We start from the raw sequence: 63,331 nt of genomic DNA on the forward strand, positions 1-63,331 counted from the left end.
TGTTTGACACATGGCTAACATATTGTTATGCTTTATGTTTCATATGTCATGCTTTTCTTTTTCTCTTTTTTTAACACACATCATGGTGTTTTTCTGTTGCTTTTATTAATATTTATTTTCCTAGACACATGAGTCATTTTTAGGCAAAAGAATTTAAAGACCAACATTCACCAATCCCTGGAATACTCAAAGTCAACAAAAACAAATGATTTCTGTAGTAGTTGAGCTCTAAAGATTAGCCGTGGTGGTCTACGAGAAAAACATGGCCCCGGTCAAATCAAGTGTTTGTCTTGGACACTTTGACCCTGAGGCAAAGACAAGTGCAGCACCAAGCAGACTGTATGTGACATGACAGAGCTCCAAATAAAACCAAATGGACACACACACACACACTGCCTGGAAAAATAGTGTGCATGTGGTCAGAGTGTCAGTCATCAAGGTGTAAACGATGCCCACATGCACATACATGCACACTATGTTCTATGTAGACATGTAAAGCATACAGGAAGTCGTGTTCCTCTTGTGTGCATTCTATCCCCTTAGCATCTTTCTCCCTCAAGTCCTTCAGATCAGGGATGTTAAAGTAAAACACATGTACAGTAAACAGACACAAGTAAATCAAGGCAAACAGAATAATGGCTCTACATTTGTAGTCTCTGTAGCATCAAATTTTCCACTGAATTTTCCATTAGAAGCAACTGGAGCCAAAATGACATTGTTTCAAATTGTCCAATGTTTGTTAGTATTTATCTGTCAGTGTCTGCATGTCTGAGATTGTGTTTAGAAGTTTAATGTTGGTCTTTCACTTATTGCACAGTGTGTGTGTGTGTGTGTGTGTGTGTGTGTGTGTGTGTGTGTGTGTGTGTGTGTGTGTGTGTGTGTGTGTGTGTGTGTGTGTGTGTGTGTCGCCTTGTTTCCTCATACATCAAAGAACAAGGCGAGGAGTGTCAGAAGTCATTTGGCCACGATGGAGCCACACGGCACGCTGCCATTCACTTCGAATCAGCCACACACTGAGAGATCCAGCTCAGCCTGTAGGGGATGGCCACTGCTATACACACACACACACACGCACACACACACACACACACACACACACACACACACACACACACACACACACACACACACACACTATCTATCTATCTATCTATCTATCTATCTATCTATCTATCTCAATATATGTATACATATATATATCGAGAGACGGAGAGCGATTCATTACTCCATCTCATTGTGGCTCACAGACACACAAGGGCTCCAATGCATCTCATCACCCAGCCTCTGGTCACTCCTCTTAACCGGACTGAACACACATGCCTAAAAGAAATGCAAAGACACCTACAATCCACATAGACTCATACTGACACAAAGATGTCAACTAAAACACACATTTAATACACATGCACATGCACCAGACAAGTGCTGTCTCTCCAGTTTATTGTCTTTCCATCCTACACCATATCAGAGATTTCTTTACTTCCCCACTGACTTTGCTGTCTCCCTCCTTCCTCTCTAACCCCCCCTCTCCCTTTCAGAGATTTCAGAGAAAATAGCTAAGGGCCAGATTAGAGGTTGGCTGCCTCTTTGCATTACCAGCAAAGATAAATATTCCCAGGATGACTCCCATTGCCTGGAGGATGTTTATATGTGTACATGCTGCTCTACATCCCAAGACACACGCACACATTTGTGGACACATGTACGTATGTGAGCACATGTGCAATTCTAAACACATGCACTCTGTTGTTATTCAAGTTTGCTCAGTGCGACAGGGTAGATCAAGCATTTGTCTGCCTTTTACAGGCTTCACGACACTGTTACCTGTAGATGTGTTTGTGTATGTGTGTGCATAGTGGCCAGGTGATAAATGCCAACAGCTGGTCTGTGATGTCACTGTCACAGGCTTAAGGAAGAACGTGGAGATGACGCTGTGGGGGACCGCATTTCCAGGAATGTTTTTGTTTATATGATCCAGTTGGTTATTTAATTACAGTTTGGCAACACTCAGTTGGAATGATGATTACCATTGAATATCTTACTAATTCTTATTATAGTACAACATAGCATATTTATCTACTTTCTGCCCTTAGCCAATTTTTATTTTTATATCAGCATTTTTAAATTTGTATGCAAGAGAAATGTTCTCATTTTAATAGACAACAACATAATATGTGGGCCTGTAGCCACAAATGTCACTTGCGAGATGATATTATAGTGCCTTCCTTGCGATTTACCAGCCCTCCACTAAACTAATTTACAAGTAAACATCATCAAAGGGTTTATTTGGAATCACCTTCAACATCACTCTGGGTTCTTGGCTAGCTTTGTGTTAGCATGTTGTCTGTGCAGATGCTTGCATAAGATTTGTTAGCAGTATAATGTGGTTGTTTTTGTCCTGATGCAGTTTGCCCTTTACCTTCATGCTCTTGTCCTTTTGTGCTTAAAAATACATTTTTAAAAAGTACTTTCCATATCTATGCTCCTCAAAAACTGTAGACCACACCACAGTTTTCTTCCTCTGACACATGAGCTGAAAGTGAATTTTCTTCTTGAAATGTGCAGGAAGAAAATGTTTGGGTTTTTTTTTCTACCTGTCATTTTCCTGTTCACATGCATAAACATGGTCCATAATTACTGACAAAAGAAGTTGAAGACAATTGCTGTTTGTAAGTAGGTGCTTTACACGCACTTTCATGGTCATGTGAACTGGATATTTTGTTTGGTTTGGTTTTAAATTTTATTTTTGGTTTTGTGGTGTTTTTTCAATTAATACCTTTTTCACTCCAATATCCTGTTTAGGTTTTTGGTAAAAATGTGTATATTATACAAATATATACAACCACAGGTATTTCCTACTTGATTTTCCTCTTTCTGTCAAGATGAAAACTGAAAAGACTAATATCACTTTCCTTATTTCCTCCCATCTGGCAATTACAACCAAAAACTGCAAAGTGTGGCATTGCTTTATGCGTTGTAAACTACAGGAGATTAGAAATAATAACTTTGTAATGATAGGTCTAGATTGCAACCAGTTTACATGATTGAGAAATCATCATGGGTTGAACATTTAGGATTTCAAAAACAATATGGAGACAGTAATTTATGTGTTTTTAACCGTATCCTTTTAGAAGGAAATGGCATGTTTGCAGCCTGGTATAAAGAATGGTTTTGGTTGCTGTTAATGTGCAGTAGTTTTCTTCTTCTTCTTCCTTTTTTTATGAATCACTTGATTTAATTTTAGTAAGGCTTAACATTAGCTTTGACTGACAGATGAATGCTAACAATACTAGTTTGAGGCCTTGGTGTCTTTTAAACAATTTAAGTGCAATAATATGCCAAATAGTTCACTAGGAAGTATCTTCCTTGGTCTTATTTAAGAGCAGTTTCAACAACACTATTATGATAAGTGAACTGAACCATAAGTTATGGAGTATTCAATTTTCCAGAAATCTAATTAATTAATAGCAATAACCATAATAATGTGGCTGAGCAAAAATAACCAAAAATATTTTTCTGTTCTCTGTTTCTATGATGAAACAAATGAACAAACAAGGCAGATAAAAATGTCTGTCAAATAAGATAGCCAATGACATGCAGTGGTTAGTTAATGTGTTTCCTGTAAATCACTGTATTATAATGTAAAATAAGTTAGTTTTGAGATGCAGTTAAGTTCAGGGGACATTTTACTTTCATTTCCACAACAGTGGCACCATTAATGGACTGTACAACGAGCAGGTGTGACCACTTCTTTAGTATTGTCAGTTTTAAGGTCTGAAGTATTTAGCTGTGTGTTAATGCAACTGCCAAGGTGTAAAGAAATCCACAATGATCTTAGAGAAGCAATTAATGCTGCACAATTTGGGAAAGGTTATAAGACCATTTCCAAGCAATCAAAACTCAATCATTCTACAGTAAGAAAGATCATTTGCAAGTGGAATACATTTAAGACAGTTGTCAATCTTTCCAGGGGAAATTTGTCCCAGCAAATTCACCCCAGTTCTCAAAGAAAATGCAAAAAAAAAAAAAAAAAACAACCCAAAAACAAACAAACAAACAAAAAAATAAACTTTCAGTTCTTACTTCTGGTTAAGCTCTTTATGTTTTAAGGTAAAGTCCCTGCAGCAATCTTCTGGAACAATCTCCTTTTGGACAGAAGAGAAGTGGAAATGTTTGGCCATAATACAGAGAACCACAGTTGGAGAAAAGCAAACACAGCATATCATCACAAACACCTCATACCAACTGTCAAGCACAGTGGTGGAAGGGTGATGTTTGGGGCTTGTTTTGCAGCCACAGGACCTGGGCACCTTGCAGTCACTGAGTTGATCAGGAACCCCTTTGTATACCAAAGTATTCTTGTTTGAAATGTGACCTGTTCAACAGTAAAACTGAGCTATGCAATATTATCTCAAGCACAGTAACAACTCTACAACAGAAGGGCTGAAAAGGAAAAGGAATAAGATGTTGCAATGGCCCAAAGTCCAGACCTCCACCTGACTGAAATGCTGTGGCAGGAGTTTAAGAGAACTATGCATAAACAGGTGCCCACAAACATCAATGAACCAATGCAACATTGTGAAGAAGAGCAGGCAAAGATTCATCCACAACAATGTGAGAGGCTGAAAATTTATTATTTCAAGTTATTCAAGTTATTTCAAGTTATTGCTTCTAATTCTATTCTATTCTAATTGTAAAGTTGGTTCTACGAGTTACTCAGTTATGAGGTATACTTAGTCTTTCACATATCGTTTCTGCATTTTGGTTTAGTTTTTGATAAATAAATAATTAAATGGTGTAATATGACATGTTTTTTTTTTTTTCTTCATCTGAGGCAATATTTAACTAATTTTAGGATCTGGTGAGGACTAAATGATGTTTTTAATGCCCTCATATGTAAAACCTTGGAATTGAAGGGGGGCGTACTTCATACTTTATTCACTACTTTATTCCAACACAGGCTTGAATGGTGTCACCTTGAAAACATCATAATGTAAAAGTATAATTCATCCCTTTTATGTCTGCAGAGAATCACCCATAAGCAATTTTAACCTCAGACTGCATGCTTTCTCAAGTCTTGCCCAGAGTGAAACACCTTTATCATGGCATCTTTCCAGAACGCTAATTACATAGAAGAGTTGTTGAAGTCATTCCTGAGCAAACACGAGAAAGCAGGAACCACATTTTGACATATAAAAGCACCAGTGAGATTTGATTACAAGTCAGCAAGGACGTGTGGCTCACAGGAGTAGACTATGCTCCAGTGTCTTTTTAGTGAGAAAAGACTGTCAAGCAGAGGTAGACTTAGACCTCCTGAAATTCAGCTTTGTAGATTCATAATTTGTTTAATCATGAAGTTCTGTGACGCTGCCTGTAAAAATTAGAATCTTAACTGATTCAGATATCATAGATCTCTCATTCAAGGCTGTCTCCTTGCGTCCTTGAATCCAGTATTTGGCAATTTTCAGCATTATTACTATTTTTAGTTCACTATCTATATTCTTATCACGAGCAATCTTTTTGGCACAGTGCACAGAAAGTACGTCTACTTTTTTTTGCTTGTTTGTTTTTTGTTTTTGTTAAACCAACTAGACTGAATCTTTTCTAGTCACTTTTTACTTTTATCTCTCAAAGCTCTTTTGCTTGGCCTAACTACTCATCTGAGTATGGAAAACAAGTAAAAATCATTTCAAGTAGCTCACTGTGGTGATATCACTGAAATGACACCTCAGATTTAAACATTTGAAACATGAGAATAAGCAGATAAAGTGCATGGGCATAACTTGCTTTCAAGAGAACACTTAAGGGAAACTGGTATCAGATGTAGATAAGACAGTAAGGAAGATGCCCCCCTCAGAGGTTAAGTAAGGAGACAGTGGCACTGATTAACTGTGTTGTTTTTAACAGCAACAATGAAAAAATTTGAATTTTTGAAGAGCTAGTTTACCAATTTATATCTGAGCATTTACTCTTATGTGAAAAAATCTATACATGCTAATTATTTTATTCATTAGATGTTTGGTGGGTCATCTTGGTACTTGTCAAGTTAAAAGAACACTTTTTTTTACAAATGAATTATTCACCATATTTTTGCTGACTTTTTAAAAATCCTTTTTTAATGTATCTGTTAAAGTGCTTTCACACTTAGGTAAAGCTTTTGTCATTAGAGATAACTACTAGGAAGTTAAATGATATGATATTTCAAGCGTTTTGGATTCTTCAAGTTGTCTTATTTAATCATTTAGGAGCATGCACGTTGCTGCTGTCAGGCTTTTTGGTAGATGAGTGAGCTAGAGTGAGGCAGTTTGCGCAGAGCAGAAAATGATGAGACATGTCAGAACAAGACAGATATTTTCAAGCTGCACATTTTTCTCCTTGCTGGAGACTTCTGCCTGTCTGTTTGGACAAAGAACTAAACCCACACACAAACACATACATGTACACCCACACATGAACATGTTCAGGATTGCACTTACACACAGTTGTGTAATCATACATTCGGCCTAGTTTTATAACGGAGAACATTTACATTTATATCTGTATTAAATTACACCTGTACTCAGTGTTAATCTGCTTTTAGTGTGAATATAATTTAAGGCAGACAACCTAAAATGTACATACCCTGTCAAAGTATATTCCATTAAAAAAATGATATAGTAATCCATCCAGTGTGGTTGATTTGTCTTTGTGGTATAATACAGTGTATTCTAGAAAACTTGTATTGCTAGATATTTAGTGACTCACACTGCACTCATCCACAAACGCAGGTGCACTCATACATCCTGCAGTGTGATATCTCAAAATCAATTTCCCAACAGTCTGATAAGCACTTGTTTAAATTGTGAAATTTATCACGTCATGTCATTTTTTTCTGCTTTCTTCGAGTATCCTGTTAATGCAACTGTGGATGTGAAGGTTACTTAAAATGCACAGTTTGATACCAGAAAGCAAAGTACGGTGCAGTGCGGTGCCTGTGGTAAGTATATACTGATTTCAGCAATTGTTTTTTAAGTAATAACAAAGACTACATTAGTTTCAAAGGTATAAAATGAGTCTCTTGATAAGAGGCACCTCTGTTTCTCACCAAACAATCAGATAGTATACCGCAGCAGTTCTCTGAGTATAAACATGCTGAGATATGAGCTTTATCGCCCTCATATCACTGGCATCTGGGACCTCTCCATGCTCGCTCTCTCCCTTGTGCTCTTCATGTTCTCGTTTTGTTCCTTTGACATGCCCGTTTATCCAGCAGTGGTTGCATCAGCAGAACCGTTGTAAGTGGCAGTCACGCTAATTTATTTATTTTTTCTTGTTATATATTCTGAATAGACAGGTGCATGTGAGTCTACACACAAACACACACTTTATAATGCTTGTTTACTTTATATTTGTGTCATACACAAACAGCTGCATATAAACACAGAAATGCAAAACATTTAAGTAAGCAGAACAGATCATGTTTTTTCTTTTTTAATAAATCCATTTGGTGCAAAGGCATTTGTCCACTTTATGCTGTTCAAACATTTAAAACAAGCAAATGTGTTTGCCCAGTTTAGCACACAAGCCCTAATCCACACTATGACAGATATGATTTCCACATTTGGAGTAATATTCAAATACAACATTTAGTTTGATCTGCATACCTAATGCTGTACGTATTTCAGTAAAACCACAGCAGAAAATAGCTTTGTTGTTTCTCTTTCTTCCTCTTCCTGTTTCTCTCTTTCTGTTGTTTAAAGAGGAGCTCTACCAATCTGCCAATGGACACTGACACCTTTCATCACCACCTTCCCTCTTTAAGCAATAACAGCGTAGTGGCCGGATGCCACGGGTAGGTACTGTAAACATTCACTCCCTTTTGCTCCCTCCCTTCAACACAATGGCGTCCAACATAACAGAGGCATGCAAGTTTGTGGCTGCCATATGCCAAACAAGGGCTGAATAAATTGCTGGAAAGGAAGGAATGAGCAAAGAGGATAAAAAAGAAAAGAGCTGCTTTTTGATTAATTAATGATTAAAGTAGGACAATGAAGGTTGAAGTAAAACTTTTTTTTTTTCATCTTTATAATAAATAAATTTGTTTAACTTTAAAAAATGCAGCTTGCTAGTATTTCTATTTGTTCTTTTGTTTTGTTTTTTGTTCGGTAGCATGAGACTGTCAAACTGCTATTCATGCAAGTGTTACAAGTTGCTTAAGTATGGCCTTTCCCTGTCAGAGATGAGCACATCTCCCTCTCTGTACACTATCCTGCACGTTGCAAACAAGTCTGGACAGCTTTGTATCTCATCCCTCTGTGGATAAACACAGGCAGGAAATGAATGTGGTTTTACAATGATTCACTCCATACTGGAAGCATTTGTTGTCAAAGAAATCCATTCAAAGCAGCTTTGGCTTCACATGTTTACTATTTTCTCTTGCTTTGGAAGATACGTATCTTTTCATTTAGCTGTTTCTTACCTCGGAAAAGCACCTTACAAGAGATCCTTTTGATTTTTGTAATATGGGGAGTTGTGTCTCTTTTTTTTTTAAACAAAGGCCCTATTTTCAGTTGTTTATTTTTTAGCTAAAACTCAAGTGTCCAGTTATGTTTATATATTTTATTTTGTCTTTTGCGTACCCCTTGCTTAACGCTTCACATTCTCGTATTTATTCTCTATCCCATATTTTTCTCTTCTGCTCTGCTATCTTTATTAGTGGAAAGTCAAAGTGCCTGAGGACAGAGTTTAAACTGTGCAGTACAGCTGGTTAGGGACTGTCGGCCAGAGTAATGAGCTTTACCTTTAGCTGAACCATAAAGGCTAGTTCCTGCTTATGGGCATTCCTGCTCTGAAGTGAGGACAACACACAGCCACATGTGCATGTATGCTTAATATCCTATCTCCTGGTTGTAGCAGCTATCACTTTCAGGCTTTTAAATGTTTCCCCTCATCATGTCCAACTTAACAACCTGAATTGTTATTCTCATGTCGAGCAAGTTCATCAGTTACTGAACTTGTTCCGGATTACATCATTAGCATCTTCATACCTCATGACCTTAACAGGCGGCCGCTTTCATCTGACGACCTGGTATAAATTTCAAAACCTTACAATTATGCTGAAAATGAAACTACTTCAAATGTGGAACTGTCTCTCTCTAAATTTAAGGTGATGTACTTCTGTAGCTTCCAAAATGAAATGTGTGACTTGTCAGTGCTTTCATTGTGTCTTTTTTTCCTCTACTATTAATATTTAGTTGGGGAATTTAATTTTCTTAATTCAGGTTTGTGGTTTTCCTTTATTTGTTATTTTTATCTTTTATTTTTTTCTACAGTACAAATATATGTATTAATATCTTTAATATCTTTAAACCTAATATGTTTAAATATTTTGTATTTATATTTTTAAATATTTTGGTGGATGGATGGATGCATATTACTTGTGTTTCAGTCTCTTTCAGATCAAAGTTTTAGTTTTACAGCTTGGACTTTCACTTTTTTCATTGACTTTGTTTCTTTTTTTTACTGAAAAGCACCCTAGAAAAAGTTAGCACTAGATAGTGAATTGCTAGTGAATAGCAAAATATAGCATTAATGGTATTAATTTTAACGCATTAAAAAAACAGCTTCATGAAGTAAAGACAAGCAGTTATTATTACACACGGCAAACACCAGGTACTGAATCTTTCTATTGAATTGTTCAAGTAACCAGAATCTAGATGGTTTATTGTGTCTGCAAGCAAACTCCTGAAGGAACTAGGTACTTTTATAAAGTCTCACTTTGTGACTGAAAGCATGTGCATGTTTTCACTACATTAGCTAAATAAGGCGTAGTAGTGCAGTATACTGGATACTCTGTTAGTTTAACTTGACACAGACATAGAGTGGACAAAAAGCTAGCATGTGCAGCAAATTAATATGTTCACAAAGGTATATTATACTAAAATGATAATAATAGACTCAAACTTGTCAATCTTTAAATGTTTTTTAAAAAATAAAACGATAACAAAAACTGTATCAACTGATTAGCCATGATCATCCCCAACTGACTGAGAGCCTGTGAAGGATGACAAAATATAGAAATAAATACATTAATACACATAAGATATGCTCATTTACGCTCAAAGTATTATTTATTATTATAAATAAATTTAACTGTAACCTGCAAGCATCTGCAAAGTTTACCCTTTACTTTTTACGAAATGCAGCCCCACAAACAATTTTTTAAACCAATCAAGACTGTTGACTGTTGGAGCTCCCAATGAAAATGTCACTGAACATTGTAAACCAATAAAATTTCTCAGACAAGAATAGGGCCAGTCAACTCTAAGAGTACAGCACTTTTAAACTCCATTGTTTTTTGGCATTTTCTTTGTATAATCCATCAGCTACTAACAAAAATAAATAAACAAACAAAAAAAACTATTGTCTGTTGTTTAATGTAAGGTAAATACATTATTTTCTTCACATTTGGAAGTAGATTTGGGAGTGGAAGGTAGTGACGGGAAAAAGTGAAGTCTAGATAGCAGTGGTGGTAGAGCAGAGAGAGCAGATGGCTGAATGACACTTTGGGTGAAGCACCATGAGAGCGCTGTAGATGCCCTAAAACCCACAGTGAAAGATTACAAAGAATTTAAAAAACGGAGACTAGTGACTGATAGTGAACGCTGGCAAATGGATCATTAGACAAGAGTTGTAACATTGAGAGCATGAAAAAACATGACCAAAGAAATAGGTCAGCAAGAATAGGATTTAAGATTAAAATAGAGAAAGTAGAAAATTGCTTAGTGAATTTACACGTAGACATCATGAACAGTGAAGAGAACGTGGCCATTACTGCGGCCCTATCCTTTATTTCAGCCATGCGTTCACAGACTTCATTCTGGACTCGGGAATCAGCCATGTGCATGTCAGTGACAATGAAGAACTGAGCAGCGAGACGGAGACAAATCAATAATCCCTGCTAAGCCATAATCCCATTAACGGTAACAACAATAAGCAGCAAATGTTGCTTCATAGGATTTTTTTTCTGTTTTCTATTGATTCACAGCAGACTTAATGGACTGCACAAAAATGTTTGAGAAAGAAGCATCTGAGCAGCTAATGAGACTACTTATCTCCTGTTGCGATACCCCCTGTGGTCATGAATTTTGATTCTGGTAAACTGGTAAACAGTACTATGCATAAACTTTGGTACGTTTTGTGTTTACAGGTTTGTTTGTTGACCAAACAGCTTGTTCTGATTACTGCACTCAGACCTAGGTGAACAAGATTTGCCTGTATGTTGGTTAGCAAGGGGAGACGGCAGATGCTTTTCATTAAATAGATGAGTGGCGGCAACCATCCTGTGTTAATTTATCTGTTTTTGTGTGCGAGTAAATGAGGAAGAAGTAAGGGCTTTTTACTGGTGGTGGACTCTGTGTACGAATTAGCTTATATAAAATTGTGGGAGACCATCAAGGTCTCCTCTACAGCTAATTCTTCTCCACTCTCTGAGAGTACTGAGATGTGGCAGGTTGAAAAGAATTGCAAAGTACCTTCATTTTGCCGTTGACACTAGGAGAAGGCAGCAAAGAATCACGTATTCCCTGAGAAACCAAAACATCTGTTGTCTGTGAGAAGAGAGCACCAGGATGAGAACAGGGACTGAGGGGTCTCTACAATCTTGTCCACACCGGCAGTGGCTACAATGCTAACTAATTGGAAAGAGGCCCATTCATGAGCAAGCGAAGGAGGGGCATCTGCGTGGCAAGCCAAAGAGGAAGGAAGACAGACCACCTCATTCCCACAGGATGAGGGGGAAAAAAAAGGAAAAAAATAACAAGAAAACACCAACCAAAAAAAGAAAAAAGAAAGAGTTGGTCCCCCTCTTCCCTCCCTCTCACCCGCCTTTCCTCTGTAGCTCTTCCAGTCCCAGACTCCAGACTAGCTTCATCCTTGTAATTTAGATTAATTTCTTCCACATTTTCCTCAGGGATTAAGCAGCAACCCCCCCAACCCCCAGCACTCCTACCCCCAGCATACACACAGCATGCATGCACGCACACCCAGCTCACCCCCTACCACAGTTGCTTAATGCTCTCATTATTGAACTTCTTTCCACCAAATATAACTTCACCCTACCCCCAACCTTCGCACAAAAACAATCACTCACAAATGTAAAACCTCTCAACTGAGATCAGTGTTGATAGCTTGATATATGATTCTACTTATTATATAACTGGAACCATTATGTCTCATTTTCAGCTTTATTTGGTTCAATACTTAGAGTCAACTCAGAATTATTATTGCTGTTTTCAAATGCCGTCAACCACGCACTGTAATAAACTTCCTTTGCAGCAATTACTAGCCAAAGTGGTTTGTCACGGAAAGATGAACCTCTTTGGCATCTTTAAAAGGTTTCTCATAAATAAAAGGTAGAGGTTGCCTTGGGAATAATTATGGAATTAGGGATAACAAAACAGCTGCTATAATAACAGATACACAGTGAACATATAAAAGGCAGTGACTATTGTCAATACACAAATTAGCCATGGTCTTTGACAACTGTTCACTGCGTCTCAGCAGGCAAATACTGACAGACTTACTGTAACTCAGGTGTTATTTAATGCCAGTGAGTCACTCTGGGAGTAGACGCAAACATTCCTCAGCCATACCAGGAAAGTAAAGCAAAGACACATTTGCTTTACGACTATTACGTTTTAAATATATTTACATTGACCAACAGTTAATTACACTTTCCTCTTCAATTTAAAATGGCCAGTCCATCGCATCATGTACAGTAAATACTAACTGCTGGCCTAGATGACTTTAAGAGGCCAAATTTGCCTCTGTTTGTTTTCTTTGGTCTTTTCTTGATTTTCTGCATTTTCTAACACACATATATTATCCATTATATGCCCCATCCCCGCCCCCACGCCATCTGTTTTCTTTCTTCCCAAAATATATTTTTTCAGTTGTTTTCATTTACAAGTAAAATTGCAGGAGTGAGAACATTATCAGACTGGGAACAAAGAACTGCCTTCTGCCTGTGTGTTGTTGGGGAATTCTACTGAGCCCTGCAGTAACTAAAACTACATGCACATACACACATTATTCCACATCTTTGCAAAACATTTTAAATTGAAAAAAGCTGAATTTTGTTTGGGTAAGTTGTCACATGTGTCATAATGAATAATACAGTAACAAAATAGAATTCATCTTCAGTCTTGACTAAACATAAGAAGCCTTTTTCTTTCTAGAGAAACTATTATGTAAGGTCAGTTTCTATTAGTCATATTAATATGGGTATTTCTGTGATTTTTTTCTATAACCAGTATATAAAAAAATAGTTTGACTCCAACACAAAAGAATTTACTCCCCACCCCCTACCCCAACGAGGAGTCGACAGTGAACGGAACAATGTCACAGAACTTGAGGCTAGCCTTAAAGTACAACATCAACTCATTAAAGGTGTAATTCCTCTGCTGTTAAGATCAGATTAAGTACACTTACTTCAGTGGGATTTATTTTATTTTATCCTGGTATGTTCTTGTGCTTTTCCCAGCACTGATGCAGACCATGTTGCATCATCTCTAATACTTTTAGTCAACTCGCTCTTCATATAGCTCCTCATTCCTTACTCTTATTCCTCAGTGGCACCAAACTGGCACTATTAATCATGTAAAGACCGGATTGTTCCTATTTTTGTCCAAATGAGAGACACTTTTTTATATTAAAATGATCATCTGGGTTGTGCGTTTACAGGGCCAGGCGTGTTTTAATTCAGATTCCTGCACTACTACTCTCATCTGTGTGACTTGTCACTTATGACATGGAACGTTAAGGCTATGTTTTAACTCATAAAGTGGTTTCAGTGGTTGGGAGCTGCAAGCAAGCGATTAGTCTGACTGCAAATGAGCCTTAATGTACAACAGATTTCAAAGACAGGGAAGGGAAGTGGTTAACTAAAAGGGTAATTGTAAAGTTCTAAGTGTCCTCGAAACAAGTTGGGCAGAAATCTATAAAAAATTGTAACAGTAAGAGCATACAGTCAACTTGTTAGGCCAATAAGTAATAAAAACCAACAAAAAGATTGTCAAACAAGGTTTTAAAAAAGGGAACTATCACATCAAGTTGTCTCCTTTTTGGCCTTTTTTCCTCTCTTACAGTTTCATCCTGTGACTTGGTTTGACCTACATGGAAAGGTCATTCAGTCAGAGCTGGAATAGAATACAGCTACAGTTCAGTGAATCTGGAGTTGACAAGTAGCCTTGGGCATCCTAATGAGATCTGAAGATTATATTAACATGTCAGATATAATCTCTAATATCTATTTTTTTGAAAGAAAAAAGTACATGAGTTCCTCTTCTTTCATAAGAGAAAAAGAAGTGAAGGTAACAGGTAAGTGCAACAAGTCTATGCTCGCCTCCTTTTCCCAGCTACATTAGGCGTGTCATAAGAGAATTACTCACACGGTCTCACAGTTGAGAAGAAAACGTTTGACCAGTTGCGATGTTGCCTGTGTTTTGGAAAAACAAGTACAAGGAATTAAACAAAGCCGTTCACCTGTTGTCTAACTGAAAACATGATCATTTTATATGTAAAATCAGGTCAGTTTAACAACTCTGCTGATCATCTGACCAGCTCCAACTTTGCGAATGTGCTCAGTTAGAATTGATTCTACTGACAATAAAAGATGGGGGGAAAAAAACCCAAACGGGACGTGTGTACTTAACAGCTCACATCTGCCAAAACAAACTTTGTGATGTGACAAAGACACGGCATAAAGAAACAAGGTCAACCTCCAATCAAATCCTCAGTGCTTCCTCAACCATTTTCAGCCTGTCATCAAAGGCACAAAAAAAAATAAAAAAAATCTTCCTCTTTCTCTCTGCTAAATTTCACCCATACCTCCTCCACCCATTATCTACCCTTTCAGGGCCAAGCACACAAGCTAACACGAGTAACTGAAGGCAGTTAAAGTCAACCGCTGTGAGGGCAGCGAGCCACTGCGTTGACAGGTCTGGTTAAACAGGTTCTGAGGGGAGAGGCTGATACTTGTTTAACTGCAAGGTAGTTGCTGCTGCTGCTTCCTTTATAACCTGTGGCTTGGTTTTTGGGAAATGTTTGTTTCACCCACTGACCCCAAAAGCTAATATAAAACATAAAGAGAAACACTGATGTCATATATTCTTGTGCATTTCAGTGCCGTTGTTATACCTTTCAATTCAGCTATATGTTCTATGTTGATTCATATAAGTGTTACTCCTACGTGAAACACAAACAGACGAACCTCTGAAATTAGCAAGGACTGAACAGACAAGTGATGATGAAACAAGTGGACAGTTTTGCATAACTTCATTTTCTCTTAACTAAATTCTTAGCTGCAGTCACAAATTTGCATCTCAGTATTCCCCAAGAAACTTGCAAGTAGGCTTAATGGCACTTAATATCACACCTGCTCCAAACATATGTAAAGGAAATATTGGCAAGCTGCAGAGGATAGATGTTGAATGCTGAACTGTTAGTACAGATGACTCAATAGTTTTCCAAGTTTAACATAAACAACCCATTTGTCCTCTCAAAGCTGCACTCCTTTGTTCATCACATGATGTACTTTTGAGGTCTGTGCTTTTACTGAGCAACACAGCTTATTTGTGAAGCTAAGTGAGAGCACATAATGATGGCTACTGTTCTCATTAGTTTAGTAGGGGATTTTCTTTGCCGTTTATTAATAGGAAAGTTTTTCAACACATGACTTAACCATCATCTGTGTGATATTGCTGAAAAAGAGGCTACAGAACAAAAGTGCTATCCATTAAGAAAAAAAAAGTAAGTGTGTGTGGCCTAAGCAACATTACTGACTCACTAAATCAGGCTTGAGGCTGTCATTTATTTTTTTTCCTGAAACTTTAAAACAGCATTTTTTTTAAACATATTTTCAAAAATGTATATCATCCCCACTTTCTAAATTCTAGTTTATAAAAAAAACCTAACTGATTTACAAAAGTTTAACACATCATCATAAAAAGTTAAGCCATGCACCAAACTGATACCATTATTTACACAAGCCCATTAAATTACAACATAAATTAGAAAATATTTACATCCAGGACAAGACACTGGATAAAATTCTATGCTTGGAATTTAATTTCTAAAAACATTTTTTAAAAGAAATATTTACATTTACGCACGCATTCTCACAACCAACACACAACCTGGCAGAAGTGAGCTTGTTGGTAGGTTAGTGTCAATTTGGATGTTGTTTTTAATGAATAACTTGTTCACAAAAAAATTAATAAGTAAAAGCAAACAAACAAACAAAAAAAAATAAAAATTCTCACGACTATGTACTGTATGTGTTGTAAGACTGAGTAACAATGGATCCATGGCAACGCCTGTAATCCACAAACACTGAGGAGGCTTCTGTCATAGCAAATTCAAAGTGCCCCTGCTATGCATTCTGGGATTTTATCTATCATGTAGTCTGTTAAATCATTTTTGCACATGAGAAAAAGGGTTTGCAAAGTCCACATCAAAGGGAGTTATTCTCTCCTGCAAAAACCAGTGCTGCTAAACTGCTTGAAATGCATAAATTTGAAGTCCAGACTTTTCTTTTTGTTATTTACATCACTATGTAACATGGTGCCATAATGCACACCTAGCAGCTAGTTTGGCATGCCCTCAAAAAAAGAATAAGCAGTCAACTAAAACCTAATGCAGCCGCTAATACTGAGTGTTTCAGAGGGTGAAGAGATGTGCTGTAGCAGTATACAACCACAAAAATAAAATAATGAGCCTCTAAATTGGCATAATGGGGGCACTTTAAAGTTTTTGGTTTCTGAAAGAGCACAGGCTGAGATGAGAAAAACCAACTGTCTTTTCTCATCCAGGCCTCCACAAGCTTCAAATCAACTCCCATGAACAAAAACACAATAACACTGGATCCATTCTGAATTAATGGTACAACTAAAGCACAAAAATAAAGAAAACTAAGTAGATTTTCTCTCACACGTAACTGTCCTTTGCAAGTCAATTGAGACACAGGAAATAAGTGGATTTGCCCCCAGACTGAGCAGGATGGAGAAAACTGAGAGGAATTCACAGCCACAGAAAGTCATCTTGAAATGATGTCCTCTAGGGAAGATGAGGAAAAAAAGAAAAAAAAAAAAAAAAAAAAAGAGAAAGACAAGGGAGGTGGAAAAATAGTCGCAGAATGCATTTTGTTTCCCCTCATCTTCTTCAACAAAATGCAGGCCCTGTGGTTGTAGCAGTAGGCCACTAGCAACTGTATGTAACTGCATAGTGGTTAGCATGTATTAATCCCCTTTTTAGGCATGTACTCCTTGCTAGGAATTTAACAGTATTTTATCGCATTACTTTGGTGTATGAATGCACACCCTGGTAACTTCTCTGTAAAAGTCATGACTGTAGTTTCACTAGCTTATGACGAATAGCAACTGTGCTAAACCGCAATAATATGAACATAATGTATACTTTTTTCCTTTTCTCCCCGACTTGCATGCATCACACAGACCCTGCTGTTCGTGGCAAATGTAGAGAGAACTGAATGCACAAACCTTACCAGTTCATAATGGCAGGACTTGTTGCCACAAACAAATCTTTTGCACGTGTGAAAAATAACATATGCCATGCTGCTCTCCTCTTACTGGTTTGTGTGAATGAAGGCAAGACAAACATTAATATAGAAGTGAACTATCACTAAATGACAATCCTGTCACTTTAGCAGACAGAAGAAGCCACACATGCCATGTCTGAAAAGGGCTTTACTCTTTCGCAGAGCGGGCTCCCATTAGGACCAATCCAGAGCATTCAACACACATGCCAACAGTAACTGATTTGTAGCCTGCTGTGACAGGTTGTTAAAAATCCCCAACCTGTCAAACTATAAATTTACAGTGTGAGCACACACATTCACACACACAAATGCAGCTCTCAAAAAGACAATACCAAATATTGATTTTTTTAAAAAGTCCAAAAGGGAAGTCAGGGCAGCAAGATTAAGGGACTCTGGGAATCTCAAGTTCATAGGGATTCTCCTTTAAGCTCTCATTTCCTGTGCTTGTCCATTTTGTCAGTAGATTTACTTCCACTGTCTGAGGATCCCTGGGTGTCGCTGCCAGAGCTCAGGTACATCTTGTCCACTTGTTTGAGCGCTTCATTCAGGTAGTTCTGAAGCGAGGTCATGGCAGCACAGATGGCTGGAGAGCCAAAGCCATGAGTGATGAGACTGAAGTGAGTCAGGCAGCCTTGGATTCCAGGTTCCAGAATGGGAGCGGGCCTAGCGTTGCCCAAAGGTGAGCGGTCCTGAGTAAGCAGATCTGTAAACTCTTTGCAGATTTGCCTGTAGGTAGAGAAGCAGAATAACTAAGGATATATACATGAAATATATACACATTTGTGACCTAATTGGAAAACGGATAACACTTCAGATAATTTCGAAAATACAGCTTTCTATTGATCAAATACTATAAAACCAGCTTTTGAAAAAGGTTGTCTTGCTACATCCCACTTTGCTAGGTGTTTAAATGCATGCAAATTAAAACAATGATTGAAAATACACTTACTTGGCAGCAAGGAGCATGTTCTTGCGCGAGTTGACCTCATTCCGCTCCACATGTGGCCTACCCAGGTATTCAGCAATTGCCTTTGCAGGGAATTCGGTCTCACACACATAACCAAAGTCTCTTGCTAAATGAACAGCTTCACCTAAGACAAAAAAGAAAAAGATAATATTACATATAAGGAAAAACACACAGGTTTTCTGTAGATCCAAGAAAACACAGTTGCAACTTTATTGCTAACCACAAATTAATACTTGTGAATAAATATACTAATACATAGTAATATTAGTCTTTAGACAGATATTATAACAACATATCCTTTGACATACTGGATTGTTAAGCTGTCCAGCAGCAGAACAATTTATTAGTTTAAGAGCATTACATGAATAGTCCCATTTTGAAACAGATATACACAAGCATGAAGGCACAAGAAGCGAAGCAGCTGGACTGCAGAATAATCATCTGTTGTCATTCTAACTCTAGGTAAGAAGAGCTATGCAGATTGAAACATTTTTGTCTTCAGGGTGGCTCGACTTGCATGTTCATAAAGGGTTTATGTGAATAAATGCTACCAAAACTGGCCCCGAGATGCCAACAACACCGCTTATTGATAGACATGTACAAGTCTTCAAATGCTGGCAGCTATTCAGAAGCACAAGCTTTAAGGTCAGCTGGCCCTCCTGGCAAGCCGAACACAAGATAACAAGGCTTAATTCAGCTTTGAAGGTCTCTAAATAACACAGGCCTCCAGTCATCTTCCTGCACAGAATCATCACCCCATTTATAAAAATTAGGCATGTGGGGAGTGAGAGAGGGGGAAAAAAAAAAATCTTTCTATAGCCAGCGGCAGGTAAATGTGATTAAAGTGATACTGGGATGATAGTAGAATCAAATGTCACTGACTGAGGTATGACTGCCATTGTCATTCAAACTATACAGCAACAGAAAACAGTCACAATAAAAAAAAAAGAAAATCAGGGCTGTATGGCCTGGTAGTATTCTTTCCATCAAAAGGAACAATTAATTTTCCATAACACAACTGAGTTTTAGAGGTGACTTTGCACACTAGGTAATACAAGACAACATGCTCAATGGAGTAACAGAATTAGTGCTGAAGTTTTTTTTGGAGTATTTCAGATGGAAAATGGTCATCTCAGTCTTTTATACACTATATGAGTTCAGTCAGCCTAATTTTGGCTAAATTTTCCAAACCACTATGACTCACCAAATAATGTGTAGCTGACAGTCTGGCACATTAAACACAGGAAAAAAAAAAGAAAAAAAAAAAAAAAAGGTCGCAGTTACATTGCCTTTAGTTACCCTTTCCACAAGAAGTGAAACACACATACCAATGCCAATACACTGACATTCCCACATTCTCATACTACTAACGCGACATTCCAGCCACTGCAAACCGTAATTATAGTGCGAGAATTTACTGTGGGCAAATGACTGATGTGTCATACCTTCTACTAACGAGGTAAGTAGAGTGACATTAGCTGCCTTCCTTCTTCCTGCAGGCAGGTTAAGCCCAATTTTGTCCAGCTTTTCTCTCAGAGAACGGCCTCCATTTTTTGACTTGGCTCTGTATAAGGAGAAAAAGAAATTGAGGTCATTCACACATTACATTTTTTACAAATAGTCTTGACATTTTCATCAAATTATCAGTGGAGTTTTAAAAGATTGTGTCATTTATGACTATTTATTTGATCCCCCTTCAGACCATAAATTCAAAGAAATACCAACAGTTAAAAGATATGTACTGTACACCTGTGTAATACACATTCATGTGTATAGTCTCATCAAACACTTCTGAAAAGAAATTACAAGAAGATTCTCTTGACCTAAAATAAAATATTGAAACAATTCATGTTCCACTCAAAAGCACAGCAGAGAGAAATAACTCATAAATGCATTTTCAGAAGCTCTTGAACTCTCCACTTGCCATAGTCAATTCAGTTTTCTGCATGACTGGCAGACAAGCTCTCCCCCCTCAGTGGTCGGTGAGAAGGGGCGCATCTTTGGAGAGGCATGTGTGTATGAGTGCCCCCACCCCTTCTCCCTCTTGTCCCACTACTAACGATAGTCCTATTGCTGCGTGACCTACTTTAAAGAAAAAAAAAGACAGATTGTATATATGTGGGTCTGTGGGTGCATGTCAGCATTAATACAGGCACATGGGAAGTGGTAAACGTGCACTCCAAGTACAAAATGCTCCAGTCAGGAGTGTTAACCATGTACTGTAACCTCGAAGTCCCTCAACAGACTGCTGCACTACCATGTGTGCCATAAGGTCAACTGCTCTGGCACAGTTTAACATTCGCAATCACGTACACAGGCACACAAAAAACACCCACAGCGTATTTAGGTAGGTACTAACAATGTTGATGCAACCTATCCCCAATGGAAGCACTGAACCCAAAATTGCACACAGCACAAGAATGTCACAAACCTTGCAAAAAATAAAGAAAAGAGGAAAAATGATGAGCCGGAGCAACAGAGTCAAGCTGTGCTTTTAAAAAAAAAAAAAAAAAAAAGCCTTTCCCATGGGCTACTAAGCTTTAGTCTACAGATCACTTGCTCCACGCCTTCCACAGTTTAATGATGGTTTATTTTTGAGATAATAAAAGTCTTAACAGTTTGCAGAAACCAGAAATTTTGAACAACTGAAATCATTTTTGGTTAGTTAATCCTATTTTTTGTGAATCAATAGAAATGTATTCACGTGTTATGTTAAAGATTTTTACGAACCACAAGGAAAAAGAAAATGCTGTCTAGCTGTGACGTGGAATGAGACCAAGCCCTGACCTGCGTAGAACGCCTCCCAGGAGCGATGCGTTGAGGCATTCTGGGGGTGACAAACGTCTCTGGACTTCAGCCACAGTAACCTTGTACTTGGATGTGGAGCTCAGCAAGGAAAGACGGCCTGGTACGGAGCAAAACACCTCTGTGGGATTTGATACCATGCCCAGCAGGGACTCTTTCTGGAAGGGAAGACCCAGTGCGTTTCCTTTAGGCAGAGTGACAGGCCCTGGAGAGTGAGGAAAATAATGTTTGTAAGCTAAAGACCAAAGTACTGCAAAAGAACATAAAAACAGATTGTGGTTGGGCAGTCAGATTTGTTAATTACTGTCAATCTTTATTCCAGACTTACGGTCCATAAAAAATAAAAATAAATCAGACAAACCAATCTGTACGTTTCCTGTTTATGTGCATAAGCTCTGATCTTTCTGTGTCTTGTGCGGAAAAGCGAGCAGAAGTATGCGTGTGCTGCTCTCCTCCAATGAGGAAAGCCAGTCTCTGCTGTGCCAAAATATACAAGAAACAACTTCTAAAGCCTTTTGAAATGTGTGGTTTTGGAAACATCGGATGCCTGATGGTTAAACAGCTATGATGCCCTCACGTCAAACACCATCCACAAACAGGTACGCACATACAGACCGTCCCTCATCTAAGCCACAAATAGACCTCGGAACCGTGAATTGATTGGTCTCACCGTCTTTGATCGAGCTAGACATTGTGATTTTTTTTAAATGTCATCCCACAACAAAAGCACTGACAGACAAACAAAACAGTACAGCACACTACAAAACAAAACAGCTATCTTCATCCTCACCCGCGAGAATTCCCCCCTGATAATAAGTCCTCTGTAAGCGATCAAGGTTCCTGCCACCTCGAAGTCCTAATACTGAGACAGAAATGACAAAGTCACATGAGTGCTTTAAATCTCCTCTCCGGCAAATCACTGGGAATGACATGCCATTGTTTACAAGTGGAAACCCTAGATTGCCCATAGCGTGCCCTTGAGCCTGGGAACAGTATAATGAGCAATCACTGATTTCCGTAACAAATGCAGACCGTTTAGTTTATTGCACTCTGCAAATGTCGTGCTACTTGTTATGTACTGTGATATTGCAATATTACAAAGCAACCCTATAATTGCTAGTATGCTTTCAAAGAATAAAACTTTGGCACTGTACTGCAAAACATGACATTGTCAGCAAATCAGAAACATCAATTTTACTTTGATGTTTAACATACATATGAACAAGAAACTAAGGCGTGACATTTACATTTTAAAATGAAACTTAACTCTACTTCAGCAAATTATGTTTTCTACTTGTCCACTGTACACATACTGTTCATAATAACATGATGTTCCTTGGGTTCATCTTTCACTTCAAGTCTGTTTAATAGAGCCCTGATGACAAAACAGCAGGAATAAGTTTCTCCCTCAAAACAGTTCAAGTCTCAACAAATTACTAAACTGTCCTTCACATGCAAGCCTAATGCCACACCCCACCAAAAGCTGGTTCTGCAGAGCCAAACACAGCTTCAAGACCAACTCATAATTTCCTGCTAACATGAACTGAAAAGAGCTGCAATTGCGAGCTTAACACGCCTAAAGATGATCCAAAGCTTTGGATCTCACAGTCAACACAGTTTGTGAGATTGCTCAATTTCCATGTCATGTCAGCTGTAGCCTGATGAATATGAAAGGGATCAGTTCTTTCCCACTGGGCATCCATTCAAGCACCTTCAACAGAATAGGCTAAGGATCACATCGAGCTTAAATAAGTGCATCGCATGGCTATGAGGATTATCATTGTATGCAGTGTAAGTACAAACAGAAGACGCCTCCTTTCCTTACTCTCTCACTGAGTGCCCTGACATGCCACTGTAGAAGTATGTCATTTCCAAGTATATAGAGTTCAACAAATGAAGGTCCAGCATTTCTTAGTAATTACCACATATTTTGTTGTACAAAGCATTTCTCTTCAGTTTTTTTTTTTTTTTTTTTAATTGCTCTAACAGTTAAAAAAGTTAAAAAAAACAAACAAAAACGTCACAACTCACCTTTTTTGATGACCGTCTGATCTGCCATAATTATACTGTGGTCGTCTACTTGCTGATAACAAAGAAAAGAAGCAGCAGTAAGTAAACACATACATTGCTCTGTTTTTATAAGATGCTTGAGCTAGACTATTTTTTCCTGGGGTGGGTATTTTCTCAATATTAGTAATCATCTTCTGTCTTTTTCATGCAAAGCATATAACGTAATATATTCCATTTTATAATAAAAAAAATATTTTAATACTACTGTACCTTTAACTTGGAAGCATTTTGAATATATGTGACCTTTGGTTATATTAACATTTAGGAGATTTTAAATCTCCATATGACAGGCGAGTGCAATAAAACACACTATAATGCATCCATTTACGACTTTTCAGTATATTCACTACTTCGACTGCATTCACACAAACATTTATGCGCATAAGCCTCAGTCTTTGCGCGCCTCTGTCTCAAAAGTATAATGTCAAGTGATTATATAAATCAAATCCACTTACTTGAACATCATCCAGTCCATGTCCCATGTCATGCATTCCCATATTATCGCCAATAACCGACGACTCTAGACTGTGACCGTGTGGAGACAGCAGCTCCGGTCGGCGGAACCCTTCCCTCCTAACCCCTGACGAGCCTCCCTCCAAGCCTAGGATCTGACTCGCGAGTCCGCTCCTCCCGTGGGCGCCGAGCCCCTCCTGGCCTTGCCGCCCAGGCCACGGCTGCTGTTGGTTCGACGATGGCGACTGGTGTATGGAGTTGATGTTGAAAGGGTCCCCGAGGTGAGAGTAGGGGTCACTAGACTGCGGGTACGAGATAGGCTGGTAGGGAGGAGGAAAGTAAGGGGGCTGGAAGTCTGAACTGGCCGAGTGTGAGAGGGAAGTAGACGGGCTGTAGAGGTGTTGACTGACCGCCGGCAGGTGAGGCAGCCGTGGGTTCCCATTGCTGTTACTATCGTGCCTTTCCTAAGGAATGGAGGAGACAAGGCGGCTGAGAAAGATGCCAACAACATGGGAGGTTGTCACTCAAGGAGATAAAATGTCAGATTATTCGCTGGCACGATGTCTACTGAAAAATGGGAATTAGACGGGATAAAACAATAACGGAGACCGTTAATTTGGAATTTTTCTTAGTACTTAGTGGCCATTGCAAGCATATGCAACTATTCTCAGCAGCAATCAGCGTCTCAGATTATTGCATTATTATTATCATCATCATCATCATTATCATTATTATATTATTTTATTTTGTATATAGAGTAACAATAATAAGAACACGATCCCACTTTAATTTTATAAGGAATCATAGCCCGCTTTAACTCTGACAACGACATCCTGTTTTCACTGTTTCGCTAAACTTCACTCTAACTTTTCTCCCTTGGTGCAGCACATCATGCTGCTTCTAACGAGTCACCTTCCGAAATTTTACCGTTATTATTTCAGCCCAAAGGATTAAAAGTCAGCACCCACTTCTTGCCGTTAAATCGGTGCCACTGATCTCACTTAGTGGAGGCCATCTCTTACGAAACTCACCTCACAGTCATCCTCGTATTTTACGTTGTCGGCTAATTTCCACAACATTTTGGCTGAGGAAAAAGTCTCTTTCTTGCAAATTAAAAAAAAATAAATAAATAAAAAGTGTAAAAGAAAACAAAATGGGGGGGGGGAAAGAAGCCCGCGAGTTAATCCAGGTATGAAGAAATTAAGAGCTTCCTGGTGGTCATGAACCCGCTTATTCTTCAGCTGCAGCAGGAGGCAAAGTCGTAGGCGAAGGCTGAAGGGCGAACTGACCTACCGTCTGAGTATCCAACTACAGATATGAGTTTCCACAGCCACTATGAGAGAAAAATAATCGTTGTCAGGCAATATTCCCCCCCTTTCTTGCCAAGGCGCTCAGTACTTCTGTTGTGAAAGTGGGCGAAACCGGTTCATAAGAAACTTGACTCCCTCTTATGGACAAAACAGTGCTGTTCAGTCTTATTGGTGCAAACATGAGCATTTCACTATATCTGCACAACCACTTACAGTGGGCGTCACCCTGTCCGATGATGTCAGTGAATTGGAAAACTTAAAAAAAGAAAAAAAAAAAGAAAAAAATCCTGATTGGCGGGGTGATTGTCCAATCAAAATTCGGTCCGTCTGTAGCGTGTCTTTGTACGGTGTCAAATATTAAAAGGATTAAACATCCCCAGTGTAGTCTATATCCATTTTCCTCTCTTTTTTTTTTACCTATTCCTCGTGTCTTGCAGCAAATGCTGCTTCTCATTAACATCTTTACTTCTTTTATCTCCTCGGGCCCATGGGTAGTTGAACCTTTAATTTTACAGGGCACTGTGTTCTGTTTAATGATTATATTCTTGGGCTTTAAAGCGATTCATTGGGCAGAGCTCTGTTAGCCAGTCATCAACGAAATAATTTCTTGAGTTTTATATATTTACAAAATTGCACTCTACTGAAATGCAGGACAATGTGCTCATGTAAAATATTACGACTATGAGTCAGAACCTGTGAAAATGTTGCAGTTACTGCTGTACGTTAATGAGAGCTTCTTGACGAGACCTTGTAATGTCGTATACGCAGGCTTTACACAGTGTATTGCCTCTAGAGACCAATCACTTTGCTCGGTTTGAGCTGATAATTTTAATAGCCTTCTCAGGAGAAGGTCTTAATTTGAGGTAAAAAATAAATAAATTAAAAAAAAGTTAACATTCGTGTTCTTAAAACCACCACCACTAAAAATAAAACCCTATTATTATTAGTATGTGGGTCAATTATTATTGGCCTGCATACATACTACGCATAAATGCAGTGATAGGAAACTGAGAGCCAAGCTACTGTGCATTTCCCTTTTATTCCTGAGAATTAAAACCTTGTGGTTATGCTTTGACCGACTGGATAATTTTATAATCTTAAAGATCACCTTTTTCCCACGACAAGGCGTACTTACAGTTTGTATGCTTAATTCAGTAACAGGTATTCCAACAGGCCCGCGACATTTTGATGTTTCAAATCAGTGGTACGTTTCAAACCGCAATAAGCCCGAGGGCTTAGCCGCATTATTCTCTCAAAAAGCTCCAAAGCTCAAAGGATTTCGGCAAGCAGTCCTTTCTTAACTTCATTTAAATTTTTGTTGAGCTTCATAGTATCTCGGAAGGAGGGCTCTTTGAACTCTGGTTTTAATCAAAAGACAAATAGGACAGACTTTGAGGGGGGAAATGCATGATATAAAAAATAACACCTGTTGTTATCAGTTCACAATTTTTCAAATCGTATTATGCCACCCCGAGGCTGCTCTAGTATTTTATCACTTTGTTTTGCATTATCAATTGATACGTAAACCAGTACGTGTCAGATTTTAATTTGTGAACTTAACGTGCAGACATCCCGTGGCTTCTCTCCACCCAGCTGTGATAGTCCGCCCTTTTTTGTCGTCTTTGCCTTGTTGTGATGCCAAGCACAAATTAAAAAATTTTTTTTTAAAAAAATGCTCTATTTAAATGTTGTTCTGTGTTGAAACAGGCACAGGACGGACCTAAGAAAGTTAGTCACGCTTGGCCTACCGGTAAGGTTTGTCATTTTAATGACAGCCGGTTTCACCGACAACCGACTCAGCTGATGTCAGGTGTGAAGACAAAATGGATCCGTGCCCGGACACATTCAAAGTGTCACAGAAGCCAATGACTCAGCTCTGCCTAGTGATCTGCCTGTTTGCTATAATCCCAGACTTAAGTAATATAGTTCAAAGCTGGTTTATGAACTGATTTTAACACCCAAAATTTGCATTGTATTGGTAAGTCTACTAACAAGTGAACAACCCTAATGGAGATCACAGTAATATTGAAGTTGCTCCAATATGTGTTCATAACTGAAGAAAAAAAAAAGAAATATATAAACTTTACTGGGCGGAAAATCTACTCTTGTAATTCCGCCCCAATTCAATTTAAAATTATATAATGTAACTTAAATTGTTTGTAGAAATTATTGAAGAAGTGGAAAAAGTACCCTATCAGCAATTTTACTGAAAAATCATTTCAACCTTTATTTCAGTTTTAACCATCAGCAGCTCTACTGGTTTGTAATCCAGTAGCCTCAAGCGAAAATACTCAAAGTTTCTGATAGAGTTAAGCCTTGTTATTATTGGCATTAATCACAGGTTATTCAAAAGCGCATATAGCGCCGTGCGACTTTAAGCTGGGGATAAAAACGAATTTGCAACTGACCTTTTCCGCAGCAACCATTTTGACGTGAAGCAGTGTACAAACACAGCCGCTACTAATGACATTAATCAAGATTTTGTTATTAGTAACACCTGTAGTTACTTACCACGTCGTGTCCAAATGGCTGCTGTAAAGGTTTATGCTATATAAGGAGGGACTCAGTCTTAAGGTTAACGAGAGCGCACGTCTGCACAATGCAAACGTATTAAATTAGACAATAAATATATATTTACGAGTAGATCTATGATTGATATCATTTGACTTAATATAGCCTAAACTAGGTTTACGTTTTTATTCTACTCTGAGCAAGACTGTTTTTAAAGTGATCAGTGTAAGAAAGACCCTCCGTAAGTTTACTTTTCTGTTATTCGTTTAATATCTACATCAGTGGAAGATTAAGTTTAGTCTTTTTAATAAGTGCATTAGAATTATAAGTTTACATTTTACATTAGCCTTTTCATATGCTTGGATATTATTGATGCCGTAGTTCACTCAAACTCAAACATGGTGCAATTTAAATTCCTTGTATATTCAGGTTATTTTAACTGGAAACTACTAGTTAAATCAGCGAAGGTTAAAAGATAATCCACAGGCCTCCGTCCTGTTCAAGCAGGATGTCAACCAATTTGCATTCGTTTCTTACCCTTATTTCTCACTCCAGGGCCTCTGGCACGCAACAATCTCCCAATGCTACCTGCGCCTTCTGACAGGGACCTGATCTTCAAGGTGGTTTTTGACAAAACAGGGAGCTGATCTGCAAGGTGACTTTTACGGGAAACCCTGTGAAGCTTGCTATATTTGAAAGTTGCCATTTTATACCCTACAGCTGTAATTAGTCAGGCTTGTTAAGTTTAATGACAGAGGTGGAAGTGCATTAATTCATTGTTCAAATTTTTAAGAGTGTGGCTGTAAAAACGGACTCTAGGCTAACCTATATTAAGATAAAGTGAGGCTGATCGTCTACCGAGCTCTGTAAGGAGTGTGTCGGAACTCAGGCCCGAACAGCACCAGCCCAATTTAACTCCTTGTTATTGTGGGAAGTAATAAAACAAAAGTGATAAACACGATACAGGCTTGGTCAAATTAGATCATCTGTAAGAGGAAAATACAGGAGGCAGCCAACTCACCCTCCAGTCTATCCTCTCCAGTACAGACATCTGCAAGGCTCCAGTCGCAGTAATCCCGCTGAGCTGCAGCGAATGAGTGAAACCCTGAGTTTTACATTGCCGACTACACCTGACTGCTTTTCAGTACGCATGCGCACTCTAGTGAACTACACCTGAGTGGACAAATCAAAATTTATTGCCAAACCGTTTATGGAAATTTACATATACGGTTCTGAGTAAAACAACGTGTACATTAATTTATTAATATGAGGAAAGCTGGTACGAAAGACTCAAAAAAAAAAAAAAATAGAGGAAAATAAACATATACTAATGCACAGAATTAGACCTATAACCGAGACAGTACTACAGTTAAACTTATCATTGCATTCTAGTTTTGAGTGTAAAAAAAATAAATAAATAAATAAAGTTACAGAGGATAAAATTACAGAATACGTGGAAAAAAGAAGTATGGAAAATTCAAGATTAGGCAATTCCAGCCCAGCCCTAAAGCCACAGCGCCTCGGGGTGACCACAAGAATCTGCTTTCAAAAGCCACTGAAGCTTTTTAAGGTGTATAGTTCCTGTTATCTGATCTCCAGAAGATTTCAGCTTAAACTAATGAACAGATCAAAGTGTCTTTGCTGTGTGGTTAAGAATGCAGCTGATATATCTTGATCTGGGGAGGGGGGAAAGACGTCTACCTGTGGTCTGACACCTGTTTAATCGATTTTTTAAAAATGTTGGAATGACACATATTTTCCCCAGATTCATTTAATTCCAACAATAAGACCTTAATTTAAAATCGTGTGCTACTGTTAAAGAGTAAAGACTTATAATTAATTAATTATTACTAATATATCAATTTTGTTGTTACGTTCTTGAGTAAAACAAACATTAACGGTGGAGGGGGAAAAAAATCTACAATTTAGCAAATTTGATGTTATGTGTTGGTGAAATAATTCAAACCAATATAAACAAACAAATTGTTCCGTGTACTTGATATTTATTATCTTTCCAAAAAAAAACACCAACTTAGTTTTATTATAGTCCCCCATGACCACCAAAAAGGCCTACATAATAAATATAAATATATTTTTTTTCTCATTCGCAAGTCTTTATTATAACTATCAGCTAAATTAAAATGAGCTTGTTTCCTAATCAGTGATGAATGCTTTGTTTGATAAAATGCCGCACTGAGTGATCCAAACGTGAAAGAAAGAAAACAGCAGACTACCAGGAAAATCTCTGGATGGAAACAGTTCTGTTATTCTAAAGTTTTAGCCACCATAATTTGATCATTTGTGATGTAACGAGAAGCATGCTTTGTACACCCTTTGTGTGCTGTTTTCTTTACGCCGAATATAAAATCTCAGCGCGGTACTTGTGCCTGTGCTGTCACCTAGGGGCCGCATCTTTTCATTACCACAGGACTGCAGTAGTAGCCTGTTTTGTAGTGGCTGTGGAGTAAGTAGCTACTCTGGGTGGACCTATTCAGAGATCAGCTCAACATATTACGTCTACGGTACTTAATTTTCAGTTATAAGTTATTTAGGTATTTACATTACATGCCATGATTACTTCAGCAGTGAGAAAAATAGCTTATTGGTATGGCATATTACTTTTTTATTGCCATTTTCACATATGTGTGTGTAAGAATGATTGTTGCAGAGGTAGCACTGTATAGCAGATGGCACTAAAAGCAACCAATAAAATGTTGAAGGTAAAAAGTTTTTACATTTTCTGGATCACACAAGTCAATCATCTAATTGCAACCCAATCATGCGTTTCCCTATATGGAAAATTAGAGAGGAAAAACCCAGCAAACATTAACTCAGGATGCAGTAAAAGTCTGACAGAGTATCACAAAGCAAGAAAGACCATATTTAACATTCACAGGTTCTGGATATCAGCTGTTGATACCAGAGGTTTCTCAGAGTATTTTATTACCATTAATTTGTCCAGTTTTTATAAACCTTCACTTTGTACAGTCAGGGGAAAAAAATATTTGAACCCCTGCTAATTTTGTGAGTCTGCCAAATAACAAAGAAATGATCAGTCTATAATTTCAATGGTAGGTTTATTTGAACAGTGAGATACAGAACATTAACAAAAAATCCACAAAATGCATTTCAGTAAAGGTATAAATTTCTTCACATTTTCATGAAGGAAACAACTATTTGATCCCCGATCAATCAGCAAGATTTCTTAATACAGGTAACGAGCTGACATTAGGAGCCTTCTCAACTCGTTACGCTGTCCATAGCAGCAATCAGTCTATCCAGATTCCAAAGTCTGCACCATGGCCAAGACCAAAGAGCTTTCCAAGGATGTCAGGAACAAGATTGTGGACCTACACAAGGCTGGAATGGGCTACAAGACCATCGCCAAGCAGCAAGGTGAGAAGGTGGCAACAGTTGGTGCGATTATTTGCAAATAAAATAACTGCAAGACTCCATCGTTCTGGAGCTCCACACAAGATCTCACCTCGTGGAGTTTCAGTGATAATGAGAATGTTGAGGAATCAGCCCAGAACTACTCAGAAGGAACTTGTCAATGATTTCAAGGTAGGTGGGACGATAGTCACCAAGAAAGCAGTTGGTAAAACACTAAGACGTGAAGGACTGAAATTCTGCAGTGCCTGCAACGTCCCCCTGCTCAAGAAAGCACATATGCAGGCCCGTTTAAAGTTTGCCACTGAACATCTCAATGATTCAGATGAGGACTGGGGGAAAGTGTTGTGGTCAGGTGACATCAAAATTCAGTTATTTGGCATCAACTCAACTCGCCATGTTGGGAGGAGAAGAAATTCAATTCAATTTTTTCAATTCAATTTTATTGATATAGCGCCAAATCACAACAGTCGCCTCAAGGCGCTTTATATTGTACAGTAGATCGTACAATAATAGATACAGAGAAAAACCCAACAATCATATGACCCCTATGAGCAAGCACTTTGGCAACAGTGTGAAGGGAAAAACTCCCTTTTAACAGGAAGAAACTCCGGCAGAACCAGGCTCAGGGAGTGGCGGCCATCTGCTGCGACCGGTTGGGGTGAGAGAAGGAAAACAGGAAAAAGACATGCTGTGGAAGAGAGAAAGGTTAATAACAGACATAATTCAATGCAGAGAGGTCTCTTAACACATAGTGAGTGAGAAAGGTGACTGGAAAGGAAAAACTCAATGCATCATGGGAATCCCCGGCAGCCTACGTCTATTGCAGCATAACTAAGGGAGGATTCAGGGTCACCTGGTCCAGCCCTAACTATATGCTTTAGCAAAAAGGAAAATTTTAAGCCTAATCTTAAAAGTAGAGATAGTGTCTGTCTCCCGAATCCAAACTGGAAGCTGGTTCCACAGAAGAGGGGCCTGAAAACTGAAGGCTCTCCCTCCCATTCTACTTTTAAATACTCTAGGGACAACAAGTAAGCCTGCAGTGCAAGAGCGAAGTGCTCTAATAGGGTGATATGGTACTACAAGGCCATTAAGATGGGGCCTGATTATTTAAGACCTTGTATGTGAGGAGCAGGATTTTGAATTAAATTCTGGATTTAACAGGAAGCCAATGAAGGGAAGCCAATACAGGAGAAATCTGCTCTCTTTCTAGTCCCTGTCAGTACTCTTGCTGCAGCATTTTGGATTAACTGAAGGCTTTTCAGGGAGTTTTTAGGACATCCTGATAATAATGAATTATAGTATTCCAGCCTGGAAGTAATAAATGCGTGAACTAGTTTTTCAGCGTCACTCTGAGACAGGATATTTCTCATTTTAGAGATGTTGCGCAAATAGAAGAAAGCAGTCTTACATATTTGTTTAATATGTGCGTTGAAGGACATGTCTTGGTCAAAAATGACTCCAAGGTTCCTGTCTATGACTCCAAAAACACCATCCGCACCATCAAACATGGAGGTGGAAACAATTTACTTTGTGGGTGTTTTTCCTCCCAAGTGGACAGGACAACTGCACTGCATCAAAGGGAGGATGGTTAGGTAAGAACCTCCTTCCCTCACCCAGGGAATTGAAAATGTGTCGTGGATGTGTATTCCAGCATGACAATGATCCCAAACACACAGCCAAGTCAACAAAGGACTGGCTCAAGAAGAAGCATTGTCAAGTGTTCTGTCTGTGAGGTGCCCACACTTGAAAAGACCAGACTTTGAATTTCACTCAATTTTTGACCAGTTTCAGGTTCATTCAGTCAATCAGGTAGTTAGCTAGTTAGATAGCTGTTTTGCTAGGTAGGTAGGTGAAAAACCTTTAAACAAAAAAATAAAGAACATTTCATTAATCACTCAGATAAATTAAATGCAATAGAATACAAATAAAATAAAAATATATACACTTCAGTAAAGCCATTTAATATAGACAAAAGTTCAATATAATTTTTTAAACTTAAATGCAGTAACTATTTCCCAAAGCATAAGCACATTTCCACAATTGAGCTTCCACAGTTCCCAAACACGTAAGCAGCAAATATGAGTCCAAGAGCTTACCGATAGCCCGTCTAGCTCAAAATCCTCCTCACAGTGGAAAGTGGATTGTGCTTTGTTTGCTGTCCTCTCAGTATGTCGCACCCGGGTCAAATGACTGCTGCATGCATTTTAAGGTCTACTAGGCATGCCAGCCCTTGATTGCTCTAATTCAGCTCAACTGGCGGAGCGGCGCGCACCAGGCCGCGCTTAGTTGTAGATTGCACACAAGGTCTAATCAGCAGGCACGCGCAAGCAGCAGCACAGAGCAGGTAGTGGGCAGGAGGAGGAAGAGAAGAGTAACAGCCACACCTACTAGGTCAGCGCGACAAGCATATTAAGGTCTTGGAGTGTCCTAGTCAGTCTCCAGACCTTAATCCCACAGAAAATCTTTAGAGGGAGCTGAAGGTTCGAGTTGCCGAACATCAGCCACGAAACATTATTGACTTGGAGAGAATCTGCAGAGGAGTGGGACAAAATCCCTGAGATGTGTGCAAAACTTTGTGGCCAACTGCAAGACACCAACAAAGGTTTTACCACCAAGTACTAAAGCACGTTTTGCAAAGGGATCAAATAATAATTTCCTTCATTAAATTGCGAATGGATGAAATTAAAAACTTTTTTGAAATCCATTCTTTTTTTGTTATTGTTCCGTCTCTTAGTGTTCAAATAAACATACCGTTGAAAATATAGATGATAATGATGATTTCTTTGTTAGTGGGCAAACTTACTAAATCAGCAGGGGTTCAAATATTTTTCCCTAAATGGTAAATGGCCTGCATTTGTATAGCGCTTTACTCAGTCCCTAAGGACCCCAAAGCGTTATTGTTCCGCTTTGAGGTCCTTAGGATGACCCCAAACTACATTCAGTCATTCACCCATTCACACACTGGCAATGACTAACTACATTGTAGCCACAGCTGCCCTGGGGCGCACTGACAGAGGCGAGGCTGCACTGGCGCCACCGGGCCCTCTGACCACCAGTAGGCAAACATGGGGTTAGTATCTTGCCCAAGGATATTTGGCATACAGCCAGGAGGCAGCCTGGGATCGAACCACCGACCTTCTGATTAGTGGCTGACCTGCTCTGCCACCTGAGCTACAGCCACCCCACTAAGTAATGCCACTAATACTCAAAAGTTATTTTTTTTGTGGATTTATGCTGAGTCTGTTTTTTAGTTGCTTCCTGGTTGTCTCATTACTGTGAAATACAAGCCCTAATTACAAAAATGTGACACTGTCCACATAATCACTGCAGGGAGACTTGTTGCGTAAGAGTTTTTTATAGCTTGTGTTAGGTGTGATGTTTCCCTTCAAGTGCACAACAGGGATTTGGTTTTGCTTTTGTGATCTTGGATAATTAATGCTCTGTTATGCACTTGGTAACGTGTTACAGAAGAGAGAACACAAAGATGTAATATAATCTGCACCATAAAAAGAACACTAAAATAATGTGAATAGAAATTTATTGTGGCATTGCTTGATACAAAAAAAAAAAAAGCAAAAAGGAAGAACAAAGCATTTTTTTTATTTCTTTGTAAATGTTGTAAATGTACTGACTGTCTATACAAGCACATTAAACCTCAATATGAATTCAATTGGAGACAGTAATACAATGTAACTTTTTATTTTAAAGGTCTTCCATAAAAGTCCAGACAAAAATGCACAAAAACAAAAAAAGCGTTAGTTACTGAGTATATTTCCCCTATCGCATTAAAGCTGTTGGTCTCTGGCTGTGGTGGTTATTTTGCAAATCAGAGGAGTCAAATACACCAAATGCTTTAGTTTTTCCCCCGTTTCAAAGAACAATTGAGAAATAACTAATTAAAAGAACAAAAGTGAGTGAAAGTCATCTGCTACACCTGTTAAAAAAATAAGCCAAAATAAATAGCTACCAAGCACATACAACTAGATTTTGTGAGGAAAGGAAAATCTGGAGATACTAATTACTGAGGATCTGCCTTTTCAAATGCAGGGCAGTTTGTCTTTTTTCATTTTTCTTATCATAACTAAGGACTAAAATAAATGCAGCAATGCTGTGAGCACATTAAAAAGCTATTTTCTGCCCATTAGGGGGAAGCAGAGTGCCACTGATAATACAGTCATCCTAGTATTAATTCCTCAAGCACCTGTGACTGAGAACAAAGAGGATGTGAGGGAATCCATGGGGGAGGAATTAAGTTACAAAGCACACACTCTGAACCACTTAGGGAGCCGTAACTAAATGTTAACAACATGTAAACACTGAGCTACTGGGAACTGGAGAGAGAAATTGGGAATTAGCCCACATATCGCTGTCAATATCTGAGGTCATGTAGGGTTGGGTGTGTGTGCTTGGTATGCACAGCAAGATTTATTTTAATATGTTAATATTTCTGGAAAGATCTAGAAACTGTGATCTATGCACTTTAGTAGTTATTAGAAGTGATAAGGGGTGTGGGTGACCCAGTTGGATGTCTGCTCTTTAGTGCGCTTGGCAGAACTGTGGGTTGTGAACAAAGACTTAAAAGCCTCTGACTTTTCGTTCATATCCTGGATGGACCTCTTTGTAGCAGAGGCTGATGAAGACTTGGTCGCTTTAGACAAGCTGGAAGATCCAGAGGGTCCAGCCACAGCTGAGTAGTAGGATGAAAGAGACAAAAAAAGGGCATCTTTAAAAATAAGGACTTGTTCCTCCCACAGGTTGATAATATCCATTAGATGTTACTTTAACTACAATAGTCTAAGGAGCTTGGAAAGAGTCTGGACTTCTTTAAGTTTACTCGAAGATGTTTCACCTCTCATCCAAAAAGCTTCTTCAGTTCTAAGGGCAATTGGTGGAGAGTCCCAGATTTTAAGACCTGTGGAGTGTCCCCAAGAGGGTCATGGACCCCCTATTGATCCTCTACCTAATCACACGAGCCAAGGTGTGAAAAGACAAATGCAATAATACTGTGATCCCTTATGTAGCAGGTTTATCAGAGAAACTCAGGAGAGTTTTCTCCAAGCACGACATCCCAGCGTACTTCAGACCCAGCCACACACTAAGACAAAAACAGGTTCATCCCAAAGACAAAACTCCTACACACAAACTTAACAATGTAGTGTATGCTGTACAGGGAACCGGGAATGCTCAGACCTCTACATTGGAGAGACCAAACAGCTACTTCACAAGCGCATGGCACAACATAGAAGAGCCACCTCCACAGGACAAGACTCAGCAGTCCATCTGCATCTTAAGGATAAAGGTCACTCTTTCAAGGATGCCAATGTTCACATTTTGGACAGAGAAGACAGATGGTTTGAAAGAGGAGTGAAAGAAGCCATCTATGTCCACTGTGAACGACCATCCTCGAACAGAAGCGGTGGCTTACGACACCAACTGTCTGCCATCTATAATCCAGTTTTGAGATCCCTTCCCAGACGCCTTAACGCCCACTCACATCCTGGGAGATTTGACCTCAGTAAATCACATGATAGGGTGGGGTTAGGCTTCACAATGGGTTCATCCAAAACCTTGGCTGATTGGGACCCACACCCGTTTTCACACCTTGGCTTGTGTGATTAGGTAGAGGATCAATAGGGGGTCCATGACCCTCTTGGGGACACTCCCATAGGGTTTAAAATCTGGGACTCTCCACCAATTGCTCTTAGAACTGAAGAAGCTTCTCGGATGAGAGATGAAATGTCTTCAAGGAAACTTAAAGAAGTCCAGACGCTTTTCTTTCCAAGCCCCTTAGACTACGATGACCTGGATGACTGAGAACACTTCACAGACATTTTAACTACAGTAGAATTTTACTTTAATTGGACATCAGTGGTAAAACACTGAACATTAGACTGAACATGGATCATTAACCTCCTGAGCCCTAGAAGAAAGAATGTGTGATAGATTTCTGTTTAGATAATTTAAGTATTGTTTCAAAGAAAAAATAATATATTTTTTTATACTTCTGTCCCTTGAAGTGTTTTGCTTGATCACAGAATGATCGCTGATATAAGATATTTTACTCATAACTGTGGAAGTGGAGTCAAATTTAAAGCTGTTAAGAAATGAGGTGGAGAAGAGCCAGACATTAGAGCACGAAGGTGAAATTTCAGACGGAGTGAAAAGTTCATAGCAGCTTTTGAGGAGCCTGGACAGGGGCAAAATGATAACATCCATTGCCCATTATGGACAAGAAGGATTGTATAAGCTAAGGCTCTGAAGTTGTGGGTAGTTACTGGTTTCCCCTTCTAGATATTAAAATGCCTAAAAAATTCAGAGCCCTACATTAAACAGTTCCTATTATGGATGGTAGGTACAGTCACACCACCCCTTCGTAAGCTCCTTTAAAGATGATGTGTCCGCCTCTGAGCTTCCACCTTCCTACTCTGATGTCTGGCCTTTGTCCACCTCATCCCCTGACAGCAGTAAGACTGACTCCTCTTCCATAGTTCTGAGTAAATTATCTTTCTGCTTCGTCCTGCCTTCTGCTACCAGAAGTATGGACACTGGTTGAAAATGTAAGTAGTAAGTCCTGCTGTTCAATACAAAGGACAGTGAATACAATTTTTGTTTTGGAAGGGATAAACTTATTGTACATTTCTGAAATCAAAGTCAAAGTTAAGACTCTCAAATTGAAGAAACAATTTGAGTGTGAGCAATAGAATCACAATGTATGCCAATCTGTGGAAGCTGCAATTTCCATCATTTTGAAAAGAAAGTGCTCTGCAACCTCCACAAATGTGGCATTAATAAAAAGCCCATCATGTCCCCTTGACAGTATAGTAGGAGTCGTATAGATAGCATAAATGGTGCTTAATGTAGCAGTCTCAGTCAGAGGACAAAAATTCATTGCTGGGTCTTAGAAGGTTAATAAAAAGAGGCTGAATGAATTACATGCAGAAAACCACATTCATGTTTTTAAAACAGTTGGCTTCAAGAGATTTGTGAAGACAATGCAATGTCAATAGACTATTTGTCTGTATGTAAAAGATCCAAGTATTGTTATTTACCTGACTGGCTGCTGTCACCACCATTTTGTTGCAAGCTTGTTCCTGCTATATCATTGGGAGGAGACACTGTGCCGTCTGTGTGGAAAGCAATCAGGCAAGACAGAGGATAAATGGTTAAAAGCATTAATACTTATGTAGCGCTTTTTAACTGAGAACTAAATGTGCTTTCTTCCTACAACCCTCATTCACCCAATCACACACACATTCATAACAAGCACTTTTTTTCTATACCTTGTCAAACATTCATCCACAAAAACATTCCAACGTATGCTTTAAGACATGCACTGACTGGAGTGCCCGGATTGATCCACAGACCCACCAACTGGTAAACGACTGTTCTACCCCCTGGGCCATGTTTTTCCCAGACTGTGTAAGTTGAGTGGACTACTAGTTCAGTGAAATACGTTGGAGCAGGGCTGGACTGGGACAAAAAATCGGCCTGGGCATTCTGACTAGAGACTGGCCCACCAGGTATTATAGGAAAAACCATAAAGCCTTTGAATGAAAACAAACGCTGTAGTGACAGTGATGTACACTGTCTTGTTGGTGTATATGCATCAATCTAATAAACTTAAACCTACACCATCCTCCCTATTCTGGTATTCTAAACAGTACTTAGCCGAAACCCAAAGACTGCTTGGTCGAGTTAACCTCCTGAACTATCTACAACACATGGTGGAAACCTGAAATTAAGACAGAGAAGACTAGAGGTGAGACATGATCATTACTGAATATTAAAAATAATAAATGACAGATTTAGTGGTATTTTCATAAACTATTTATTTACCACATCAATGGCAGGGCAAATATTTTTTCTCACATGGCAACGTTTAAAAAGTGAAAGGAGACAGAAAGACAGGTGAGAAAGAATAAAACTTAATTGACTTTTTGATGGCATTTTACACACAGTACTGGTGAAGTATCTAGAAAATGTGGGAAAATACTGGCATCATATACAGTACTTTCCTCTGAAGAAATTATGATGGGACTCTGAAAAAAAAATACTATGTACAATAATGGATTTCTATACAGTTTACATCAAATGAAAACTTTGGTTGTAAGATTCAGATAATTATTTATTAAAAGCTAGACATTTTAAATGAGAATAAGAAAGAAAAGTATTTCTTTGTGCCCCCCTTTCCCTGTTACTGCCCTACCTGGCCCCCTGGCAAGACTTTGCTAGACCCGCCCCTGCACAGTTACCAGCTTTCAGCAACGTAGAAAAGGATCCTGGTGTTAGTTGTCTCTCAGAAACAGTTCATAACTTCCCTTCAACTCATTCATGTCATCTAAAAGGTAAACCTGTTTCTCCATCACCTGTTCAGCTCTGATGATTCAGTAAGGACATCTCCTGGTTTCATCTTCATGTTTCCCTCTCACAACATATCCAAACCCATATCATGACCAGCAGCTTTTACAGCTGTGGCTCCAGCAAACATCAGCTGATACTAGAAAGTAATATTAAATAAATTCTAACAACAGCTGATCAAGCTTAAGTGCTGCTGTTGTTTAGCACGACCTCCGCTGTTTTCCTCTTTCTGGCGCAAAGTGGGCGATAAACAAACAGGAGAGACGGGACTTGCGACAGAAAAGCCGATCAGCTGATCATTGATCAGTTTCATGATGCAGAATAGCTCCGGCTTTGAGTCTTTTTTCTTTTTTTTTTCATTCTAGCTGAAGTATGGGAAAAATCGCATTCCTTTTCACCTCAATATGAAACGCGTAATATTTTCTGTGAATATGAGACGATTCCGTTCTCTAATAACTAATCTTATGAATAAAATAAAGCACCCAACTCCGTCATGCTAGCTAGTACGCAGTACGAGTTATTGTAACTGACTGTAAAAAGTCAGCACAACGAAAATAAACTATATCTAAACTAGGTTTATATCTGACCCAGATAGACTGCAATTCATAACTTCTCACCTGAAGTTCAGTTCCCCTGATACTTGGCTGGCAGCCGCCTCGGGTATCTCCTCCGCCTGCCTCACCTTTCCCACCTTTCCAAGTGGTGGAGACCAGCCACTTGCTAATGTTACTGAATCTGTGGAAGCTCCGCCATAGCCACCACCAAGCAATTGAGTTATTTTTACACATCGACCAGCATCTGGCCAATCCACCACCTTTCATTGTTTATACCGTTATGTAACAAAAAAAAAAACAAAAAAAACCATCGGCCCATATAAACGAAAAATCACCATCGGCCCCCAGGGCAAATGCCCGGTATGCCCGATGGCCAGTCCAGCTATGCAGTGTTAATCTGAGTAAAAAAAATCAAATTCTGGGGTTTCTCAGTTCGTCTTGTTTGTGAGTTGAGAGTGTTGCACTATTCTTGAAAACAGGAAACCACAGCAATGTTCTCTGTTGGCACACAACACTAACACCTTCAATTTAGACTCATTAACATCAGGTTAGACTGCAAATCTACAGAATCTGGTTCAGTGTGACTATTTTTGCATTTCTTGGCTCATTTATGAGAGTAAGAAAAACAACTGGAAATAGTAAGACACATTCACAATTATAGGAAATGTATAATATAGGAAAGTTTTTACACTTTTATTTACAATTGTAAAACTGTGGGAAGATCCCCCCCCTCCCTTTTCTTTCCTTGCAAAAAGGTGAAAGGCAGTCAACAAGGCTGATATTGGCCAATATTACTTATTTCTATGACTAATCTTTTACAGTTCCACTTAATCCTGTGTTATTGGAAATGTGTCAGGATCTAGGTTTGCACAAGAATTATGAAAAAACTGTATGTCAGTAAAATATGACAAAACCAGCCTGATATATTACCGCAAAACCAGAATGAGATAAAGTAATAATGTCCGTCATTGATGTACAAAGTATGACTAACTAGACTGAAGTGAACATTAGCTTGGCCACACACTATATATATCACATTTATATGTATCCTAACTTCTCAGTATTTACTAGTATTCCGTGTGAGTTAAAAGTTTGAATAACCCAGCTAGTACACTACAGCACATTCAAAATATTATCCAAATGAAGAAGAAAATTTTCTGGCCTTTTGCTAGTTCGTTGGCCTTGTTCATGCAAATGCTGAACACATATGATGACTTACTTACTAGGCTTCACACAAACCTTTTGATTCTGATGTTGACACCGTTTCAGTTGCTTTACTCTTCTTTGATTTCTGAAAATCAAAGAATACTTGTTTCAGATTTTTGTAGTTGTGAAGACAGATTCTATCAAAAAGCAGAGAAGTCACACACCTTAGTTTTAGCTTTAGCCCGCTTCTCTTCCATCTTCTCTCTCAGCTTGTCCACCTCCTCCTTGTTGCCATTGAGCACAACGATATCTTCATCTTTAAATGGATCCCCACACTATAACACAAACATTGTATTCCAGATAAGGGACTTTTAAAGGGATTTAGAAAAGGCAAACATGTTTTGCAACAAGTGTAAAGGCAGAAGACATTCACCATATAGCGTTATTTCTGCTAATGCACTGTTATCCAGCACAACTGTTTTAAAATTAAATATGAGGTTGGACTTTCACATATATCATCTGAAATCATGAAGCGATGAGCAAGTTCTGTGTCAACCTCTGTTTACCATTTAGTACCTAAAAAGGGAACTACTTCAACAACCCCCAACAAAGCAAAATGTTTTGCAAAATCTGCACATAAACCTCCTCTCTTTCTCAAGGTGGAAACAACAGATCTGTTTTACTATTTGAGGAAACAACACACCATTCAGCAGAGCAAGCTATGAAGGATGGTGCTGTGTAATCCTAAAGTAAAGTAAAGACTCAACCAAGCATCACTAGCTGCACTCTATATAGAGCAAGTCTTGGATGGAAAATATTGGTGTGGAAAAGCAGGACTTTAAGTGGTTGGTTAAAAAACGTGACCCAAGATACAACATCCAATAGAGAATTTTTTTTTCATTTTTATTGAAAAAGGAATAAAAGTTTTTAACTAAAATACTCCGCACGAGTAAAAAAGAAGTTTTTTTAGTTATAGGTAAACCCATGTGCTAAGGAGTTACGTTAAACCTTTACTTGAAGTTTCCAGGGAAACACGACTAGCTTATTTTACTGTTAATTGTGTTATTATTGTATATAATTCTGTATTGCTAGTATTGTGTATAATGCTGTTGCTAGCGCCTCCTTTCAATAGATTCACACTTTGAATTAGTTAAACTGTTATCAGTGACAGTAGCTTCTTGGCAAAGGAGGATTAAAAAAGTGCCCTTCAATTACTTACACTTTTAAAAGCTGCCGCCTGCTAGCATTGATAAAACATTGTCTGGTTGTATATGCATTATAAATTTTGTGGCAAAACAGGAAGTAACAAAACTGAAAGTTGATTGTAATTAACATCATTTAAGGTATTTTGAAATATACATATTTGGGTGTCAGCCTAGTTTAAAATGATTTTCTCTGAAAAAGTGACTGCTTTCAGTTTCACTACATATAAGTACATGTAGTCCAATCCATCTTGCAAATCAGTTTTGTTTTGTTTTTTTAACTTTCTCAATGGATTTTCATTAAATGTTGCTCGTATGCATCTTTTGCAGGAATTAGGCAGACTAATAGAAAAATAAGAAACTTTTTTTAATATGCCTTTTGCTTTTTCCATGAGCCATTAATATCCAAACATACCTAGAACTCAACACTAATTAACAAAACTATTAGATCAACCCACAGATAATTTCTTTGTCGGGACACGTCCCTTTTCCATTTTATTTGCATGCTGCCTGCCTATGACTGGCTAAACTAAACTCTGTGAAGCAGGAGAGGGGAAAAAACAAAACAAAAAGCCACGAATACAGTCAGTCAGACACGCACACATCGATGAAATGACTAAGACAAAGAAATGTTATTGTTATTCTATGTTATTCTTTCAACAGTTTGACACTTGAGATTTTCACAATACAATAAACCATTCTGTCACACCAAATCAAAAGTTTAATATTTGCTGCAGATCCAAATTAAAATGTCATTTGTTTTATTGTTGCTGTTGTTTTCATTGTTCCTTTGGTTTCAGAAGTAGCACTTGAGTTATGATTTCATTTATCCACAACAGTTTGTAAGTTTGCTAATAGAAATACAGGATAATACTGGTTAAAGATAACCCTGTACGAAACAAACTGGCTTACATATTTGTGAAAGTCTTGCGATTAAAAAGAAAAAGGCTTAGGTTTTTGTGTCTCTAAACATATATAAACAGGATGAATGCTTTTAATAGGAAAACACACACCCATATTCAAAAACAAATATTAAACCCCTGAGTAACCAGCAGGGGATCCATTGTGTGGTTGTAATGCAGGCTCATTGGGTGTGAACCGTGGCCATGTGCTCTGTTCAACACAACAGAGATAATCTCGGGAGCTGACCAAGCAGCAAATAAACTCTGTGGGCCGCTATGAAGTCTGTCACTCTGCTGTTACCATCACCAAAAATGACACAACCTAGCATGAAGTCAGTTAGTCAACAAGTACACCAAAATCTTTTTTTTTTTTTTTTGTAACTGCAAGAGGCAACAAGACTGTGAACAAGAGACGAGTCACACTGCACAGTGTGCATAAACATGCACACCGTTAACAGGGCAGATAAACTGGAACTGATCTTATCTGAGAGGAAAAAAGAAAGAAGAAACTTGAGGTAATGAGATTTGAAGACAAGCAAAAAACAAAAATACTGATGCAATACACAAGTGAGCAGGAGAGAGAGAGAGAGAGTGATAGAAAGAAAGAGTGGGTGTGCGTGTGCGTGAAATGTGTGAATATGACTCCTTATGTCAGGTGTGCGATTGGGTGTTCATGCTAGTAACCAGGGAGGGCCGGACTTGTCTCATGGGGCTGTGGGAGGAGAGACATAATCAGCTGCAAACACAACAAGAGAATACTCCACACAATCACAAACCACTGTGGCTCACTCACAACGCAACATCAAGCTCTGAGAAAGCAACCTCCTGACGAGAACACAAGAAAACAATTCAATTTAGCTTGAATATATTGCTGACACTACCGCTACTGCTGCTGCTGCTGATGGCACCAAAGGAAATGACTCTTCACTGCAGGACTTCAAATGAATTATAGCAACATAACTCGCAGGAGCAATTTAGGTCATTAAGACCCAAACAGGTGCTGATGTACAAAAGTTGACCTCTTCACTATAAGGAGTACAGATTGACCTGCATCAAAGGTAGGTCACTAAGCTTGGCATTTCTTTGTCTTTCTTTCTTTACATATTCTGTTATTGTCTGTTTATTTCTGTTGCCTCTGGCCAAAGCAGCAATGTGATAAATGATTGCATGAAAACAAAATATAGTCCAACATGCTGATCTAAATATGATCTCAAATTTTCATTGCAAGGAATGTATAAACAAATATTTTAAGAAACCAAAAGTTTTTTTATCTACCCAAACTGATAACCAACAACCAGCAAGCTATTCCTCGTTTCTACATATCAATTGTTCTTTCTATTAGTTGCAGTATGAGAAGGATAGGAATCTCAGCAGATCAGAAACATACACATTTCCATGCCAGCCTCCCTGCTGATATCTTTATCTTCAGTGATGTTCTCAGGAACAGGGAGGCTCGAGTGAGGATGTTTACTGTGACAGAGAACAGTGTTCAGACATGTCTAAAGCTTCTCTGCCCCCCAAAGGATACTTGGATATAAATTTTTTTAATAAAAAAAAAAAAAAAAGTTGTACTTTTTTCAATTAAACTCAGGTTTACTTACATAGGACCTAACAGTATTTGGGAGAAAACCCCAAAACTTAAAAAATTCCCTGTAAGCAAGCAGTTTGTGACAGTGGGGAGGAAGAACTCTCTTTTAACAGAAAGAAACAGCTAGCAAAACCTGGCTCCGAGGGGCAGTAATCTGCCATAACCAGTTGGGGGTGTCGGCATAGAAAGGAAAAAGACAGGGCAGTGAGTCAGAACAAAACCAAAAAACTGAATCACATGCTACAGTATATAAGCATGTGGGGAGTAAAAAAAAAAGAGGCGAGTAGAGAAGGAATGCTCGGTGCATCACAGCGCACCGATTTAGTCCCTAAAAAGGAGCTACTTCAACCCCCCCCCCCCCCAAAAAAAAAGGACAATGTTTTGCAAAATCTGCACCTCAACTTCTCCTTCTGAAGGTGGAAACAATAGACTTGTTTACACATACATAGAGTTTACACAAGAAGTCTGACAACAGTCTGTGACTCTATAGCAGTATAACTAAGGCTACGTTCACACTGCAGGTCTTAATGCTCAATTCCGATTTTTTGATCAAATCCGATTTTTTTGTCTGCTTGTTCACACTACAAATAAAATGCGACAGCAAACGCGCTCTAGTGTGAACTCTCAAAGCGGCCCGCATGCGCAAAAGAAGACGTCACACACAACGCGCTCGGTTTAGACCCAGAGCAAACAATATTGTTTGACTGATGGCCCTTAATATAAAGACTTCGGACTTTACGTTTCCCAATTTTTGTTTCAAGTTATTTTGTTATTTACATAATAATGTAAATAACCTAATAATTATCCTTATTGCTGTTTTAGAGAGGAGCGGTGCTTCAAAGGATAGTTGCAGATTTCTGTCAGAATCTGCAGATTATACAGTACAAATAAAATGTTCACGTTGTCTTCCCAACAGTTTCACTAACATCTACACTGGATGGCCAGGAAGCGTTCACGATGTCTTCTCGGGCGCTTCTCCGGCGCTGATAATTGGCGTCTGTCTTGTGTCAGTGATGTAAAAGACGGATTTAATGCGACATGACCATTCAAACAGCAGTCACTTTCTAAAACATCAGATATGTATCGGATTCAGTACCACATACGAAAGTGACCCAGATCGGATTTGAAAATATCGGATTTGTGCCGTTCACACTGTCATACCATGATCGGATATGGGTCGCATAGGGTCAAAAAAATCGGATTTGATGCACTTTTGCCTGCAGTGTGAACGTAGCCTAAGGGATGGTCGGGGTCACCTGATCCAGCCCCAATTATAAGTGTTACCAAAAAGGAAAGTTTTGAGTCTAATCACAAAACTAGAGAGTGCGTCTATTTTCCAAACCAAAACTGGGAGCTGGTTCCACGGAGAGGGGCCTGAAGAATCCACAAGCCAGCAGTCTGAGAGCTTTCTGTTGGGATAGCTGATACCATGTGGTCATGATGACATGACAGGGACTGATTATTAAAGACTTTATATTTGAGGACAAGAATTTGAAATTCAAGACTTGAAGCCAATGAAGAGGCGTTCATATGGAAGAAATACGTCTGCTCTTTCTCAACTGGAAGCTTTTTAGCAAACGTTTATAATAATAATGATAATAATAATAATAAAAACACAATTTATTTATAGGCGCCTTGAAAGACCCTCAAGGTCACTTTACATTAGTACAAAAAATAATAAATAAAAAAAAGAAAAACATAAGGTAAATGAAAAATATAAAACAAGTATGAAAATATAAAAGCAAGTATAAAAGCTAAACAAGGTAAAAATAGACAAAGACAGTATCATGATAAAGGGTACGCAATTTTGAATAAATGGGTTTTAAGGCGCGATTTAAAAGTGGAGAGAGAGTTTGTAGTCCGGAGATCTGGTGGAAGTGCATTCCAGAGTCTCAGGGCAGAACAACTAAAGGTTCTGAGTCCCATGGAAGTCAGGCGAGCAGGTGAAACAGACAGAAGGGAAGCTGAAGAAGAGCAGAGAGTAAGAGAGGGTGAGTACGTATGGAGAAGATCAGATAAATATGGGGGAGCAAGGTCATGAAGTGCTTTGTGTCAATTTCAAGATCCTGCTCCTTACTTTCAGAGGTGAACTGGAAGCGAAAAGCTGTTTAAGAACAGGTGTTATATGTTCAGTAGATCTAATTCAGAATATAATACAAGCAGCTGTATTTTGAACTAACTGCAATTTATGGAGATATTTATGAGAAGAGAATTACAGTAATCTAAACGAGATGTAACAAGAGTATTGAAAAGTATCGAGGTACTGTGTGGAGTGAGTGAAAGACGAAGGCAGTTAATATTATGAAGATGAAAATAGGAAGACCGAGTGATATTATTTATATGTGCTGTGTAGGGCTGCCACGATTAGTCGACTAGTCACGATTACGTCGACGACTAATTTAATAGTCGACGCGTCGTTTGAAGCTTTGTAAGATCCCGAAAGACGCAGGAATAAGTAGTAGGATTTAAAGAGTGTAATAACGGACTGAAACAGAAGATGGCAGCACTGCATGTCCAGGGATGCCAGCTGCCGTTAAACCCCGAAGAAGAAGAAGAGGCAGTGTCTGGTTTCATAGCTGTGTCCAAATTTAGCAGCCGCATCCTTCGGAGGCCGCATTTGTAGGCCAATTACGTTACAGCGACACGGCGAAGCCAGTCCAAATTCAAAGACTCCCCCAAACGCGGCCAAAAAAATGCGTCCTTCATTTCCCCAGATTTGAAGGATGGGTCGGGTGTATCCTTAGTGGCCCAAACTATCCCAGAATTCATAGCGCGGCCCAGCCAATTCCAGTTTTCAACAATGGCGGCAGCTACTTAGTTTTAATATTACTCTTATTACTCTTTCTGGGTCACAAAATAAACTTTTAACATATTTTCCGGCGAGAATGTAGCTGTGTAAACTTCAAATATCTGCTCGGTTTATCAAGACATCACATAGTTGAAAAGTGCTCTGACGTTTTCAGAGACGTCTGTTACCCACCAGCTCGATAGCTAGAGGGTTCAAGGCTCACTAGAGCCCGCGAGAACAGCGAACTACCGGCACATCGTTTTCAAAGACTCCCAGGTTCCTCACAATGTTACTGGAGGCTAACGTAATGCCAATCAAGAGTTTGCGTTCTGGTTAGACATCGTGTTTCAGAGATTTTTAGGGACAAATATAATAACTTTAGTGTTATCTCTAAAACATGCCTGTCCTTTAACTAATTAATTTGTGTAATCCAGCTTCAGAGGTTACTATAGCTTGGTATCATCTGTGTTGTAATGAAAATGTATGCAAAATTGTCTAATAACAAGGGAAGGGAAGCATCTATAATGTAAACAGAATTGGTCCCAGCACAGAACCCTCTGTAACTCAATAACAAACTTGTCATGTGAGAAGACGACTCCCTATTTGCATGCACACATTGGAATCCATCAAATAAGTCATGATTAAAAGCAATGCAAACCATTTCCTTTAACACAAAAGCATATATGAGTCTCTGTAGCAAAATACTGCGGCTAATGAATGTGACACTGAGATTTAATAGGATAGCCTGTTGTTCAAGTAAAATAAATGTTCACTAGAGAGGTTTCAGTGCTATGACGAATTCTGAAACTACACTCAGCTTCCCCCAAATAAACCGCTCCTCTGCAAGTGATCAGTTAAACGTTTTACAACTACTCTTTCAAGAACTAAATCATCTTCTTCCCTTTGCCGCGTTGAAAATATACATAGCAACAAGATGAAAACAAGTGATCCGCAATTGAACTGCTTTGCATTATCATAAAAAAAACATTTTAACATAGTGATCGATATCAATTACCTTTGCCATGCTTTTGTAATATCATCATATACAGAAGAGCAAGTAATTCACTTCCTGTGTTGCAAGCTGCGGTTCTAGGAAACACCACAGACATTGCAGAAGCACTAAAGCAGCAGCAGTTAATGTGCCAAGTATTACAAACTAGCTTCATCAATTAGGTCCAACCTAAATACTTAACCCTATTTTATATTCCTCAAGGATCCAGGATCCTTCTGCAAATAATCCAACTGGATGTCTCCACTGCAGAAGCTTTAACTGTGGTGGTACTGGCAGACTACAGAGAAACAGGGCTATTATGCACCAGCTTGAAGGGACAAAATGCAGCTTCCTCGTGTGCCTGGGGATAAGTATTATCATCTTTTCATTCATTTATTTGAGGACTAGGACGCCACCTGAGTTAAAGCCTCCCCCATCTTCAAGTTGCAAACCTTTCTCAACTACGTGTAAAACTTTTTTGCAAGGCATGAAGAAAGGAGTAAATTGGTACCGCCGTGACTGCCAGGTATGTATTTTTCCCCCCACCCTTTCTTTACTTCTGAGAAATAAAAAGCACAGATATTCTAGATGAAATTTTCATTTGATCTAACAACCAGTTAGGAGCATTAGCACAGTCACAAGAAAGAGAGTTTCAACAGTAACAGTGGCAATATATGCTTTTTTGGTCTACAGGTGGAAAGCTACATTCTAAACAGCCATCTGCCATGCTCAAACTTGAAAAGAGATTTACACTTTATAACAAGACCTCTAAGTCGTGCAGAGGAGGCTTACCCTTTAGCTTTCATTGTGACTATTCATAAAGAGCTGGAGCTTTTCGTCCGCCTCTTGAGGGCAATTTACATGCCACAAAATGTGTACTGCATTCACGTGGATGCTAAGGCTCCACGGGAGTATCGGGAGGCTGTACAGAAGCTAGTCAGCTGCTTTCCAAATACATTCCTCTCCAGTCACAGTGAAACTGTGACATATGCTGGTTTTTCTCGTTTGCAAGCAGATCTGAATTGCATGAAGGACCTAGCGAAATCCAAGACAGACTGGAAGAAGGTGGTGAATCTGTGTGGACAAGATTTCCCTGTTAAGAATAACCTGGAACTGGTACAGTACATGCAGAGCCAACAATGGAGGGATAAAAACATGACACCTGGGGTCAAACAGCCGATGTCTATGATGTACAGAACGCAACGCCAGTACAAGGAGATTGTGGGGTCACATGTAGCTCCGAAAGGGCTAGGCCTGAGGAAAAGGCCTCCTCCACACAATCTGCAATTATATTTTGGAACAGCCTACTATGCTCTGACAAGGTCTTTCGTGGACTTTGTTCTGAAAAGCCCAATAGCGCATGACTTCTTGGATTGGTCCAGGGACACATTCAGTCCAGATGAACACTACTGGGTGACGCTCAACCATATCCAAGGTAAAATGGCGGTTTTAAATAGGTGCACAGACACAAAACTCCACGCTTGTTTAACAGCTAGCACAAAACTATTAAACATGTACTAATGTGAGCATGATGTGATATAAACAAAAGATGACACGAAACAAGGTTCTAGGTTCAAGTTTCCTTATTAACTGGAGCCTTCTGTGTCTGTACCTATGTGGGCTTTCTTTAAGTGCTTCAGTTCCTTCTCATAGTTCAGGAGACTGAATGGGTTTCTGTCAAGTTACCTATGTAGGTTATACTTTTCTTTTTCACCTATGTCAGCTAGAATAGACTCCAGCCTGCCTGTGACCATTTGTTGTCCTCATACATTTTATTTCATTACCCCCTGGTAAAATGAAAACTTATCAGGAAAAAGAGACTATTTTAATTATAACAAGTTTAACTTTTGCAACTTTGATCGATGTCACTACTTTTAATTGCTTACAGACTGCGAATGCTACCTATTCCTTTAGCTTTTCTTTGAGATGTATCGAGAACTGACTCTCAAACAGCAGATGAAACAGGCCTGAGCAGGACTAGTTAAACCTTGACAATTCAATTAGGTCATATAATTACCAATTTTGTCTGATTACATTTTTTAAGAAGCTCCAGGCAGTCGCATTGATGGAGGCTGGGAAGGAGCTATCCGGGCAATCAAATGGCGGGATCAAGAAGGAAGTGCACACAGTGGTTGCAAAGGTATAGTCATATATGTCAATAAAGACCTGATTAGTTACTCTCCCAGAGATTAAATTCTACCAATATTTCCTAATTATTTAAATTATAAAAATGTGGTAAAAATGAGGTATTTAGTTTTGTAATCCAACAAAAAATTATTAATCCCACATAAATGTTTGTGAGCAAGTCACATGTACATCCATAAATAGACACACACACATTATATATATATATATATATATTAGGGGTGCAACGATACTCGTATCGATATTGAGCCGTTCGATACAGTGCTTTCGGTTCGGTACGCATGTGTATCGAACAATACAAAATTTTTAATTTATTTTATCAACTTTTCTTCTGACGATGCTGTCTGTGTTGAGAGCTCAGTGGATCTGCGTTCGACTACTCCGCCTAGGCTGCACTGTCGAGCGCAGATCCACTGAGCGCAGCGCAAGCTAGCAAGACAGAAGCTTAGCTCGTTGCAACATGGCAAATTGAACCTCCCCCACCCTCATTCAGATATGGCCTTTGGAACTGTTTCGGTCTTCATGTGAAGTATGACCCTGAAGGTAAGCGCATCATGGACAAAAGTAAAACAGTATGTCGGATGTGCCACAATGCTCAATTACATGGGTGGGAACTAGTGCTTAGCGCAGTTTGCTCGTTAACGTGTTGACGCTGTCCAGCCCCACGCACGGGGCGATCCACGGTAGCTCGTTAACGGAGATTTGCCGTGTTGTGGCGTTAACGTCATTTCAACGAGATTAACGCTGACAGCACTAGTGGGAACACAACGAATATGACTGCACATTTACTCCGACATCATCCTAGTGCAAAGACAAGTGGAAGCAGACAAAAACAACAAGCACGCATGCTACAAACTTTACCCGAGTCATTTAGACAGCCGTTAGTACGTGATTCTCCTTATGGGGACCTGATATGTTTAATATGCTGCTGAGAATATACCCCAGAAGAAGCGTATAGTATAGCTTTTATTTTGGAAAGAGCCATTTCTCTGTAATAAACTCTCTTTTCCAAAGATGAGGGATTTCTCCATGAGATATTTATGTTTTTATTACTTTGTCGTTTCAGCAACATTAAATTTAAAAACTGTACTTTTGAGTTAAAATATATATTTATAATTTTAATAAATGACAAATTAAAAAAGCATGAACATTTTTTGTATCGAAAAAATATCGAACCGTGACACCAAAGTATTGAACCGAACCGTGAATTTTGTGTATCGTTGCACCCCTAATATATATATATATATATATATATATATATATATATATACATATGTGTGTGTGTGTGTGTGTGTGTGTGTATGTCCTCTTGATCTTTTTGACCTTCTCAATTATTAAGTAAGGTGCAGCTCCTCGGCTCCAGACAAGATTATGAGGCCCATAACTGGCTGAAACAAGGTTTACTCAACAAAAGACGATAAAATGTGCTGATAGCAGAATTTGTCTGATATGGCATACTCTCCACTAGCTTTACGTCAAAGCTTATATAAGCTTTGACCTGACAGATCTTAAAAAGGTTATTCATGTAACAAATAATATATTTATTTACATAATGGAAACTCGTAATACAAGGAACGAATTTCGGCATAATGCTAAAAAAAATCATGTCCAAGCTGCTGTTTTCCAGGGCATTACATACGAGACATCTGTATCTACGGAGTGGAAGACCTACCATGGATCATCAGCACGGACAGCATGTTTGCCAATAAGTTTGAGAGTAATACCTTTCCTGAGGCACTAGACTGTCTGGAGCAGTGGCACAGAAACAAGGTTCTCAACCAGGCTACTGTTCCCATAGAACCGTCATGGCTACTGGCCATACACAGCAACTACAGCAACAGCAGCAGCTACTTTAACAGCAGTGCTGGAGAATGAAATCACTACAAGCTTGCAGGCTACATCTAGTTGAGCTTATTTGCACTTGTCTTGTGTTGTTATGTCATAATGTGAGCATAGGAAAACAAAACCAAGGAAGACAAAATGCATGCACTGTGCATTTTAAGACCATGTGTGTATACTAATATATTTATCTATGAAACTCTATCAGTGCTGTCCTTTTTTCTAAATACAGAAATAAAATATGAAATAAAATCTGTCCATAAAGCAAAAATAATGACTAAAGCTTGGATGAAACGCCTCTACCAAAGAAATGTTATTCAGTATGACATTCAGTTTGAAAAACACAACTGCTGATAAAGGTGTTGACCCTTTCTCCTATTTAAGAAGTAACAGGTGTAAACAAATAAAAGCAATTATGATAAAGAGTCACTTTCACATGATCATGCGCATGCTGTCAGTGTGTCTGAACAATACCCGAGTAAACAGTGTTTTGCCTTTTTAAAAAGGTTTCTCTTATATAGGCTACAGAATTTTCTAGTAAGTCAAGCTAGACTAAAGACATTTGGTTATGTGAATGGCATTTTTACATTTTTACTGGCAGATCAACTTATGCAATGACTCCTTGCAAAAAAAAACCAACAAATTTTTTTAAAAAAGGACAAAAGGTGTGTTCAGTAAACAGCAGCATGCAAGTACATGCAGAGTTCAAATATGAACCCACAAAAGAAAAAGAAAAATGAAAGAAAGAACTAAATGCTGGCTTAGATAAAGATTCAATCTTTATCCAATGACACACACTCTGAACTTGATTCTCACAGTTCAGCCTTAGATAACAATTTTATGAGTCAGTTCGTAACCTCGGGTACTGGATGCAAAGGAAAAAAAAGCCAAAATGGCTATCACTTTTTATAGAACCTGTCCAAAACTCAGCACAAACTGCTTATTGTCTTACATGGATATAACAAAGAGTGATGTTGCATTATCAGTTATTTTGTATGTTTTACTTTGACATTTAAAGTTAAGTGAACTGTACTTTACATTTCCTAAACTTAGCAGCAACTGAATAAAAAGTGGGTAAAGTCAGGCTAATCTTATTGGCTCCAGAAACTGTGCTGCCTTATAAGCCTATCTTATCAAAAATCACTGTATTCTAAGTCAGCTTCCCACGAGAAGCGCTGTAGCTTTTCTTATACTTTTAGATATTTTTGACAAAGTCAAACAACTGATCTGTCACTGCTCCAAAATGCTTTTAGTTAAACAGAAATAACAACACTGACCAGCTACCATCTGCTTTCTGTTACCTCAAAATAGCCTGTGCATGGGAAATTGCCACCATAGTTTTAATGCTACTTACAACTACAAGGTCAGAACCCATAAAAGGCCTTAGGCCTACTTCATTCAAATTCCCGTGTGGCTTAAACTAGGGCAATCTCAGAAGCGACTTGAAGAAAGGAACAGTGCAGTTTAATCTGTCCAAAACACATCTACTCACATAATTAAATGTTGTGATATGGCATGTTCTTTATGGTTTAGTATTATTTAAATTCAGCAAGAGGTCAGTAATATTGTAAAAGCACATTATATAAAGGCCATGTTCAACTAAAGTGATTAAACGTTAAACTTCCTCTGATCCTCAAATTAAAGTTCACATAGATTCTAGTGCAAATTGTAAATTCAGCAAAACACAGTAAAAACACGATGAAACCAAATTTCAAACATTTGCCTAATCACATATTCCTATAGAACAAAAAAGTGGTTTGTAGTGGAGTATAGGAGCACTTTAGTTACATTTACATTCTCTTCAGGCTTTATTTTCTTAACAATGCTGATATCGTGATAGTTTTTAAAAGTCAACATGCTATTTTTTTTTTGTTTAAAAAAAGCAACCCAAAAATAATAAGTTATTTATCTGTGTGTATTCTAAGAATGTAAAACATTGCCAGACTTCACTTACATTTTTATTACTAGCCCTTAAATACTGAAAACAATGTGAACATGATGGTTTTTATTTCTATTTATATCTTCTCATGGGAGCATTAAATCATTACACTTCAGTAATTTAACTTGCATTCTTATCCATATGAGCAACCAGTTGTGCATCTGGAACGAAGCTAATACCAGACTGCTGCTATCTTATCTACATTTTTATCAAACCTGCCTATTTACAAATCATTAACATTGAAAATTTGCTGAGTGTGACTTAAACAAGCAGCATTAATGCCAAACACCCAAGGTCAATGATGGAGAACAGTTTAATGGCAGTAAAGATTAAAAGTGTCTTAAGATTTTTTTAAAAAACTGTCAGAGTTGACAACCTACTGAGGGAAAATAACCTGGCAAAATAAATAAATAAATGTTGCCTACCTTGTGGCAGATTTCTGTCTTGACTTCCTTCAGGGCCCTGTCTGAAAAGACACAGCCACAAGTCTGGAGGTAACAGAACCTAAAAAACAGAGAAACATTTATATGAAATTGCTAAACAGTTTCCACCTGTGTCGCTTGTAGGGCCATTCACCAAAAAAATAAAATAAAATAAATAAATAACAGACTCAGGGCTGGGAGCTGTACTTCTTTCTAACTTTATGTGATCTAAAGTTAGGTCCATACGTTTTTGGGTTATTGACACATTATAATTTTCCCTCTGTACACTACCACCTTTCTTTTCCACAGCTGACAAGGTCCAACAACAGCATAACAGCAAAAGTAACCCACAGACGAGTTGTTTGTGACACTACCCCCTGGTGACAGGAAACAGCTACAACATGTAGACAAGTCTGTGCCATAGGATCTTGGAGCCCGTAGATTTTGTGAATGTTTTTTTTTTTCTTAACCATAAAGAATTTTGACCTCATTCACTTTAGTTTTCCTCTGTGGCCTTTCAGGCTTGATGGAGTTGCGGAGCAGACTAATGCTTTCTTCTTTTCAGTAATGTACCAGATTGAAGATTTGGCCACTCCCAAGGTTTTTGATTTCTCTCTGATAGATTTTTGTTTTCTCAGCCAAATAACTGCTTTCTTCACTTGCATCAACATTTCTACCCAAAGCATTTTGTTAAACTCCAGAATCAAAGATACAAATCTGTACATCCATTACATTTTGATTATTTAACTTATGCTGTGTTCCAGACACCTCAGAAGTCAGAACTCAGGAGTGACATCACTCCTGAGTTGAGTGTGATTCAGTCGGAGAAGACAGTAAAAACAGGATGCCTTGCTTCTTAGTGAGATAGAACTATTCATCCATCATTAACAAAACAGAGCAATACTTGTTTTTCTTGGACCTTAAAACACTGCTGCAGCATGTTCATTGATCGAACCTTGTAAGTGCTGTGTGAATGAATTATTTAACGAATCACAAATACAAAACAGTACCAGCACAGGTTAAAAGTTTTACAGTTTTAATAACGTTTATGTTCAGTGCTGCCATCTTACAATTGTTAACTTGTGGTTGGCGTGTCTACTTCGAATTTCTGAGTTGGAAATTTGAGTTGAGAGGGCGTTCCAGATGAAAATTTCCACTGGGAACTTGAAAATTCTGATTTCCAACTTAATCTCAAATGCGGTATTAAAGTACGATGTGGTTATGTACAGAGGTAAAATAAAATTAAAAATCGAGAATTTTAAGAAATATAGAATTGTCCAGAAATTCTTAAGTATATCAGAAGCAAGATAGACGAATGCCATCATATGTTTTGTAGTGAATTTCAAACATGTATTTAGTATATTAAAATTAACTTAGATACAGTAGCTTGCTCCTTAAAACAAAGAGAGAACGTGAATCGTCAGTCTCATTTTTTCATTCTTAGGTTTAGTACCTCTTCACTCAGGTTGCTTACCGGTGTTTGCCATTCATCTCCAACCCAACTACAGGGCAAATAAACATGCCACAATGAATGTCTTCATATCTGTCTCCCTTTGTATTTCTTCTTTCTCCTTCCCATTCAGGGTTATCAGTCAAGTTCAGCTCCTTTATATCCTTCAGAGAAAGCAAATAGATAGATTTCCTGTTTGAAACCACGAATAAACACACAAATATGTGTCCAGAAACACATAGGCTGAAGTCCTCCAACTGTGTAAATGGATAATGTAGCTCTGTATCTTATTAATTACAAAAACAAAGAAACAAACAAATAAAAAAATAAAAAACAAGTCAGATAATCACACTTAATATACCTTGATCCCACGGATGTGTGCTACAGCCTCAGCATTGGGTCTCTCAGCCGACTTATCCAGGAGATACTCAATGATAGCATCTTTGTTGTACAGTCTGAAAAATAACATGTGCCAGACCATCAGAACATAGTGTGGTGTAATGAAAAGATGGAAAAACTGTACAGTCTTAATTAATGTCTGATTTTTGTTATTTGTGAAGCGGTATTTATATCTTCGCGCTGTCACATCATCGAGCAATACCGTCTCCAAACGTCAAATAATGCCCGAGTACAAAACAAGACAAAAAAATAACTCACCTTCCCAGTTCACAGGAGACGATGGGTCGTCTAAGTTTCTCTTGACTCAATGCACAGTATTTCCATTTGGCAGCCAGTTCAGCATTTTTATCAACCTATTTATGTAAGAAGACCATGAGGAAACAGTACGCCATGTAGCTTCGTCTATAACACATCAAGATAATGTTAACTAATGTTAAATTCTGAAAACTCACAGCAACGGCTACATTACGTACATTAGAAACCACATTTAAATACCGTAATATGTCTTTTTTATTCTCATGATGAAACCCCGAAACTTAATAATACTTTGTTTAGCCCATTAGCATTAGCAACTTGTTAGCGTTCGAAAAATATCGCCAACAGGGATATTTTCTATTTAAAAACGGAAGGGAAACTAAAGCCAAGTAAAGCTAACACACCTTCTCGATTTTCTTGGGCCCTTTCACCAACTCGTGTCTTTTGGGAATCGTGCCACCATCACAACCCATCTTGAAAGCTCACTTCTAACTAGTTAGCTCAGTCACACACAAAAAACCAAAATGCTACTCCCATCAGACAGGAAGTTCTCGGGTTGTAAACAAACAACGAGATCTCACCAAAGCTCGCGGGATGTGCAATGAATTCAACGTCGCCCTCTAGTGGCTGAATGACTAGAAGTTCAAACGCTGCATGTGTTTCTCAATGAATGTAGTCATTGGTGTATCTAATAGCTTCGGCCATGGTGTGGCAGCATCACTCTAAATGTGAGTATGTTTATCTAACTTGATGCTAGAGGAATAGAAAGAAACTACATATATATTTTTATATTGACTTTTTTTTACATTTTGTTAAATGTTTTTGTTTATTTTTTTCACAGCTAGTTTATAATGACTTCATTTAGATCAACTAAAATCACTTATTTATACTGTCTAGCATGTAAATACAGAATAAGAAGGTAATATCAAAGTCAGAATAAGAAATTGTCACAAAACATATACTATGCAAAAATGCACATAACAAAATAAACAAAAACAATCCAAATGTATTTAGCAGTAACACTGATTTAACAACAAAAAGGTTGTATGGTGCCATAGCTTTTGCTAAACTATAGCACTTTATGACCCCGCAGTCAAGCACACAAACATAAAACAACTTCACACAGATCCCTGCACTCTTTCATTGTCCATCCATCTCAGACATTTTCAGTCAGCCATTAAACCCAGAACTAGTAAGTGACATTAGTCTGGCTTTCAGGCCTCTTGTCAGAGTGGTCTAAAGATGAAAGTTTCCTTGGAAGATAGTTCAGTGAGTGCTAATGAGATTTGTTTCCTGTGCCTTGCAGGCTGCAGATTAGTTTACTATCGATAGTGCTGTCCAAGAGCGACCATTAGTTTGGGGAATACCTCAGTGGAGACATCTCTGGCGGCATGACTGATAATCGTTGTGGAAAAGAAGAAGGAATAAAAACCCAGCACTAGACTTCATTTTGGCCCAGAAAATAGATTTCAACCTCTTTATGCTCACCACACACTGGAAGCCACATACAAAATACAATACATTGCCCAAAATAAGCAAAATTAACAAATACAAACATAAAAACATTTTTCCATTTTCCCTGTTGGTTCGATTGGTTCTTCCTGTAATTTATAAATTGTGTTATGTGTCTTATTGAATTTCCTCCCTTTCTCACACAGAGCTAAATGTTTAGTATGGATTTTCATTAGAGGCAATGGAGTGAAAGCTCTGTTAGCAAACTATCTTTGAGAGAGTACAGTGCCCAGAGCTGAAGCAAATCAACACCTCAATGCACAATGGCCAATGGACAAAAGAAACCAAGTGTGATCTTCTATCACTTCTATCACAAAAAAGAGGTTGTGTGTGTGTGTGCATGCATGTGTGTGTGTGTGTGTGTGATGTACATAACTAACCTCACCTCATCAGTGGATACATTGTTGTATTTTGCACCTTTCATTTATATATTTTTTTTTACCATTTTTTTATTTATTTCTTCATTTTTTGAATTATTTGGCAACTCAAAATACACACATGTAGCAGGATAAGTCACCAGACACTTTAGCTTTAATCTAATTAAAAAGAATGTGAAATTATCACGTATAAAAAGTAAGAATAGGGATAGTGCAAGTCTGAATGTCCATATGTTTTCTAAATCTTAGAAGTGACTGAATATTGCAGGCGCAAGGACTATTTTTAATTACTGATTGCTAACTGATGAAATAATGGCATTGCAGTGGCCTAATTGCAAAATAATCAGTCTTTTTACATCTGGACTGAAAAAGTGCATACAGATCACTGTAACAATCACAGCTTCTGTGCTTTCTAAGAGCTGAATCTGATTAGTTTCCATAGCTGAAATGCCGCTTCCTCTTTTACAAATATCTCCCTCTGATTGACCTCCCTCCCACGCATATCTTGGTGGTGCTACCCAGCACGGCTGACCCAAAGAAAACCCCAACCACTAAGCGCCCATCCAGCCTCATGTTTATACTTCCATGATGAGTCCAACCTGCATAATCAGACTTCCAGTGACTGGCCTTGAACTGAAACTGTATACATCTTAACCATCCCAGTCATCCAAAGCAGCCAGTGGAGACTAAGACTGCATTAATTGCATAGACCAGCCCTGGTATTGCACCGAGTCCAATGCATTTAGCATTTCTAATTGGGGAGGAATTGCTGTGTTTACATTGGCGCTAGTTGATAGAGCTGGACCCTTAGCCCTGCAGCCAACCAAGCTAACGCTTTCTGAAGGAGAAAAACCAAACTGCCTAGTCCCTGAAATCTCTCTGGACAGAGCTGGAAGGAAATTATTTGGAACAGAGCAGAGGGCTATTTTCTCAGATTTATCATGGGGGATGGTGAGAAGGTAAATCTTTCTTTCTTTCTTTTTTCCTCTGGCAGATTTCACCTTAAAAATGTGCAGAGGCAAGAATGTGATTATTTGTAGTAACTAACGAAATGCCATCCTGCAATGGGAATAGCTGCCACAGTTGATTAATATCTGTTTTATGCATTTATAAATAATGACATGACTATTTTCCAAAGCCCAACTCTTTGACAAAATAGCATGCCAAAAATAAAAGATGTTAAATTTATAGATTTATGAATGAAAGACAATCTTGTTGTATCTCAGAGACAGCTGGAGAAGCAGGAGATTTGCCAGTATTATTCAGTTTTCAGTGAAATATTTATTGTTAATGATTAATTGTAATACATTTTACATTTCAAAACTAATCATGCCTTGACAGCACACATCCTTTTAATTTCCTGAATCCCATCAATTTATTTTATTTGTCTGCTGTCCATACAGGAATAATATAATTTAAAGGCTGTTTTGACACCATTTCACACTTTTCTGGAACGACTCCAGTGGACAGTGACGCCCCACTGTGTACATGAACTTTCAAATTTCAACTGCAAATCTACCTTTACCATAAAATTCTCCCTCAATAAAAATCCTGGCAAATGAAAAAATATTTTGTGAGTTTAGGTTGAATAGGGAATGCTGCTGTACTCAGTCAACTCTAACAGCACGTATCGAGCCATATACAAGTTCATGTACCTAACATATAATGAGAAATCCAAAACCCTGGAAAAAGAACACCACATCCAACATGAAGACTGAAACCAACGGGTTACCACACACCAGTCGACCACAATTATTTTCTCATTCCTTTTTCTGTTTATGTTGAAACTCACATAGCTAAAATTATGTCAGTTGGAAACACTGGCCATAACTAATTTTTCTATCCTCTTGGTCTGAGCCATGCTAGTGTTATTAACCCTATTGAGTTTTTGCCATATATTGATACAGACTCTTGATAGCTTGTACGGTAAATTATCTCATGTAATTTGGCATCAAGTCCTAACCACACAATTGTCATTGTTTAAATGATCAAAGATCAAATTAGGTTTTGTTTATATTGCTCAACTTTGTGCAGGAATGATAAAGAAAAACATGCCTAATGTTGTCGTAATTCCTCCTGCAGATGATTGCGGGACATTTTTCCCTGTCGCAGCAGCCAGCTGTGTGATAGTTTTGATCCACTGGCTGCACTGAAGTGTACAGCTCAACAATTTATTTACCACAAATTTCATGAAGAACTGGGACCTTTGTGAGCCCGGCCAAGCTGATACACAGAGCCATGCAGCAGCACACAAGCGCAGTCCACCTGGATGCATTTTTACCATCACCCAGCCAGTTTATGATTATCTTTTCCACTGTGGCAAACCAGACTGAACACCCACCAACAGATAAATGGATACATGCACGCCCACATGCAAGCACACACGCATTCGCAGTCTCTAAAAGCAGACGTGCTTATGATACAGACACACACACGTTCCAGGGTTCCTCCTTGATGGCTGTGACCTGGTAAGGAAAGTCTCCATACATCAATAGAAGGTATATGAATGGAACAACTCCTTGTGCGCTGGCAGCAAAGACTCAGTCACAACTCGTTAGCCTGACAGGATAGCAGAAAGGTTCTGACAGCGTCCTGGCTGTGATCGGTGTGGCCTGGGGTGATGGGGACATACCTGTGGCTGCTTTGTGTACTCTGTGGGCACGTGGTGAAGACTGAGCACACGTAGCAGCTGAGGCCTGGCAGCAACAGTAGCTAAGGGTCTAGGTGTCCACGCCAGCCGCCGCCTCACCATACACGTCTTCAGCAATAACAAAGTTCACTCTCACTTTTTTCAGTATTTTTTACACCCAATTTCACCTTCTCGTGCCCTCTCTCACTTTCTCCTGCCTTCACACACTCACACAGACACACACAGATTATAGCCATAAGGGGAAACAGTGAATCTAAGCACTGCTGTGGTACAGTGAGCTCAGTGCTAAGTTTGGACACTAAGCAAAAATCCATTTGGAGAGCAGTTATTATTTCAGTTGATTAACCAGATTTTGTGGTTTTAAAAATTTAGATTTGTTGGTCTTTAAAGAAATAGTTTGACAGTTTGGTTACTTTCTTTCAAAGAGTTAGATGGTAGGAATTGTAGACTAGTCCCCTTGTGCAGTTAGTAGGCCAAATAAATATGGCTACACCTAGCAACCAGTTAGCTTAGATTATTAAGCTGATGTAAAAGAAGCCGTTGTCCAGGAAATATACACATTTAATGCTTAAATATATGGATAATAGTCATAATAAAGCATATATTTTGTTAATTCATGCTTAAGAGGATCTTGCAAGTGTGTTTTGTTTCTTTGTAAAGAGCTCATTCCTCTGTTTGTCTTACACTTTGAACTTTTACATTTTTAAGGCACTTATTATCTATGTATTTTTTTAAAATATTCATGAGTCTTATTTCAGACATTTCCTTCAACAATGTGCTGAAAACGAGATGAGCGAGTCCTCTGCAGAGATTTTATTCAGCCCCTTTCTAGATGTCTCTCTGAAGGGTCTTTGGAAGAACACATGTTTTTAATAAGGGTCTTTGAGTCTGGCCTTGCATAAATGTTTTGCAGTGTTCCTTCTGTGAGCTGGGGCCTGTCTTTACAGTGGAGGCTAATCAGCTGTAAATTCTGTTTTAAAAAGGAAAAGAGGGGCATGGAAGGAGTTAATCTCCAAGGCCCATTCTGTCTCACCTAATTCTCTCTCTCGCTTTCCCTCTCTCTTTCTCATATATATACCTTTATAGGTGATACACACTCCTTAAAGAAAGAGTCAAGAGAAGATGATGACAAAAAAGAAATGTGTGTGGGAGGGGAGAGAAAGGTTCAAGGCTCTGACAAATGATCTAATAAACGAGTTGGAAGATTACAGGCTAGGTACCCACAGGGAGAGGAAGTGGAGCAGTAAATATTTTTTAAAAGCTGTCAATAAATTTGCAGTGTTGAGTTGAGAGAAGTATCCACAGCGAGAGCCTAAGAGATGGGGCTCCTGTGCTGGGTAGGCGCTTCACTGTCAGGACCCTGGGTAAGGCTAAAAGTAATTTAAGCGCTGAAATGTTGTTTTAAAGGAATGCTAATATAGAGATTTCTTACATTAGCACCAGAAAGAGCACCTTGTTTGATTAATATGCTACAACAAGCTGTCGAATTTAACTGTATTCTTTCACGCTTTTTTAAAGGTTAATATGGATACAGCTATATAATAGTAGTCAGTAAGCCTTTATAGCAGTACGTCTAGGATTTCTTTTACTCTGCACAAGACAAGGGTCACAATTTACTGATATTTTGTTTTGTGGTTCTTTTCATAAAGACATAAACAGTTCATTCTGTCGGTGGTCTATAAAGTTCACAGGCACCAGCCTCACTTTCC

The 63,331-nt window shown here is 38.5% G+C and overlaps 3 protein-coding genes across 7 annotated transcripts; 1 reads left to right on the forward strand and 2 right to left on the reverse strand.

Annotated features, from left to right (window-relative positions):
* Positions 1-12,060: 12,060 nt before the first annotated feature.
* tfap2c (transcription factor AP-2 gamma (activating enhancer binding protein 2 gamma)) lies at positions 12,061-28,790 on the reverse strand. 4 transcript variants are annotated; one of them, XM_063473469.1, is made up of 8 exons: positions 28,734-28,790; positions 23,894-24,355; positions 23,400-23,451; positions 22,159-22,230; positions 21,351-21,573; positions 20,009-20,127; positions 18,546-18,687; positions 12,061-18,322 (listed from the first exon to the last, which is right to left on the reverse strand). In XM_063473469.1, exons 1-8 carry the CDS (start codon positions 28,761-28,763, stop codon positions 18,028-18,030), a joined length of 1,395 nt encoding a protein of 464 aa, XP_063329539.1. In that variant the 5' UTR covers positions 28,764-28,790; the 3' UTR covers positions 12,061-18,027. The 4 variants fall into 4 exon arrangements, with proteins under 4 accessions (XP_063329539.1, XP_063329541.1, XP_063329540.1 ...); XM_063473471.2 differs by lacking the exon at positions 28,734-28,790 and adding an exon at positions 24,923-25,064; XM_063473470.1 differs by lacking the exon at positions 22,159-22,230.
* A 1,980-nt stretch (positions 28,791-30,770) lies between these two features.
* On the reverse strand, positions 30,771-57,655 carry rtf2 (replication termination factor 2). 2 transcript variants are annotated; one of them, XR_010093903.1, is made up of 10 exons: positions 57,488-57,655; positions 57,087-57,181; positions 56,791-56,884; positions 56,454-56,593; positions 54,983-55,061; positions 41,388-41,498; positions 41,257-41,308; positions 38,155-38,229; positions 33,202-35,792; positions 30,771-31,793 (listed from the first exon to the last, which is right to left on the reverse strand). XR_010093903.1 is itself a non-coding variant. In XM_063473473.1 (9 exons), exons 1-9 carry the CDS (start codon positions 57,554-57,556, stop codon positions 35,596-35,598), a joined length of 912 nt encoding a protein of 303 aa, XP_063329543.1. In that variant the 5' UTR covers positions 57,557-57,655; the 3' UTR covers positions 30,771-35,595. The 2 variants fall into 2 exon arrangements, 1 of the variants encoding a protein (XP_063329543.1); XM_063473473.1 differs by having other exon boundaries at positions 30,771-35,792.
* gcnt7 (glucosaminyl (N-acetyl) transferase family member 7) lies at positions 48,922-52,822 on the forward strand. Its single transcript, XM_063472814.1, has 4 exons — positions 48,922-49,160; positions 49,328-50,069; positions 50,679-50,774; positions 52,407-52,822. Exons 1-4 carry the CDS (start codon positions 48,954-48,956, stop codon positions 52,652-52,654), a joined length of 1,293 nt encoding a protein of 430 aa, XP_063328884.1. The 5' UTR covers positions 48,922-48,953; the 3' UTR covers positions 52,655-52,822.
* Positions 57,656-63,331: the final 5,676 nt, after the last annotated feature.

The sequence above is a fragment of the Pelmatolapia mariae genome, linkage group LG5 (genome assembly GCF_036321145.2).
Source record: "Pelmatolapia mariae isolate MD_Pm_ZW linkage group LG5, Pm_UMD_F_2, whole genome shotgun sequence".
In the NCBI taxonomy this organism is placed as follows: Eukaryota; Metazoa; Chordata; class Actinopteri; order Cichliformes; family Cichlidae; genus Pelmatolapia; species Pelmatolapia mariae.

Bases quoted from the DNA above. Each gene is read 5' to 3' on its own strand.
- tfap2c (XM_063473471.2), bottom strand. From the start codon at position 24,970: ATGTTGTGGAAATTAGCCGACAACGTAAAATACGAGGATGACTGTGAG. The intron at 21,574-22,158 runs GTGAGGATGAAG...CTCACTCTCCAG, and splicing joins TCAGGGGGGAATTCTCGCGG to GGCCTGTCACTCTGCCTAAA. The intron at 18,688-20,008 runs GTATGACACATC...TTTTTGTCTTAG, and splicing joins ACTTACCTCGTTAGTAGAAG to GTGAAGCTGTTCATTTAGCA.
- gcnt7 (XM_063472814.1), top strand. From the start codon at position 48,954: ATGCACCAGCTTGAAGGGACAAAATGCAGCTTCCTCGTGTGCCTGGGG. The intron at 49,161-49,327 runs GTATGTATTTTT...TTTGGTCTACAG, and splicing joins GGTACCGCCGTGACTGCCAG to GTGGAAAGCTACATTCTAAA. The intron at 50,775-52,406 runs GTATAGTCATAT...GCTGTTTTCCAG, and splicing joins TGCACACAGTGGTTGCAAAG to GGCATTACATACGAGACATC.
- rtf2 (XM_063473473.1), bottom strand. From the start codon at position 57,556: ATGGGTTGTGATGGTGGCACGATTCCCAAAAGACACGAGTTGGTGAAA. The intron at 56,885-57,086 runs GTGAGTTATTTT...GTTATTTTTCAG, and splicing joins GTCTCCTGTGAACTGGGAAG to ACTGTACAACAAAGATGCTA. The intron at 35,793-38,154 runs GTAAATAACAAT...CCTACTACTCAG, and splicing joins TGGTGACAGCAGCCAGTCAG to CTGTGGCTGGACCCTCTGGA.